The 72,089-nt window shown below is 38.8% G+C and overlaps 4 annotated features.

Moving 5' to 3' along the window:
* Positions 5,569 to 6,768: an enhancer, noted in NCBI's record as "CDK7 strongly-dependent group 2 enhancer chr18:75496199-75497398 (GRCh37/hg19 assembly coordinates)". NCBI's record gives its function as "activates an origin of replication core promoter dependent on BRD2, BRD4, P300/CBP, MED14 and CDK7 cofactors, with strong dependence on CDK7, by STARR-seq in HCT116 cells {active_cell/tissue: HCT116}" and the evidence as "EXISTENCE:reporter gene assay evidence [ECO:0000049][PMID:35650434]".
* Positions 5,569 to 7,877: a biological region, named in NCBI's record as "VISTA enhancer hs1020".
* Positions 5,708 to 7,877: an enhancer, noted in NCBI's record as "VISTA enhancer hs1020". NCBI's record gives its function as "enhancer in: neural tube[4/9] | hindbrain (rhombencephalon)[8/9]" and the evidence as "EXISTENCE:transgenic organism evidence [ECO:0001131][PMID:17130149]".
* Positions 44,539 to 45,738: an enhancer, noted in NCBI's record as "BRD4-independent group 4 enhancer chr18:75535169-75536368 (GRCh37/hg19 assembly coordinates)". NCBI's record gives its function as "activates an origin of replication core promoter dependent on BRD2, P300/CBP, MED14 and CDK7 cofactors, and independent of BRD4, by STARR-seq in HCT116 cells {active_cell/tissue: HCT116}" and the evidence as "EXISTENCE:reporter gene assay evidence [ECO:0000049][PMID:35650434]".

Genomic DNA, 72,089 nt, shown 5'->3' on the forward strand with positions numbered 1-72,089 from the left:
GGCTAAAATCAGAGAGTCAGCAGGGAATGCAGTGCTGGTAATCGCTAAGTCACCTTCAGAGCTAAGGGGCTGGACTTAGAAGGGCCCCTGCAATGTAGGCAGTACACTTCCCAGATGGAGTTGCAGGAAGGGGTGGGCACCCTGAACACAGGGGCAGCTGTGACTGTGAGGTGGGCAAGAGTGTCAGTGCACAGTTGCCTGCTGGCTTCACTTCCCTCAATTACATAAAAGACAGACTGATTTTAAAAATGAGTGATGGGGCCAGGCGCGGTGGCTCACGTCTGTAATCCCAGCACTTTGGGAGGCTGAGGTGGGCGGATCACGAGGTCAGGAGTTTGAGACCAGCCTGACCAACATGGTGAAACAGTGTCTCTACTAAAAATACAAAAATTAGCCGGGCATGGTGGGGCATGCCTATAATCCCAACTACTCAGGAGGCTGAGGCAGGAGAATTGTGTAAATCTGGGAGGCAGAGGTTGCAGTGAGCCAAGATTACGCCACTGCACTCCAGCCTGGGCAACACAGAGCTAGACTCCTTCTCAAGAAAAAAAAAAAAAAAGAGTGATGGGCTCCTGTGCAGGGCTGATGGAGGATCTTGGGACTTTGGGACTTTGGATTTAGCTTGAGAGTGATGGGTGAGCTAACCAAGCAAAGACATGGAAAGAATTAAGGATGGAATGGAGAGCTCACTGGCATGGGTGAGTTCATTCACAGTGGACTTTGTCCAGGGCGGAGACTTTACGTGGTTCAGGGCATTCTCCAGTACCATTTGTCACCAGAGCAGATTGCGGTGGTGGGAGGAAACTCATGCTCCAGGAAGATGCCCCACCACCTGTGTTGTGCTGCCATGCTGCACCTTGGAATATGTTGCCTTCCATGGAAAAGGAGACTTTGCAGATGTAATTAAGGTTACTTATCAGTTGACCTTAAAATAAGGTTTATCCTTGGTTATTTGGGTGGGCCCAATGTAACCACACACACCCTCAAAAAGGTGGACAGAAAACAAAGAGATGCAGCAGAAGAAGTCAGATTTGAGGCGTGCAGTGCATGTGACACTGGCTGAAAGGTGAAAAGCACCTGGCCATGAGCCAGGGAATGAAGGTGGGATCTGGAAGCTCAAGAGGAACCAAGCTGACCACAGTCCCACAACTGCATGGAAGCAAATTCCATGAATTTGGAATAAACAAGTCCAATGAGTTTGGAATAAACCCAGCAGTGGATTCTCCACCAAACTCCAGATTAGAGTTCAGGCCAGCCAACACTTCCACTTTAACTTTGAAACCCTGAGGAAAGAATCCAGCCACTCCATGCAGGACCTCTGACCTTCTGAACTCTGACCCACAGCACTGCAAGGTAAGACATCTGTGTTGTGTTGAGTTGATAAATTTGCAGTGATTTTTTACAACAGAAACAGAGAATGAACACAATACCTTTTGTGAAGATGAGTGACTATTACATTAATCTAGTATTGGAGTTTCTCTATGTGGAGATGAGGAATTGATAGATGCAGGTGAGTTTGGGGTGCAGTTGAGTGTGATGAGGACAACCAACCTGTGGCCCAGGTTATGCAGGGAAAAGAGATATGATAGCCTGGGGAGAACAAGAGCTAGAGATCTCAGTGAGCTGAAGACATGCTCCAGTGAGCTCGAGAGCATATTTCTAAACACCTCCTTTCAGTAGCCCATTTCCCTAAAGCCAATTCCTATTTTAAAATAGTCCTTGACTCTTAAGGTTCACCAAATCATGTTTGTATTCCTGATTTAGACACTCACACTTCCTCCATATTTGCTTTCAGACCAGCAGTGTGCTTGCTGCTCTCCATGCTCACCTCCAGCCCGGCTGGTTGTGTAGGTAGAATGCCTGCCTCTAATTCTTCACTCCTCCATAAGAGCGTTATGAGTCTACATGATGGTGTGGGTATCACAGACACAGAATGGATTTTATGCTTGGTCGTGTGATTTGATTTGTTTATTGCGATATTAGGAGATACGGTGCAAGCAGAAGCTTAAAATGTGTTTCCATGGTGGGGCTTGAGTTCTAGAAATTCTGCCTTTGCCATGAACAGAAAATACTTGGGTAGCCATTGACCCCCCAACCACTGGCCCCAGGATGGGACTTGTGAAGCCCGACCACCCCACTGAACCATCTGATGCGTGAGTGTAAAATAAATGCATGCTACCAAAATTTGTTTGTTTTGAAGCAGAAGCTGTCTAATAGTGAGAATATCTTATTGCCCTCTTTCCTTTTTACTTTAGCTCATGATGTCCCCTCTTTCTCTCATACAGAAGATATTTTCTTTATTCCTCTTTGGCTCGAAAAATCTTACCCATTCTTCATGTTACAGATCACCTCTTTATCACTGTCCTGAAAGCCATTTTAGCACTAAAATCCAAAGAAAATGCCTTTGACTGCATATTTTGTTTCTCCCATAAAATTTATGCTTATGCGTTATCTTGTTTGGCCATTAGACTGATTCTATGGGATAAGCAGGATAGATAACATTAGATGCACTTGGTAAATTACGTGAAAATTGGTGCTCAGAGAAGTTTAGTGACTAAATCTTACTGTAACAAGCAGTAAAGGACATGGATAGAGTCTGAATCCAGAACTCAGATTCCAAGTTCTGAGTACTCACAACACACTATGGACTGTCTCCAGGCGAATCACAAACTCCTACAAGGCACAGTCTAAATACATTTATGTCTCATAATATTCAGCATAGGGCTTTGCACAGAGCAGATGTTCATTAGGTGCTCATTTGCTGAAATAACATGAATGAACATTAACTCAACTCAGCAGCATGTTTTCACCATCCCTGCTGAATGTGGGCTCCTCCATTCATGCTCCTGCCAGCTGAACCTCTGCTTTCTTCCTCTGGACAGAGCGTGCCCAACTTTCCCTGAAGAAGAGTTGCTCTGGATTTCCATGAAATGGTATTATTACCCACAATGCAAGAGGTTGAAGGGTAGGTGGGTTTTGTCTACCTGCTTTTCATATTATAATAACTACTTAGATTAACCGTAACTAGTCACCGTTATGTGTTGTCATTAATTTCCCATCTGAATTTTCCGTACCCAGTGAGAGCTGAATAGATATTACCTGTTGGCTGACAGATGGACCAGCTGACTGATTATATATCTGTGAAACCTGAATTTGGGGAGCTACAGAGACATTTTTCCTGTGATATTTGGGCTATGATAGAAAAATAACTGATAAACACCACTGTTAGCACTGAATGGTGTCTGTACTCATTGATATTTTACCTATTTGTGTCATTAAAATGATGTATTTGTCCTTGGTTGCTTTTGTTTCCAGCTTTATTGAGATGTAGTTAATATACTGTAACTCTCACCCTTTTGAAGTGTGCTGTTTAGTGGTTTTTAGTATGTTCACACCTATAGTAATTTGCAACTATTGCTGCTGACTTCAGAATGTATCACCACATCTTAAGGATATGACATTAGTCATTTCTTTCTTTCTTTTTTTCTTTTCTTTTCTTTTCTTTCTTTCTTTTTTTTTTTTTTTTTTTTTTGAGATGGAGTTTCATTCTTGTTGCCTAGGCTGGAGTGCAATGTCATGATCTTGGCTCACTGCAACCTCCGCTTCCCGGGTTCAAGCGATTCTCCTGTGTCAACCTCCCGAGTAGCTGGGATTACAGGTGCCTACCACCATGCCTAGCTAATTGTTTGTATTTTTTTGTAGTAGAGATGGGGTTTCATCATGTTGGCGAGGCTGGTCTTGAACTCCTGACATCGGGTAATCTGCCAGCCTCGGCCTCCCAAAGTGGGATTACGGGCGTGAGGCACCACACCTGGCCGACGTTAGCCATTTTTTTAGCCATCACTCTCTGTCTCCTCCTCCCCATTGCCCTTTGTCATCGCTCATCTACTTTTTTCTTGTTATGGCTTCTGTGTTCTGGACATTTCATGTAAATGGAATCATACAACATGTGGCTTTTGAGTCTACTTTCTTTCACTCCAAATTTTCAAGGATCATCCATATTGCAGCACACATCAGTCATTCATCCCCTTTCACCGTGGATGGGATTACACAGTGTGATACGCCAGCCTGTGTTTACATCCGTCAGGTCATGGATACTTGGATGGTTTGCATTTTGGACTGTTGTCAGTAATGCTGTTGTAAACCTTCATGCACAAGCTTTTGTGTGGACGTGTGCTTTCATTTCTCTCAGGTGCATGCCTAGAAGTAGAATTGCTGGGGACATGGGAACACAGTGTTTCATATTTAGAGAGATGCCAAACCGTTTTCAAAGTAGCTGCACCATTTTACATTTCCACCAGCAATGCATGAAAAGTTCTAAGTTACTTTTTTCTTTTGTTTCATTGACTTCTTTTGACAATCAAATGTTCTGTGCGTTGAATATTCAACTAATTTAGCAGTCGCTTGTCTAAAATAATGCTGGTGAAAATAGACCATGTAATTCTTCAAGATCCCATTTGAACCCCATGGTGATGGTTAGATTTACACACGTAGGACTACAGGATGCATGGATGGCAAACAGCAAGAGAACCTTTAAAATCCAGCACCTGCCTACTATTTGAGGTTCTGCACATAATGTTCTTGAGCTTCTGAAATATTTAATACTGTAGGTGGGTCATGGGAGTCTGATTACAGGAAACAGCTTTCCATTTATTTAGTGGTCACTGTTCCTGAAAAAAAAAAATCCCAAGAAAGGCCATCAAAGTCCATTTCATGGGTCTTTTGAGGTTCCAGATATTACATTTAAAACTTGACTAAATGGTCCTTTTGAATTACACTTCCCTGAGAATGCACAGGAGGTGACACTTTTTCAGGTACGACATCTACCACTATTCTTATATCACTGACTAAAAAATAAGAAGAGCTGGTAGCCATAACTACCGGGCACAAAAAGGGTAAAACATCGTTAGGGTCCCTTGGTAGATTCTTTGTTGGCAAATATTCTAGTAAATATGAGAGTTGTAAGACCCTCTACTGTATTTTGTATGTAAATTATATTTTTAGCTAATAACTTCTGTATAATCCTAAGAGTCAGAGTTTCACTTTCAACAGAAGTGGATACGTTTCACATTACAGGAGAAATTTCATAGCAGCGTCAAATTCATATTAGTTCAGTAAGAAGAAATTTGGCCATGGACAGTAAAAAGAAGAAAGAAAATATGTGTACAAAAAGCACATTTTAATGCTGAAAACTCAAGAAGGAGTCATGAATCAGACATCCAAACATTCTTCAGGTGAGTCTACAGGCCTTACCCTCCACCTGGTTCAATTCCTGAAATCTAAGCCAGCGAGAATCTAAATGGCTGACCATCCAGCGCAATTTCCCTTGCAAAAATTCTGAAAGACACAATAACACTGTTGAAGTACATTGAGATCCATCAGGGTCACAGTTTTCAGTGAATAACAGGAAATGTTAGAATTGCTATGCTTGTAACTATTACTAATGCTATTCCCACCTTCCAGTTTGTCTTTCCTATGAAATGTCTTGCCTTTTCCCCACTACCTTTCTGCCTCTTCTATTCATCTTTCTGTGAAGGACTTCCTGTGATACGATTTAACTGAACAGAGATTTTGATAAACGTCATGGAACTCCTTCCTTAACGTGGAATTTATGTAAAAAGGGTCTTCCTGAAATGGCTGACCCAATCTCCTACTTAATAGAATGCATCTTCTTTTTTTCTTCTTTATTTTTGGCAGGCACACGGAATGCAAAAGAAACGAGTTTTGCTGTATTTTCGTGTCGCATGAAGCATTCATTTCTATTCCTTACAGCTAGCAGCATTTTCTGTTCAATTAAAGGGAGAACAGCAGCTCACAAAGAAGGCAGCACTTCCTTCCAGAACTTGGAGAAGGAGCTTACAAATTGCTCCATCAAGGCCCGCAGCAGCCTTGACAGGTTCTTCTTTACTCAGAGTGGGGAGGAAGGTAAGGTTTGATATAATACTCTCTTTAAAATCCTGAGTGAATAAAGTAGTCTTGAGAGAAAGTTTCCAGATATAGATTACCTATAAAAAGAATAAAAGGGATGAGCATTGAAGATTTTTCGTCGCCGTAAACAAATAATTTGTGATCGCTGTACACTCAAACCACAAACAGAACCAAGAATTAGAAGTACCCCTAGCTGACCAGCATGTGCGTATATCATCGGTCTGGTGTAATGAAGATTGCCTGATAAAGATCGCAATATGACAGTTTTCCTTTTGCCTTGGCTGCTGAACAGCCAGAAACGGTTTTCTGCGGCCGGCCAGCTATTGATCCAGCTCTCTCTTGTCAGTGATGCAGTTAATGGGAATTCCACAGGCAAATAAAAGCTACATTTTGTCTTCATTTTCATCTGAAATATGAGCTGGTCCTTTGTACTCTAGACAGTCATTTATTACTCATTTTCCTTTATTGATGTTTATGAGCTGAGGCATAAAATGATTCTCAAATGTAGTTTAATTGAGGCATCGGTTGACACTGTAACCATGATTACCGATGCGCCATCAGCAGCGTGGAGCCCATGAATCAAGGTTTGCTTTTCATTGGTCTTGGAGGCAGCACGCGGGAGAGAGTATCCTTAGAAAGCAACTGGGCTGGAGCTAAAGAAATATGTCGATTTATCTTCATAGGTAGCGAGAGGGAAAGGAGTCTCCCCAGTCCTCATCCGGCAGCCACATAGAGGCCAAGTGTTCCCGGGCACCTGGCATCCAACGGCTCGCTTTCCTAGGATGGGAACGTTCTTCTGAAACAGAATCCTATTATTGGTTTTTAAAATATTTTCAGCCTAATGATTAACCTTAAAAATCACACGAGAAAGTGCTGCCAGACACAGCCAATACACAGCAAGATGGGGAGGCCCAGTCCTTCAATTCATTCGTAAAATGGTGAGAACAATCAATGCGGGGAGAAGTATTTTTTATATGCAGTTATTAACTCATAAGCTACAGTATATCTCATCTCATTTCGACAACAGCTGAGGTCTCCATCTCCCCCTGGAGACCCCTGCAGGTCCCATTATGAGAATCATAAATAATATGTGCTAATGAGATATGAATTGATTATGTTGGAAAAGCTGACATTTTCATCCATCATTCTAAATGATGTTTAACAATGGATTACCAGCCAGTAATTCCTCTGATATGAGATTAAATAAAATAGCCGGCTGTTTCAGCAGGCTAGCTCAAGGAGATGGCAATAAATCTGCTCAATTACTGTATTACCAATCCGTTTTTCACTGCTAAGGATATTATTATTTCATTTAGACTTGTTCATGCATCATAGATTATTTTATTTCAGGCAGTCAATGGGAGAAACCGCAGCGTTTTATTCACTGAGCCACGGAGCAGTGGCTTTGCCCGAGTACAGTAAATGTCTCTCCGTGGGCCCCAAACGCCCCGAGGAGAGGCCACCCAGCTGCCCCTGGGCTGAATGGGCAACGTGCAAGACACATTTTAGAAAGAAGCATTTTGCTTTTAACCTAATTTTCTTTACTTATCTGAAAAGTCTCAACCGAAGGATACTGCCTAAGAAACTGATCGATTGAAACAAGATTATTAGATCCTCTAAGATGATTTGGTCTTCATCTCAATCCTGTAGTAGATTGAGAATTAGATCACAGGGACTATCCTTTGGCCTGGAAAATTAGATTAGCAGCCACTGCAATACAAAGGGTGGCCTTTCTCCCCTGTGCCCAACAAACAAACAACACATACACTCTATTGATGAGAAAAGTGGATTGGCAGGAAGCATTTCCCTGGCCCTCCCAGCATCATTCACCATTTCTGACAACCCTAATGAAGTTTTGTGACTGCATTCAGTGATTGTCTATAAGAGTAAAATAAAAGAGGGATGAATTATCCTAAAACTAAGAGTTCATCAATTCATTCCATCATTCATGTAATCCCCCATTTATCAGTTGACTAAGGAAGACAAGGTCTGCACCTGCCGAGGGCCAGCCCTGCTTTATGCTGTGGGAGATGAGAGACCCACACCTGCCAAAGGCTCCGCCAACACTTCACCTGGGCAACTTCAGGTCCTTGCTACCTGCCCTGGCCCCAAGGCCTCACCTGTGCCGGCCTGAGAGGTGGAGCAGCCTCTGACCCCTTCCCATGCACACAGACAGCAGGATCAGCCTCTTACCTCCTGCTGTGGGGGTTCACAGTGACACAGGCATGACATGACACCTGAGACTCCAATGCACACACAGCCAGAAGTGTGAGAGAGTCAATGGTACAGGCAAAAGACCTTTGATGGGAGCTGGTGGTTAAATTCCTTTCTCTTCTTACTGCAGACAGACTGCCCTGAGGAGGCACTTTCATCAGCCTCACCAGGACCAGGTCCAGCGAGACTGAACACTCAGTAACCAGACCCAGCAGAGGCCAGCATGGGGGATGCACACCCATATTGAGTTCCTCCTCCCTTGCCTCACAACTCTTTCTTCTCACTCATGTGTCCCAGGATTGCACCCCTGAAACAAGAAGTAGCTCCGGAGGTTTTGGTCTGCCTCTGGTTTCTGCAAATCGCAGGCTAAAGCGATGTGTGAGCCTGGCCAGCAGACCTCCGAGGTGGGTTGTGGAGCTGGGCAATTCCATGGAGCCCCTGTTGCAGGCGGTGATGCCCTCTCTGAGGATGTGGCAGGACCATTTCTAAGTCAGCATAAAGTACAAGCAGGACACAAGGTGTCTGGATATGTGGTAGCAGGTGGTTCTTGCACGGGCTGAGTCACTGACAGCTGCAGGATAAGATTGAGGAATGAATTGACTGGTAATACGTTTGAATGTCTTGGCAGGTGGAAATGTTAGGCTCAGAGTAGTCCATTCCCACTCAGACATTCTGAGCAAGCAAGAGATATTGAAGGAGAATGGCAGCTCCGGCAAGGGCAGAGGACGATTCTGAACACGGGGGCCAGGACCTTCCCGCAGGCACAGCAAAGGGACTGCAGAGGGAGGGAGCGTGCAGCCTTTTTAGCTCCCTACTCAAAGGACAACCCTGGGTTCTTGACACCTGAGATGCGGCAGGTGAAGAATCTCCAATGCACAAATTCTTCTAAAGCTCTTGAGTTAGAAGAAAAAAGCTCCCCTAAGATCCTGGCAACTTGTTTTGTTCCAGTAAGTGCATCAGTGACTGGCAGGATTCTGTCTCGATTTTGTGTAGAAGAGCAATGTTACACTGTATATAAAATACTAAAAATGGGAAATGTTTACTGGCATCTCTGATCAATTAGTTGTTGCTCAAAATATTTACACTATATATTTTAATTTTCGTTTTACCTATGAGGAAAATGAGGATCAGAAAAAAAATCCGGCTGCAAACTATTAAATTAACACATAGCAGAGCTGAAATTTACACCGCTTTTATTTTCTTCTTCCCTTTGTAAATTATTTAATATTATTTCAAGAAATGGAATTACACTTTCTACTTCCCAGTACAGTCTTACTCAGTTGTTTTTATGTAAGGACTACTAAAAAACAAAATATTTCACAAGTAGTTGTATTTATGTCTACTGGTTGAAAAAACGTGAAAATTATGAAGAACTACAGCAAAACTTAATATTTTTACAAATATATATATTATTAATCACAAAATTTTCACTATGTATGTGATATATCATAATAAATATGTATGGAAAGTGTATATTTAGGTAGAAACAAACACATTCTCACTTAGATTTATAAACCTGCTTGCAAAATTCTTTATTGCCAACAGGTTTTCAACAACCAATTTGGAACATTAGTTCTACCAAGGTATCCCTGTTGTACTTTTTGCCTCTGATACCCTGTAATGCTCCCAGGAATGAAGGTGCTCCCAGTGGGCAGGAGGGGAGAGGTCTTGGAGGGGTGTTCACTCCCTGGGCTATGGCAGGCATTGCACACAGACATTAGTGTATATATGGATAGTGGGGCTTTGATGGCATGGAAGTCTGTGTTGATTTATTAGTGGCCTCAAATCTTTATTCCTCTCTTTATTTACACCTTATGTGATATGATTTTGTGTTTTATTTCATGAAAAAGTCCAAGTCTACTTCCACTCTGTGAAATCTGGGCTGGCCTTGAAGGTTATTTGGCTAAATCTAGAAACACATGAGAATACATGGTATCAAATCTTCAGATACTGTCTTGGTGAATTTTGTGTCAACTTGGCTAGATCCTAGTGCTCCACCTTTGTTCAAACACCTTTCTAGATGTTGCTGTTAAGGTATTTGTTAGATGTGATTAACATTTAAAATCAGTGGACTTCGAGTAAAATGGATCATGCTCCATAATGTGGGTGGGCCTCGTTCAGTCAGTTGAAGGCATTAAGAAAGAATCCGACCTGCCCGGAGAGGAGGGAATTCCGCTTCCCACAGCCTTTGGACTCAAGCCTGCAGCATCAAACCTTTCCAGAATGTCCAACCTGCCAGTCTGCCTTGTAAATTTCCTACTTGCCAACCCTATGATCATGTGAGCCAGTTGCTTAAAAGTCTCTCTCTCACATCCCACTGGGCCCATTTTTATAAACAACTCTAGCTCCTACAGAACAAAATAACAAGATACAAAATGCAATTCATGCGAAAATAATATTATCTGTGTGTCTGTGCTTCAGGGTCTGTCTGTAAACCTGGAAAGCTGTTGGGATCCCCTTGCTCAGGCTTCAGGGGGTCCTGGGGGTCTCTGCCTTGCCCTCCTTGTGCCTCTGCTCTCACCTGAGCATGACTGGCCTGGCCTGCTGGAGGGTAGGTGGCCCAGCCACCCTATCACCCACACACAGTCAGCTCACCTGTGAGTGTGTGATATGGATGAGAACCCAGCGGCACCCAGGGGAATACTCAGCCAAGTGCAGCCCCCACCAACCCAGTCCACAGCAGAAAATGAGTTCAGTGGGGTCCCATCCTCGTGGAGCTACATTTACATGGAAAACGTCAGTCAGTTGACAACATAATTTCTTTTTTTTTTAACTAAGGTTTTTATTTAATGCAAGATATATAGTGAAGTGATCTTCTTTATATATATGTATATGTATATATATATATATATACATATACATATATATATAATTATACTTTAAGTTCCAGGGTACATGTGCACAATGTGCAGGTTTGTTACATATGTATACATGTGCCATGTAAACCATCATTCTCAGCAAACTATCGCAAGGACAAAAAACCAAAAACCTCATGTTCTCACTCATAGGTGGGAATTAAACAATGAGAACACTTGGACACAGGAAGACAACATAATTTCTTTGTGATAGAAGCTTTGAAGGATACATCTGAGAAAGGGAGTGATTAAAATGGAACAGGGAAGGCCTCTCTAACAGGTGGTGCATTTGGGATAAAACAGATAAGAAAAAGACAACCCTTTGAGAGGAGGAACTGCTTCTAGTCATTAGAAAATATTCTTCGAAGGCCCCCCAGAGAGAGCTCGGTTTGCGCAGCTGTGGGAGCAGAAGGCTGCAGGCAGAGTTGCATCAACCACAAACCATGACTTTTTGCAAAGTCATGGAATTGGGATGCAACAAAAATTCTTACTATATGTGAAAAGAATATTATGTGCACAAATAAGTTTTGTGAATACTGGTTGAGACAATGCTAAATAGTTTTTGTTTTTTAACTGTAGGCTTTTCAGAGCCCAGTGAATACTATGAATGACCAAGGATTAAGGGGTCTTATGAGACCAGGGATCTACCTATTTTATAAATGAAACATGTTTCCTGGAGGTCCTAGAATTTGGAAAGTGATGAACTAGGGCTCTTTAAGTGTTTTTCTGCTTGAGCTGGAGTAGAAGAAGGAAGAAGCAAGTCTGAGTTTCGGGACAGGCAGATGTTGGGCAGAGAAAGACACACAAAGCTAGAGGAAAGTACCTGGCCTTTCCAGGTTGTTACGCGCTCTTCTTTGACTTGTGTATGTTAAGAGGACCATTGACAAACTTGACCAGGTGCAGAGGAAAGCCTGAGAGGTCATAGGCTTAAGGTTGATATGCTGTCAATGGGACCAATGTAGGTGCTCAGAGGGAGAAAGGTATCAGGAAATGGCACCAATATTTCAGATAAGTAGGACACAAAGGACCCTACTGAAAAACAAAAACATGTTACAGCTTCATACTGATCTTTGCAAATAGAAGGAAAAGAGATGTAAGTTTAAAAAAGTAATAATAAGATGAGGCTGAGCATGGTGGCTCACACCTGTAATCCCAGTACTTTGGGAGGCCGAGGCAGGTAGATCACCTGAGGTCAGGAGTTTGAGACCAGCCTGGCCAACATGGTGAAACCTCGTCTCTACTAAAAATACAAAAATTAGCTGGGTGTGGTGGCGGGCACCTGTAATCCCAGCTACTAGGGAGGCTGAGGAGGGAGAATCACTTGAACCCAGGAGGTGGAGGTTGTGGTGAGCAAAGATTGCGCCACTGCACTCCAGCCTGGGTGACAGAGTGAGACTCTATCTCAAAAAAAAAAAAAAAAAAAAAAAAAAAAAGAAATTTCCTTTGAGATGTCTGCATTCTGTATCTTCCTTATGTTGGAGAAGTTCTTTTCTTGTGCAAACTCAGACCTGACCAGCTGCAAGTTCCCTACCCACCCAGAGATGCGTTATGTGCTTCCTTTCATGGTCATCTTTGGAATTTTCTCATCTTACTATGCAGTGTAATTCACTCCTCTTGTGGCATAACAGAAATAAGCGATACATCCATTCAATGTCAAAATGTTCTCTTCAAATACTTATGATTCTCCCTGAATCCATCAAAGGGATTTAAATACTTTTGATCAAAAAGATTTGCATAATCTTCTAAAAGGAATATTATTATAATCAACCATGAGGGGGAGGACTTCATCCACATTCAATGGCCTCACTATCCTCTTTTTCCAAGGCACACTGTCAAACGTTAGAGTTCACCACAAGTAACCCTGTGACAAAACACAGAGGCATACCGCAGAGTGAGGGTGTCATACCGCAGGATGAGGGTGCCATTCTGCCTCCTTGTTCATTGAAACACAGCTAGAAGCTTTTTGTACCTGTGATTGTGGCTTCCCCCAAAACGATGTCATTTTGTTATCCTCTTCCATGTTGTAGACATTATCCAGCGGTGTCTCGCTCATCAATACCAGAATGTTGGGAGAACAAAGAAACACCTCCTCTCCGATAAATAAAGCTTCGGAGCAGGGAGCAAACTAATGTTGTTTGCCTCTATGCACCTCCCAACATGCAGCAAAAATATTTTGTATTATTGGTAAAAATATAAGAATTAATGAAAATGAGATGAATAATTTTTACCTAAATAATCCAAATGCAGTCACGTAATGTTGGTAGTTGTAAAGAAAAAAGAAAAAAGCCTGAAGGTTATCCCATAGCTGCCTTGAGATACAGGAAATTTCTTATTCTGTAAAGTTTGTATTATAGTGGGTTAAAAAGCAGGTAAACAGGGCACTCGATTTATTTATATTGGGCTTTAGGCTCAAATAAGCATTACTTACCTTCAGACAGTATGAAATTCTGCTGTGCATGGAATGGGATAAAATAGCTTTAATTTAAATTGAGTGTGTATGGAGCACCTTAAGTATCAACAATTTATGATATGTCATTATCATTATACACATTTTATTAAGATAAGCAGAAATGCCAATAAATATATCCTTTTACCCCCTGAAAAGTCAGCCTAAGAGACAAATTTACAAACAAAATGCATAGAAAGTTGCTTGTTCTAGGGGAAAGGGAAAGATCCTTTGTCCTACAGGAAAATCTTGCACTCAACGCCTAGGGCATTTCTTGAGGTCTGTACATAGAGACTGTCATAGTTTCTAACCTTTTGCTCATCAGGAAGAACTCTTCTCATCTTGGGACCTCTTCTCCCTTCTTGAGTCTAACTTAATAGTGCATAATTGAGACATGATTAATAATAGAACTATTCTAGATTGAAGACAGGCTGTTAGTTCTGGTAAGTGGATTCACTATGACAGTGAAGTAAAGAGAGGAAAGTTTTGTAGCTTTCGTTTAGTGAAATGAATACAGAAAGGAGATTTTACCAAACTTGGGTTTCTGAATCCAAAGCATCAAATGAGTTTCTGTAATTGTAGAGAGCTAAGTAGAAGTAGTAGTTAATAGAGTGGTTAGTCTCACAATGTTAATAAATGTGATTGTTATTTTGGTGGTAGTAAATACTTTGTGTTAACCATACACTAGGAGCCACTATCCTAATCAGCTACAAGGCAATCTAATATGCAGCAATGAACTCAATGATAGATTACATGAGTCAATGAAGAAAGAACCATAATTTTCATACAGCCTTTCTCAGAGATATCTGTGCTAAATAATCAACAAATCATCACTTATGGAAAAAATGGATTTTGGCTTTTTTTAAATTTTACTTTAAGTTCTGTATGGATACATGTGCAGAATATGCAGGTTTGTTACAAAGGTACACATGTGCCATGGTGGTTTGCTGCACCTATCAACCCATCACCTAGGTTTTAAACTCCACATGCATTAGGTATTTGTCCTGATGCTCTCCTTTCCCTTGCCCCCCAGCCTGAGACAGGCCCCAGTGTGTGATGTTCCCCTTCCTGTGTGCATTTGTTCTCATTGTTCAACTCCCACTTATGAGTGAGAACATGCGGCATTTGGTTTTCTGTTCCTGTGTTAGTTTGCTGAGAATGATGGTTTCCAGCTTTATCCATGTCCCTGCAAAGGACATGAACTCATCCTTTCTTACAGCTGCATAGTATTCCATGGTGTATATGTGCCCCTTATTTTTTATCCAGTTTATCATTGTTGGGCATTTGAGTTGGTTCCAAGTCTTTGCTATTGTAAATAGTGCTGCAATAAACATATATGTTCATGTGTTTTTATAGAATGATTTATAATCCTTTGGGTATATACCCAGTAATGGGACACATGTCTACAAATTATATCTGGGAAGGTCTGGACAAACACTAGCTCCATGCTCAAAGATTACCACACATACAAATATAAAAATGGACACCATAGACCCAAATACATCATTTTACATTGTCACAGCATTTGAGAGGTTTAATCTTTCAAACGATGGAATAATACAGTGATATTTATAATCAAATTAATGGATGATATTATTGAGTCCTTTTAATTTTGCACTATGAGGTAGTGATATGGTTTGGCTGTGTCCCCACCCAAATCTCATCTTGAATTGTAACTCCCACAATTCCCATGTGTTGCGGGAGGAACCCAGTGGGAGGTAATTGAATCATGGGGGCAGGCCTTTCCCATGCTGATCTCACAATAGTGAATAAGTCTCACAAGATCTGATAGTTTTAAAAATGGGAGTTTCCCTGCACAAGCTCTCCTCTCTTTGTCTGCTGTCATCCATGTAAAACGTGACTGGCTCCTCTTGCTTTTCACCACCATTGTGAGACCTCCCCAGCCACATGGAACTGTAAGTCCAAGAAAGCTCTTTCTTTTGTAAGTTGCCCAGTCTCAGGTATATCTTTATCAGCAGCGTGAAAATGGACTAATACAGGTATTTATTGCTATTACCCATATTTTGAAGATTAAAATTACCAAGACTAAGCAAACACTAGTCATTTTTCAAAGTCACACCTTTACTAGGTGTTGGAGATAAGGTCGAAACTCAGGTCTCTCTGATTCAAAAGTCTACTGCTGAACAACTGCTGACTGTAAATTGTTAGATCCAGGGAATCTCACTGTTTCCACTCAGTCTTATTCTCAGACTTTATCTTAATTCACCTCAAAATCAAATCGTTCAAATCAAAGCAAACCACAGAGGGTTCATTTTAAATCTTTTCAAATTGATTGTGGAAATCAATGCAGCCAAAGCGATTAAACACTTACTGTGTGCCAGGTACCCTGCTAGGTGCTGGAGGAAAAGAGATAAGAGGCAAAGTGCCTAGCTTGGAAAAAATCAGCATAGAGGAAGAGCCATACTTGTGAAGAAGAAACCATCTCACCTGAGCAGGGACAGTCCCAACATGTTTCCAAGGGAGAAGAAGGATGCCAGAGTGTTAGTCTCAGCCCAACCTGGTGCGGGTGGCGATGGCTTTTCTGCCTCACATCAGTGGGGGTCAGTAAGGCGCAGAGGGGAGAGAGTTGAGGAGGAATGCTACAGACAAAAGGGGAATTATTTGTAAAGGGAAATTGTAGTGTATCCCAGAAATATCAATGTTCACCTATAAAGGAAACATATGTACGTGCTGGGGTTAGCATCATTTCTTTGCACTGTTGAGGTGATCCTGGGAAGCAGGTAGATCATAAATATTAAATATCTTCTCTTGATCCCCTGGTCCATTTCAAGTTACTATTGTATTGGATATGAGGTTTAAATCAAAGTTCATGTTTTTGCCTACAGATATCCAGTTGCCCCAATACAACTTATTTAAAAGCTATTTTTCCTCCTTTGAATTGCTTTTTTATATTTGCCAAAAATCTGTTGGGCATATTTGCATGGGTCTATTTCTGGGTTCTCTATTCTGTTTCCTTGATCTGTATGTTCATCCTTTGGCCAGTCTTGATTAATGCAGCTAGATAGTACACCTTAGCTAGATAGTACACCTTACCATCAGAAGACTGACGCCTCTCACTTCATTCTGCCTTTGCAAAATGCTTTGGACTATTCTAGGGCCTTTTTCTTTCTATATAAATGTTTAAATAAACTTGCATATATCTAAAAGTTACATTGCTTGGATTTTAATAGGAGTTGCATTACACTTATAGATTAATTTGGGGAGAATTGACATCTCTACAATGTGGAAACTGCCAATCTAGGAACACAGTATTTCTTGCCATTTATTAAAGTCTTCTTTTATTAATTTTTTTATTAGCATTATTTTTGTAATTTTTAGGGCACAGATCCTGTCCATGGTTTTTATACTTAAGTACTTAATGTTCTTTGGAGTGCTTTTAAATAGAATCATACTTTCAATTTTGGTGTCCACATGTTTGTCATTAGTACATAGAAATGCAATCAGTACTTTTGTGTTGAACTTGTATCTTCTAACCGTACCCAACTCACTCTTAGTTCTAGGAGGTTGGTTGTAAATTTCTTGAAATTTTTGTACATAGACAACTATGTCTTATGCAAACTAAGTTGTATTTCTTTCTCTCCAATCTGTAGGCCATTTATTTATCTAGCCATATCATGCTGACTAAAGTTTCCAGTACTCTGTTGAGTAGCAGTGGTGAGAATTTATGTCATTGGCCTGTTCCTGATTTTAGAAGGAAAGCATTTGGTCTTCCACCTGTAAGTATGATGTTCGCTGTAGGTTTTCTGTAGATCTTCTCTATCAGGCTGCAGAAGTTCCCTTCTATTTCCAGTGTGCTGAATTTTGTTTTTAATCATGAATAAGTATTGAATTTTGTCAAATACTTTCTTTTTCTGTGTCATTTGATATAGCTATACTATTTTTTCTTCTTTAGGTTTCTGATAGATTATGTTGATTTTCAAGTCTTGAACTAGCCTTGAATGCTAGGAAGAGTCCCATTTTTATATGATGAATTATACCATACTTTGTGTACATGGCTGGATTTAATCTGCTAATATTTTATTGAGGAGTTTTGTGTCTAGGTTCATGAGACACACTTGTCTATGTTTTTGTTTTGCATTTCCTATCTATCTATCTATCATCTATCTATCTATCTATCTATCTATCTATCTATCTATCTATCTATCTATCATCTATCATCTATCTATATTTGGATATTAATTCACCTTTATATGTTTAGTAAAAATCTCTGGTGAAACCATATAGACATGAATACTTCTTTTCAGGAGGTCTTTAGTTACAAATCAATTTACTTCATGGTTACAGAACTATTTCTGTATTTGTTTCTCTTTGAGTGAGTTTTGATAGTTTCTGGTTTGTAAAGTATTGGTCATTTTCTCCTAAGTTTTTGAATTTTAGAGGATAAAGTTAATACAAATCACTTATCATTCTTTTAATGGCTACAAAATTGTGGTATTCTTTGTTCCATTCCTGATATTGGTAATTTGTGTCTTTTCTCTCTTTGTCAGTGTTGCCAGAGCTTAATTGATTGCATTGATTGTTTTCCCAAAGAAACCCTTTTTGTTTCAGTGATGTTCTCTGTTCAATTTCATTAATTTCTGCTCTTCATTAATACCTTCCTTCTCCATGTTTGGATTCATTTTGTTCTTCTTTTTGCAATTTTTTGAGAAGGAACTTAGATTGCTCATGTAAAAGCTTTTCCTTTTTCTAACGTCAGCATTTAGTACTATAGGTTCCTTTCTCAGCACTGTTACAGCTGCATTACATGCACTTGATACGTAGAGGTTTTGTTTTCATAACTCTGCAAAAATAGTTTGATGTATTTTTTAACTTCTTTGAGCTTCCCTCTTTGGCCCATGGATTATTTAGAAGTGTGTTGTTTAGTTTCTTTGCATTTGAAGATGTTTCTGTTGACTTTTAGTTATTCATCAGCAGTTTGCTTCCACAGTTGATAGAGGACTATTCTGGATGATTTCAATTCTTTAAATTCGTTAAGATTTGTTTTATGTTTGAGGATATGGTCTATCCTGGGAAATGTTCCATGGGTGGTTAAAAAATGTATATTCTCATTTTGTTGGTAGAATTTTCTGTAAATGTCAAATAGTTCCTTGTGATGGATGGCATTGTTTTTCCATATCTTGCTGATTTTGGTCAAGTACTATATTTCTATCAATTAATGAAAGTAGGATGTTGAGGCCGGGCGCGGTGGCTCACGCCTGTAATCCCAGCACTTTGGGAGGCCGAGGCGGGTGGATCACGAGGTCAGGAGATCGAGACCACGGTGAAACCCCGTCTCTACTAAAAATACAAAAAATTACCCGGGCGCGGTGGCGGGCGCCTGTAGTCCCAGCTACTCGGGAGGCTGAGGCAGGAGAATGGCGTGAACCCGGAAGGCGGAGCTTGCAGTGAGCGGAGATCGCGCCACAGCACTCCCGCCTGGGCGACAGAACGAGACTCCGTCTCAAAAAAAAAAAAAAAAAAAAAAAAAAGCAGGATGTTGAAGCTCCCAACTATAAAAGTGGATTTATTTCTCTTTCATTTCTATTTGTTGTTTTCTTCATGTATATGGAAGCTCTGTTTTTTGGTGCATACAAATTTAGGATTGCCATGTTCCTTTTATCACTATGTAACAGCTGCCTTTCTTTGATACTACTAATTTTCTTTGCTCTAATGTCTATTTTTATCGGATATTAATATAATCACACCTTTTAATTAAAGTTTTTTATGATGTGACTTTTTGCATTATTTTACATGTTTAAAGTGAGTTCCTATAGATAGCATATCATTGTTTCATGTTTTTTTTCTTCCCAACCAATCTGCCTTTTGAGGTGTATTTAGGTCATTTACACTTAAAGTAACTGTTGCAAAGTAACAAAGTAATTGTCAAGGCATCAATTTGCCATTTTAGTATTTGTTTTCTGTGGGTACTCTCAGTTTCCTGTTCCTCTGTTACTTTTTCTCTCTTTTATTTACTGTGGGATACATGAACATTTTCTTTAGAATTCTGTGTTTTTCTTTTCTTTTTTTTTTATTTTTTGAGAGGGAATCTTGCTCTGTCACCCAGGCTGGAGTGCAACCTCTGCCTCCTAGGTTCAACCTATTCTTCTGTGTCAGCCTCCTGAGTAGCTGGGATTACAGGCATGTGCCATCCTGCCCAGCTAATTTTTTTGTATTTTTACTAGAGACATGGTTTAACCATGTTGGCCAGGCTGGACTTGAACTCCTGACCTCAAGTGATCTGTCTGCCTCGGCCTCCCAAAGTGCTGGGATTACAGGCGTGCACCACCACACCTGACCTAGAATTCTGTTTTGATTCATTTATAATGTGCCTGACTATATTGCCATAAATAGTTTTATTTGTTGTTGCTCTAGATATTACAATATACACGTATCTTATCTCAGCCTATTAGTATCAATGTTTTACCTTTTCAACTGAAGTACTGAAACCTTACTTCTAATTCAATCCCTTACCTGCCTACTTTTTAAACTTAACTTTCTTAAAAGTTTCCTCTGTGCACAATGAGCACCATAGCTAATGGTGTTATATATTTGTGCTTCAACAGTGAAATATGATTAAGAAATTCATGAAGTGAAGCATTGTTTATTATGTTAACTCCCATTTTTCTACATTCTATTGTCCTTTTTATTCCTTTATGAAATTTATGGCCTTCGTCTGTTATTATTGACTTTCTATATATTTGTTTGCCTTTAGCTATTAAGTGTAAAGTTTTCTAGCGACAGGTTAGCTTAATTTGTCTTCAACTGGCAATATTTTACCTTTTCCTTCATTCCTGAAGGATAGTTTTATTAGCTATAAAATTCTGTTCTTGGCCGGGCACAGTGACTTATTCCTGAAATCTCAGCACTCTGGGGGCCCAAGGTGGGCAGATCACCTGAGACTGGGAGTTCAAGACCAGTCTGTCTAACATGGCGAAACCCCGTTTCTACTAAAAACACACACACACAAATCAGCTGGGCATGGTTGCATGCACCTGTAATCCCAGCTACTTGGGAGGCTGAGGCAGGAGAATCACTTGAACCTGGGAGGCGGAGGTTTCAGTGAGCCGAGATTGCTCCGTTGCACTCCAGCTTGGGAAACAAGAGTAAAACTTCATCTCAAAAAAAAAAATTATTTTCTTTCAGTACCTGTAAAATGTTGTGATGCTTCTGGCTTCCATGAGTTTCTGATGAGAAACTCATGTTTATTAAGATGGCCTTCCTTTACAAATAATGTCATTTCTCTATGGTTATTTTTTAAAGATTTTTTTTTTTTTTTAGATTTTTAGAACTTTAATTATGCATTTTGTTTGGGATTTCTTTGGATTCATACTGTTTGAAATTTGTTAAGTTTCTTGTATCTGTAGAGTTATGTTTTTTGTCAAATTGGAGAAGTTTTCAGCCATTACATATTATTATATAGAATTTACCAAAATTATATAATTATTTCTTCAAATACACCTGCAGTTTTCCAATTTCTTCTCTTCTGGAATTTTGATGATACAAGTACTAGACCCTCTGCTATTGTCCCAGAAGCCCTTGACACTCTGTTCTTTCTCTTTTTTCAGGTTAATTTTTCTCCATTGTGCAAACTCTCATAATCTGTCTTCATGTTCACTGATTTTATCCTTTGCCATATCCACTGTACTTTTTAGATAATCTAACGAATTTTTTATTTTGATTTTTATATTTTTCAGTTCTATAATTTCCATTCAGGTCTTTTTAAAAATGTACAAAATGGTATGTATTTGTAGAGATTTTCTATCATTTAATTTGTTTTGAGAAAATTTATTATAATATATTTTAAAATCCTTCTTACAACAATTCCTCAATATCAATTACAATATCTCAATGTTGGAGGAAGAGAGTCGGTTGATTTTCTTTTCTCATTCAGGTTATATTTTTTCTGTTTACTTGTAACAAGAGTGATTTTTCAAAATCCTTAATACTTTAGATACTATCTCAGGAAACCCTTGGTTCTATTTAAATCTTCTATTTTTGCATGTACCCTATTTATGTATAGGATATGGTCCTAGCTTACTTTTGTAACACATAATTTCAATGACAATTTAATTATATTTTGAGAGCCTTTTAAATGTGAATCACAGAAACTCCCTGTTCTGCCTTCCTCTGGTCTTAAGGTCTTCAGTTGGTCTATTTTCCCACCACCTTTTAGGGGCCTTTTGTGGTTTTCTATCAAGCTATTTATTCCAAGAGTATTTAGTCATATTTAGAGGGAGGTGCAGGGAAAAGTGAGTCTGTGCCGTCAAAACTTAGGCTTTCTACTTTTAAGTCTAGTATGCTTCTCCTTCCTCTTGGAGATATTTTTGTATCAGAGGTCAACCAGCATTTATTACCTTATGAATGGTCCTCAAGTTTAAGAAGAAAGACAATAAGTTCAAAATGCTTGTATTCTCCATTCCTCCACTGTAGAGTCAAAGGATGGTGAGCCTGAAGCAAGGACACAAGCTCAGGTCTGCCCTGAAATCCACATTCAAGGTGACTGGAAATAAGAAACTAAAACTCAACACATAACCCCAAAGGAGAGATATAAATGTTTGGGGGAGCCAAGTGTTCCACAGAAACCCATCGTGTTTCACTTTTACATAATCAATGCTATTCTCCTTGGTAGAAAGGTTTGTAATTTTACCACATCATGAGAGTTTAAATATCTGCTTTTTAGCATTCTAAAGGCAACAGATTAAATCTAAAGGCAACAGATTAATCATATGAGGTAATAAACTGAAACCACTATGAAATAGTCTCAGCTGGATGCTAAAAGTCAACATGTACAAGTAAATAAAACTATATCAGTGGCAGAATTCTTGGTTATTAAAATGCAGCCAATACTTGTGCCATGAGTCTAACTGGCAATGATGCCCATAAACAACATTTAGATGGCAAGATCATTGAACATTTATTAAAGTATTATGACTACCCCAACAACTACTGTTTCATGTTCATGAGAAAGTTTTTCACCGAAAATTAAGTTTAATCACACCAGTTTAACTTTACTTTGATTATCATACAGCTTACCCCAAGATCTGTGGACTTGTGAGCACTTGATTTATGGCGGATAAATCATGCCCACTGCCCCACGGTCAAAGCTTCTTCATTCTCTTTTCCCAAGGTCAAGTGACACACGACAAAAAGGGTTAAGGGTCCCTCTGATGGCCTTCTTGTCTGGAGGAATAGTCAGTTTTAGCCCGGAATCTATCAGAACTCATTCAAATACAGTGATTTTTTTTTTTTTAACAAAAGTAATTCCTGAGGTTATGAAGGAACACAGACATCTGGACCCCAGTCACCTCAGAGAGAGACAACAAGAGGAAAAAGAAAACTCAAGGTCACAAACCCTCAAGTGGCTTTGATTAGAAGTTAAGATGGACTTCAAAAATACTGGTTGTTCATGCTTAAGAATATGGAAAACTTCATGAATATTACATGCTGTTAATTAAAAGTATAAACAAGACTAGGTGACTTATACTAGATCTGCATATAAATGAATAAATTTAATTTTAATATTATAATACTACCGTAAGACGTATTACATATTCACATGGCTCATGATTTCCTGTGCTATTCCAGGTATATGAATATTCAGCTAGAAGACAACAAGAAAAAAAATAAACTTAAATTACATGTAAATAAAAATACAGAGCAGAAATTAAGTGATAAACATGTGGATCAAAGTTCCTCTAAGAATTATTTCTTCCAAGTATTTTTTGAACTGAAGAGGAGCACTACTTAATTTTTATTGAAATTGTATACATTTATTGCATACAGCATGAGGTTTTGATATACACAGACACAGTGAACAAATTACTGCAGTCAAGCTAATTGACATATCCATTTCTTCTCATATCACTTCATAGTTTCCACTCTTTTTTATTCTGAGAACACTTAAGATCTATTCTTTTAGCAGATTTCAAGTACATAATATGTGTGGGCCATCTAATATTTGTGAAAATTTCTATATTCTCAAATTTGTCAAACCAATATTCACCTTTTATCTTAAAATCTGAAGATAATTTTTTACACCCAATTTAAGCTGGCTTTAAAATTGTGTAAATAATGTCCTTTTTCATTTAATGAACATCAATGTTCCAGATTTTATACTTTTTATTTTGAAGCTGTAGCTTTGGGATAACCAAGGTTTTTAAAAACTTGAACTTCACACAGTGCAATGTTCCTTCTTCAAAACTCTGAAGAGTAGCACATCTAAAAAACAGAAAAAAATCTCAAAAGTTTCCTTGCACTTGGTAAGTCAGTATTCATCCAGTGACCCTAGATAATTGAAGAGGTGCTGCCACTGAATTGCTCAGGCACTCCAGCCTAATTGGGACTCTGTTTATGTTCTCTGTCTATTAATTAATGTGAGTGAAATTAGACAAGTGAAGTGTACCAGCTGTAAGATTATGCAAGAAAACTACTCCTAGACCAGAAGCAATGAAGAGAACACACAGGTTTGGACAATTTAGTCTATCATACATGGGTTCTGAATCTTCCCAGTGTATTGAAATGGAGCTTCAACTGGTAAATACTGGGATATACCCGATGTAAATTTGTCCCAGTGTAACAATGAATATAAAGCTTGCCAAAATTCTTATTTGAAAAATATACAAAAAATACAGGAAATCAGAAACACAGTTAAATCAAATATTCATAAATGTCCAAATACCAGAACTGGACTAAATGTGTTTGCAGAAGCAATGACAGAAAGTTAGTTCTGTCTGACAAAGTTTCCACGGCCTCCTTATGGAATATCTGCAGGATGTAAGAGAATAAACCTGGAGCCAAGACAATGCTGATGGAAAAGGGTTTCTTATTTTATGTAGCTTTTTCTTTAAAAAATTTTATATTACACATACACAGATTTAAAAAGTAAATAAAACTGAACAATTTCTAATGAGAAACAAGTTACCTAAACTGGTGGCCACACCCTACCTTGAATCCAGCTTTCAAAGCCAGTTCCTCTTAGTTCTTTTGATTGTCAGCTCCACTGCTCAAAACTTTATGAATGTACAACTATTTCTCAACTTCTCGCTAGATGTTATGTTTTATTTAGATGTTACGTTTTGACTTGAGGGATTAAGAATACAGCTGATTCAGCAACTCATCACTCCTTCCACGTTCCTCATCTTTCCCCTGACAGTACATGTTAAATTATTTTCAATGATTACTTTAATTTTGTAAAAGTTTTGAAATGATTATAGATTCACAGCAAGTTGCAAAGATAATACAGAGAGGTCCCATATAGCCTTCCCCCATCTTCCCCATTGGTTACCTTAAGTAACTGTAGTAAAATATTAACATCAAGAAATTAACTTTGGTACCTTGTACAGTTCTATATTATTCATCATGTGAGTAGAATGGAATAACTGCAATCAAGATACAAAAACATTCCAAGTTCAAAGATTTCTCTCTGCTGCATTTTCATAGTCAAAAATCACCCAGCACCTCGCTATCCCCTATAACCACTAATCTGTCTTCCAACTCTGCAATTTGATTGTTTCAGGAATGGTCATAGATAAGTCACACATTATGTAACCTTTCAAAATTGGCTCCTTTCCCTCAACATAATGCCTGTGAGATTCGTCCACGCTGTTGGAATTGTCAATGATGTGTTCCTTTCCACTGCTGAGTCTCTTTTCACAGTGTGGATGCACCACAGATTCTCTAACCATTCACTTATTATAGGCTACTTCGGCTGTTTTGAATCTTTAGCTGTTACTAGAAAAGCTGCTATAAACATTTGTGCCTAAGATTTTGTATGAATATAGATCTGTAATTCTCTGGGATATGTGCTCAGGAATATAATTGTTGGATCAGTTGATAGTTGCATGTTTAGTTTTCTTCTTTTAATTCCCATTTTTTTCTCCCTAATATCTGTACCATTTCATATTCTCACCTGTGATGTCTGAGTGATCCAGTTACTCCACATGCTCACCAGCATTTGGTGTTGTCTACGTATTTCAGCCATTCTGAAAAAACATTCAGTGGTACACCATGGCTTTAACTTGCATTCCCCTATTAACTAAAGATATTGAATGCCTTTTCATGAACTTGTTTGCCATCTGTGTATTTTCCTTGATGAAATGTCTCTCCTGATTTTTGCCCAGGTTGTAATTGGATTGTTTGCTTTCCAATCTGTAAGCAGAATATGTCTCTAAATTATGTATCTTCTTTGATTTCTTTCTGAATGTTTTTGCAGTTTTCAGCATACAAATATTGTATATGTTTTGTTAGATTTATATCCAAGCATTTTTTGAGTGATTGTACATGGTATTTTATTTTAAATTTTGGTATCCATATATTCGTAGATACTATACAGAAAATGTATTTTGCATGTTCATCTTGCATCCTGTGAACTCACTCAACCCATGTATTAGTTCTGAAAACTTTTATCTGTCCTTCTTAATAGCTTGAGGTACATAACCATGTGATCTGCAAATCGGAACAGTTTTCTTCCTTTCTGATAAGGATGAATGTTATTTCCTTTTATTGACTTATTGTACTGGATAGAACTTCCAGCATCATGTTGAACAAAAGTGATAAAAGTAAACATCCTTGCTTTGTTCCCTGTTTTAGAGGGAAGGCATTAGATGTTTTGTCATTAAGTATAATGTTAGGTGTAAGTTTTTTGGAAATACTCTTTATCAAGTCCATCTTTTTTCTGAGAGTTATATCATGAATAGATGTTCAATTTTGTTACATGCTTTTTGTTCACTGATTGATATGATCGTGTAGTTTTTTTTAGCCTATTAATAAGTTGGATTATACTGATTGATTTTCCAAGACTGAACTTGCCTTGCACCCCTTGAATAAACCTCATGTAATCATGGTATATGATTTTTTATATATTGCTGAATTCTGATTGGTAATCTTTTGTTAAGGATTTCTGCGTCTATATTCACAAGCATTATTGATTATTAATCTCTAGTTTTATTTTCCTTTTCTGTATTGTCTATTTTGGTATCAAGATAATACTAGCTTCATAAAATGAAATAAGAGTGCTCCCATCTCCTCTATTTCTTGGATGAAATTATGTAGAATTGAAATTAAGTTCTCCTGTGAAACCATATTAGTCTGGGGATTTCTCTTCTGAGAGTTTTAAAATTTATTTTTCCTAATAATTATAGGACTATTCAAATAATTTCATATTGGGTGAGTTGAGGTAGTTGGGTTTTTTTAAGGAACTTATCCATGTCACCTAAGTGGGTGAATGTGTGTGTGTAGAGTTGCTCTTTAGAGTCAGCTATTATGTTTTTGATGTCTGCATGATCTCTAGTGATGTCTCTTATTTCCTCCTTGATGTTCATAATTTGTGTCTTCTTTCTTTGTTTCTTTGTCAATATTGTCAAGAAGAGTGCCAATTCTTTGATTTTTTTCAAATAACCAGTGATTTTCTCTTATTGTTTTTGTGTCTTTGGTTTCACTGTTTTCTGCTCTTGTCTTTATTACTCCTTTTCTTCTAATTTGCACTTGTTTTACTCTTCATTTTCTAGGCTCTTGAAGTGGAAACTTAGGCTATTTGATTTTTTCCCTCTGTCTTTAATGTAAGCATTCAGTTCTATAAATTTCTCTCTCAGCCATGTTTTAGCTTTGTCCCACAAATTTTGACATTTTTTCACTTTCATTAAGTTCAATATATTTTTTATTTTCCTTGAAACTCAGTTTTTGACCCTTGGGTTATTTAGAAATATGCTGTTTAGTTTCCAAATGTTTGAAGATTTTACTATTATCTATTACCAGTTTGACTTTATTGTGGCCATGAACCTACGTTCTGTGCTCATACTCTGTATGATTTCAATTTTATAATTTGTTGACTTTAGTTTTCTGTCTACTCGTTTTTATGTTTCATCTGTATAAGTAAATTGGAGAAATCTTCATCCCTGTGTCCCTTTCTTTTCCTCCTTTGTAATATGTTTTTCTTGAATATTTCCTTGATGTAATGTAAGAACCATTTGATATGGTATTAAAGTTTTTGCCTCAAATGCCAAACATAATTTAAAAATCTCAAGAGGAAAATGAATATTTATCATTTATCCATATTTTTACTCTTCTTTGTTCTTTATTTCTGGTGTTCCAAAATTCCTTCTTTTATCCTCTTTGTTTTTGTTTAGAGAACTACATTTAGCTATTTTTTGTAGGGTAGGGATACTAACCATCCATCTCTCAGTTTTCCTTCAGCTGAGAATTTCTTGATTCCCCTCAGTACTGGAACATACTTTCACTGGATATAGAATTCTATGTTGATAATTCTTTTCTTCCAGAATTTGAAAATGATGCCTTGCTGGTTTCTTATGAGAAATCCACTATCACATGAATGTTTTCCCTCTGGGTGAGGTGTTAGTGCGCTTTCTTCCTGCTCCTTTTTTTTCTTTGTGTTTAATTTTCAGATGGTTTACTAAGACGCGTCTTGGTGTAGATTTGTTTCTTTGTTTGGTTGGTTATGCTGCTTGGATTTTGCCCAGTTTCTTCAATCTCTTGTTGTTCAATGCCTTTTACCAAATTTGTTAAATTTTCAGATACTTTTACTTCAAGTGTTGTTCAATCCTACCTTCTTTTTTTTTCTCTTTCTGGGGTTCGGATGGCATGAATTTTAGATTTTTTTGTGTGTGATAACACCATATGTCTTCAGATCCTTTTTTTGTTTGTTTTCAATCTACTGTTCTCTCTATTGTTCTGTTTGAATACTTTTTATTGTTTTCTCTTCAGTTCACTGTTTGTTTGCTTTATTTCCTCTGCTCTGCTGTTTAGAAAATCCATTGACTTTCATTTCTTTAATTAGACTTTTATAGTTTTTAGTTTTAAAATTTCTATTTGGTTCTTTTTTATATCATTCACTTCTGGGCTGAGGCGTTCCTTTTTTTTTCATTTGTTTCAAGTATGTGCATAGTTGCTCATTGCAGCATTTTTATGATGACTGCTTTAAAATCTTTGTCAGATAATTCTAACATCTTGGTATTCTTCGTATTGGCATCTACTGATGGCATTCTTCATTTGGTTTGAAGTCTTCCTGCCTCTTGGCATGACAAATGGGTTTTGATTAAATCCTGGACCCCTGCGTATTGTTATGAGACTCTGGATCTTCTTCCAGGTGGGAGTGGAAGCACAGTTTCCCTCTCAGCCTCCTTGACACCTGGAGGGAGCAGGAATGCCTTGCTGCTCTTTTCCGCACAGTTGCCACTGGCACCTGCTCGGTGGGGATCTTCGTTGCCACTGGGTGATTGTAAAATTTCTGATTCTCCACTAGGCTTCTTCTGACAGGACCCCTGGCTTGTCACCGCCAGCTAAGAGTGAAGGTTCTGGGCTCCCCTCGTCTGTCTGATCTGCCCCCCTTCACCCGGCAGGGATGTGAGACACTACTCTGCTTTCGGCTTTCTCCAACACTGCCAGGCAAAGGAATTGAGTTCCCTTTTTATGGCCTGGTGAAGGTGGAAATCTGGGCTTTCCCTGGTCCGTTGCTGGCAGAAGTAGAAGTCAGAATTGAGTATTTCCATGGTGTTTGGCTGGAATGGGACTGTTATTTTCTAAACGTTTCCTCTCTTGCTAGGCTGGCTTTTCCCTGGTCCTTTGTCTAGATAGAACACACTTTTGTTGTGTTTGTTTATGCATGCCCAAGCATATGTGCATGTGTGTTTATGTGTGTATGCATGTGTGTATGTGCATGCATGTTTTTATGCATGAGTGTGCATGTTCATGTGTTTGTGTGTGCATGCATGTGTGTGTGCATGTGTGTATGTGTGCATGTGTATGTGTTTGTATGTGTGTTGTGTGCATGTGCGTGTTCATGTGTGCATATGTGTGTATGTGTGTGCATGTGTGTGTATGTGTGTATATGCATGTGTGTTTGTGTATCTGCACTTTTTTAGTGCATCCAGGTGATTACTTCTCTAGAAACTCATCTGGTAAACATGTGGCAAAAAAGAGGCCCAGCCAACTCACTGCTGTGTTGCTCCTGCCCAAGGTTCTGTGGTCCTGTGATGTGGTTTGGTTGTGTCCCCACCTAAAATTATATTGTAGCTCCCATAATTCCTGTGTGTTATGGGAGGTACCTGGTGGGAGATAATTCAGTCATGGGGGCGGGTCTTTCCCATGCTGTTCTTGTGATAGTGAGTAAGTCTCAATAGATTTAATGGCTTTAAAAACAGGCATTTCCCTGCACAAGTTCTCTCTTTGCCTGCCGCCATACACATAAGATGTGACTTTGCTCCTCCTTGCCTTCTGCCATGATTGTAAGGCCTTCCCAGCCATGTGGAACTGTAAGTTCATTAAACCTTTTTCTTTTGTAAGTTGGCCAATTTCAGGTATGTCTTTATCAGAAGTGTGAAAATGGATTAATACACCCTGCCCATCTACCTTCCTCCCTCCACCCTTGGAATCCTGTGTTTGGTTTGCATACCATGTTCATGGTGATTAGTTGTCAGGGGAAAAAGAAAATATGCCTCTTTTCTAGCTTTCATGAAGTGGAAGTCTTGATTGGTTACCTTTCAGTTTTAACTATTTCCTGATTCCTTTACCTATGATGATATTGATTGATGGCAAACAACCTGGTGGCATGAAAAACACTAGGTACAAAGTCAAAAAACAAATGTGGGTGTTTGCTTTTCAACTTGCAAAGAAAACACTGAAGACATAATAATGAATATGCAATAGAATGTAAGCATAAGTAGGCATCTGACAGACTGGTGGTGTCACAGAAAGAGTGAGGTAGAAGAAGGGAACTAATGGTAGTTAACGGTCTTTGGCCTCACCAGGTTCCTAGAAGGCTGTGTGGTGAGCAGTTAAAAATATATACAGTTGAATCACATTTTGTCTGTTATACCCGTCAATTCCTACCTATCTTTCCTCTGTCCAGCTTTTCAGGGTGAACTTCTCGTTAATAGCAGATGTAGTCTCATTACACTCAGAATCAAAAATATCCAACAAGGTATCATGAAAATCACTCCAGCCTAAAGAACCTTGAGGATTTGGAAACAATCCTGACTGCTTCTCTAAAACTTTGGCAGTGTCAGAAACGTGCTGTACTTTATCTTGGTGCAACCCTCCCCTCCTCCCCAGCTAATATTTTGCTCCTTGAGAAACCAGGCTGTTTATTTTGTTCTTTCCCGTGTAGGGTTTTGGTATATGCTAGACATTCTCTCTGCTGTTTATTTCAGGGAACTGGAAAGTTGGCTCACAGTTGGACTGGATCTGTCTTGCCCTGATTAGGTGACACTCAGCCCACATCCCCTCCATGTGTCTGCCTTGGTTCCTTTGGTTTTCACTCCACTTCCCTGGCTTTGAGCCACCTCCCCTCCCAGCATGCCCATGTTCTCACCTCTGCTAAGACCAGGTGCTAATTACCCAGATGCCTATCATTAAAGAAACTGTGGTGGAAATATCTTTTTACTGTATCAAACAAAGTAAATCATTTTACAACTTTGCAAATCATTCCCTATTAAATTAATGTTTTAACTGTGCATACCATAGTGGGACTTCATAAAGTGTGTGCCCATGATTATTTTGGTTAAAAGTCAAAGACGTGAATCAGGGAAGCTAAGAGAAGAGCCGCTGTCATGCTCCTGCGTCTCAGGGAGTCTTCCTACTTAGTGACTCCCAGGACAGGCTGTGAGTTAGAGTTCCCTGGTAGGTCGTTTGAGAACTGCTAATCTCCACTCCCTCCCAAAATGATCCAGTCATAATCTCTTAGAGGTGGTGTCCGGGCAAAGGATGGGGCTGTCTCCATCAACTTAGAGCCTGAAATTCAGACATATTTCTGCACTCTGTAACACATCAGAGTGATTTGACATACAACTTAGCTTTTGATAGGATCTGATTTGACATTGCAAAATAACTGAAATAGAAAAATATCTTGAATATATGTGTCCATAATAAGACAATTATTAAGAAATTATGTGGTTTCATAATTTAAACCCATTAACAAAATAATGCAATAGCAATGGTCTTATCCTTCCTCATGGAAACTTCCATGAGGCCCCTGTTTTATTGAGTCCTGCGTTTCTTTCCACTTGGGGACGCTTTGCTGCAATGTGGGGGTCCAGTTAGGTAGGGACGACCTATCCTAATGTCCTCCTTGCCCTTCACATTTTGGTTCAAAAAAGTAGGCTGTCAGGGGAATTGTTGTAGAGCTGGGTCTTCCACACCCTAAGAACAGGCAGGTAGCTATTTCCTCCTGTGTGAGCCTGCAGTCTTACCACGTTGGTACTCTGAGAGAAGATGCTTGGGCTGAATTTTGCAAAGAGAAAGTTGGCACCATTATCAGAGATTTCTATCTCTAATATCACAGAGGACAGAAATGAGCACCAGTGGCTCCATCCTACATAAACTATGGCCCCTTTGCAGTTCCCTGAAATACATGAGCCCCCTGAGGTTGGACCCACAGTCAGTGGCTGGGCTACTCCTTGGTCTTGCTGAGTAGTGGCTCAGAGTCAAATTTGCTTTGATTTATACAAATTAAGTAATTATTCTCATATGTTTACACTGCCCATGCCTTATCTCCACTTTGTCTAGGACCTGCCTAACCAAGGAAGCTTTTGGGGTGAAATGTGAGGTCATGAGATGCTGACATCCCCACACCCAGTCCTGCAGCCGCCTTGTCTCCCTCGTCTGTGTGTCGTTGACCAAGACAGTGGTTCCATAGTCACTGCCAAGAACACTGACCCAAGATTCCTGCCTCATTGAAAGGAATAGTGTCCCCTGATGAAGCTCCCCGATAGCTCAAGGTCAGCTAAAGGATGGAGCTGCTCCTGGTGTGTCTCTGTGGCCTCAGTTCCTGTGCACTGAGATGCAGTTTAGTGAGCTCACTTCAGTCCCCCCGTGATAGTTAGAAGAAAATATCAACATTGAAGGTTAAAAACACCAACCACTAGAGATGGTACTGAACTTCTACTAATGGTGATTGATGTATTTCTTTCTTACACATAAACTGTAAAATCTCTATCTTCAGATTAATACATACAGACTAACAATGTCAGGTTTGCTATTTACATTTAAATTAAAATATTTAAGATTTGAAAGTGTTATATTGATTCTAAATGTTTAAAGCTGTTGGAGGGCCTCGCCCTTTGTGTCTTTCCACTGGCATTGGTGTGTGACCAACAATGGAGCCCAGAAGGCCCCTGGGGATGATACAGACCACCGAGGGGCCCATTTGCTCACATTTGCAACTGGGTGGGAGGGAGGAGAAAGGAGGCTCTCAAATGTCATCCAGAAAGGACCTTATTCCTTTGCTACCACTTCCTGTGCTTTTCATTAAAACCCAAAGCCTTTTGTTCATCTATTTAAACAAAAAAGTAAAAAGAAAAATCTGGGCTCTGATTATAGCCTGGCTCCACCTTCTTCCAGCCTGCGCATCACTCATTCTCACTTTGGGGTAGATTGGCGAAGTAAATTAAAGTGTACACACTCACGCACACAGAGAAAGGAGGGGGGAATACAACTAAGCACACATGACCCAGCCTTTTTTTCTGAGCTCCCGTTTCTGTCAGTGACAACACAGTAGCAGCCAGGGTTGACAGCCACGTGTGTGCTTGACACCTGCTGTAAACTCTTATCTTCCTTTACTGCTGTTTTTGTAAACACGTATGAATCATAGTTCTCTTGTGCCTTAAGCTGAGCAAGAGTTGCTTTTCTTGGAGCCTGGCCAGCTGCTGATGGAAATCCACTTCCTGTGCAGAGATGTGCTGTTCCTGCCCTCAGCATGGCCTGTGGTTCCATCCAAGGCACTTCTCCCTTGGGCATCCATGAGGGTTCATTTTTCCTCATGAGGGATTGGGAGACTGTCATTAGAAAAGTGGGAAAAATAGCAAATATTGCAATAATCCAGGCTTCCTTATTCATTCAGTAATAATTGAGCACCTGCCATGTGCAATACGATTCCGGAGTCTGGGAACACCTTACAGGGTAAGTCACACAAAGACTTCCACCTGCCGGAGCTCACATTTCAGGAATAGAAGGGCAGCTACAATTAATAAACATGATAAGTAAGGTGTATATTATGTCAGAAAGTGAAAAGTAGCATGCAGAGAAGTTCATGTAGAGAAAGATAAGAGAGATCAGGAGTTGATCAGGAAGCGGGAGCGGGTGTTTTAATAGTTGTGTTGAGTATGTAGACCTGATTCTCTCCATCATTCCAGACCCAGAAAGAGCCTCATTTTGTCTAATTCTTCCCAAGTTGTTGATGAGTGTAGTGGGGTGAGGCAAGTTCTCTTGTTCCATCTTGTTCACACTATCATTGGATTTCTCTTTTCTCCATTACTTCAACTTTATAGAATTAAATGCTACTCCCAAAAGGCTAATTGAAAGAGCAAATCTGCCCCAAAACTTAAAAAGGAATTCTCCTTTTCACACAGATAATCCAGGGAATGGACACAAATGAATCTTGGACATTTCTCTACTAGTATTTGAAATGTGTCCTAATGGAAAAGACCAAGTGTTTTCTCTTGAGAATGAATAAATGTCAGGTCCAAGGAGCTGGAAGTTTATGGGGCTGTTTATCACGTGGACAGTGCAGAAGTGGTCCAGGAAGTGTCTCTCCAGACAGGCACCATGCAGCCCAATGAGCCATGCTGTGCCTTTGTGGACCTTCTTCCTAGGAAGCATGGTGACTGGGACGACCAGCCAACAATGACACCTGCTGATGAACAAAGGCTGATTCAAACAATTGGCCGTAAACATTCGAATAAGTTCTATAGATTTAACTCACTCCTGAAAATTTCCACAAGCAGAATTCGGAATGTTTATAGCTTTTTTATTCTATCTTGTTCATTTTGCCATTATATTTTCCTTAAAGTTGATTATTTATTTATGGGAAACTCCAAAGTGCAAATTACTTTTTATCAAACTTTATATGCTTTTTCCTCTCAGTTCTGGTCCTAACCCAGAACTTCATCCCTCACCTCTTGAATTTTGGAAAAGCCTTCTTGAGGAACTATTTAAATTTACCTTCTAGATTCATTTTGCATATTGTTGCAAGACAGTTCATGGGCTTTAAAAAGTATACTTTTCCTCCTTAAATGAGGATCTCTGTCTGCTTTCCTGCTAGTTTTTGTGAAAGACATGTGAAGCCTTTCATACTTGTTCTATTAATTAGTTGTTATTCTATTATTAGTTGCTATACATGTTCTGTTATATTTACTGATCCATCTTAAATATGCCGTAATCATTTTCACTCAATATTTTTTACTACTTCCCTCTTTACTAGAATATGACTCTTGATCCCCTGAATGTATTTTAATTCTACTCATCATTACAAACCAAATTAATTCTAACATATTCCATAAAGCTTTCTTCGACAATTGCAAAACCCATTGACTCATTTATGAAACCAATACTCACTGAATGTCTACTAAATGCCAGATACTATTGAGGTACTTGATTTAGGGAATCCAGTAAGCCAAATAGAAACACTTGCCCTTGTGGATAATTTTTAACTTAGAAGAATGTACCATTGTTCACAAATAAAACCATATTTTATATTTTATAAATATTAAACAATTTTTAATAAATATAGGTATGTATTTACAGTTTTGCCTCCATAGCATACAAGTTCTTCAAGTGCAATCATGCTTCCGTTTGAAATAAATCATATGTGTAGCCTACATATTTTCCAAAACAAAAGTTACTAAGTTAATTACTTATTAATTCTAAGATTTTTGTATGCTCAAGTTTAAAATTGGCTATAGTAGAACTTTCAAGCTCTTAGAAATGTAGAAGAGGAATTTACAATTCTTTTGGTTTACAGATAAGGAAAATAAAATCTTTCAACTTACTTACAATGTCAGCCAGTTTATGGTGTCTACAATGCTAAATGTAAAGTTATGCCATTGAATCATTTTTCTCTGAAATTTAAAGGTAATACCCTTTAAAAATAAAACAACAAAATGTGTATAGAAGTCATGTGTAGAAACTGTCGACCCTAACCAGTAAGTTACAAATGAGGAGCAGGAAATTCTATAATATACAAGTTTCAATAAAGGTGATGATGTCTATTCTTGGGAGATTATTACTACATTGAGAGTGTGTGTGTGCATGCATTTGTGTATGTGGAGTCTGAAAAAGTCTGAAAATTTTATTATACTCACTGTACCCACTCTGAAATGAAAATGTGTTGGTTGATAAAAAATGCTCTGAAAAAAATTACTTCTGGAAAAGAGATTATCAAGAAATTATTTCCCAATGTGTTTCCCACACTATTCAGATAAGAAGGGACCCTGGCCTGGGGACTTTGGAATTTGGTCTCTGACAAGTGCATTCTCAAAGTATAACTGGATACATGGCATCTCTTCTCTCTTTTTTCATTGATCTCTAACTGTATTAGTTATTAGTATAGATATCAAAAACAATGAGATAAAATTACACCATACAGTTTTTAGTGTTTATTTTTTAGTTGTGAGTTTCAGGTAATTCAAATGTTAACTTTTAACTAACTCCATTGTCTATTATGAATATTTATTCCTTTTATAATTATTCAAATATGTTAGTTTAAAAAATATTTATGTAACAAATTTCCTCTTAAAATTTGTTTCAAGCACTGAATTAGTTACTAAGTATACAAAGATTAACATAACAAAATCTCTGTTCCACTGACTTCATTATCTAGTAGGGAAAATACAAAAACAGATGTAAACAAAGAGATGTATGGGATTACATAATTCTCTACGTAGACACGCAAAGATGGTATTGTAAACTATTGTATTTCAGTGACCAAAAAGCATGAAATAATGTGATATTCTATGCAATAAAATAGTGCACTGAGTGGTCCAACAGTTACTTGTTAAATAAAGCTTTGCAATTATGCCAATGCATACCATAAGTCTGAAAAATATGGATTTTTAAATAAAAAATCCCACTCATAGAAATTTATCTTAGAGACATAATCAGTGATCTTTAAAAATATATACATATGTATAGAAGCACAGCAATATTGAGAAAAATATAAAAACTACGAATCATCTAAGTTATCTAATTAAGTGGGATTGGTTTACTACATTAATTATAAACTGTTATGCAGTCATTAAAAATCATTTTATAGAAATATGTTGACTGATCTGTGAAAATGTCCCTGATATAATGTATGATTTTAAAAGTTTATAAAGTAATATTTACCAATATTTTTAAAGAAAAAAATAGGTTATTCTTGCACTTTTCTCTTTCTAAGCATGTGTTATTCTTGAGTTTCAAAGTAAAATCACATGATCATATCAATTGATGCACAGAAAGCATTTGAAAAATATCAACATCCATTTGTAATAAAAACTCTCAGAAGGAAGGAATAGAAGGAGAAGTGATAGACAATGTTTACAAAAAGCCTATAGCTAACACTCTACTTAATCAGAAGATTCAATGCTGTCCCTTACAATTGGGTAAAGGACAAGAATGTCCACTGTAACCACTGCTATTCAACACAGTGCCAGCAGTTCTATCCATTGCAATAGGACAACAAAAATAAACGTTTTTGCAGTTGTCATGATTGCAACTGCAACTTAAAATTTTTTAAGTTGTCTACTTAAAAAATTCCAAAGCTCTATATTAAAAAAAAATCCTCTTAGAACCAATAAAGGAGTTTTGTAAGGTTGCAAGATACAAGATAAATATACAAAATTTATTTGCATTTCTATATTTAGCAGTGAGCATGAGGACATAAAGTTAAAAATAAAATAACATTTACAATCAGTCAAAAAAAGAGAACTATGTGGCAATGAGGTTTTTCACTTGCAAAAAAAACCACAAAATGTTTGGGTTTTCTTTCCTCACTCCACTGCCTGCCCCATCAACCAATTCTCTAATGCTAGCCAGATTTGTCTTAGTCAGTTAAGGTTGCTATAAAAAAGTATAGATGAGTGGCTTATAGACAACAGAGACTTATTTCTCACAGTTCTGGAATCTGGAATTCTGAAATCAGGGTGCCAATATAGTTGGTTTCTGTTGAGGGCCCTCTTCAAGGTTGCAAACTGCTGACCTCTTTTTGTATCCTCACATGGCTGAAAGAGAAAGAGCTAGCTCTGGTCCTCTTCCTGTAAGGACACTAATACCATCACGAGGGTGCTGCCCTCATGACCTAATCACTTCCCAAAGGCCGTATCTACTAAGCCTCCTTGTTGGGGGTCAGGACTTGAACATATGGATTTTGGGGAGACACAGGCATGCATTCCATGACAGTGGTTTACAATTCAGTTCGGTTCTAACTGCCTCCCTGTAGTTTGCATCAGGTGCCATGATTAAAGGTTCAGCCCTACAAGACTTACTCCACTGTAAGTCCCAAGCCTCCCATACTTCTGACGAAACATCTATGAATGAAACATTCCCACAACCTTTCCCCTGGGTTTTATAATTTGCTGGAATGGCCCACAGGCCTCAAGGAAACAGTGTATTTGTGATTACAGATTTATTATAAAGTATAAACTCACAGTCAAATGGAAGAGATGCACAGAGCAAGATGTGGGGAGGGCTGAGAAGCTTCCATACCCTCTCTCCGGGCACCTTGATTTGGTCACCACCCTGGAAGCTCTTTGAACCCCCCTGTTGTTCAGTTTTTTAATAGAGGTTCTATTACCTAGGCATGATTAATTAAATCACTGGTTACTGGCAATTAACTCAATCTCCTTTCCCCAGAGGTTCAATGTTGGAGCTAAAGTCCCAACCCTGTAATCACAGCTTGGTCTTTTTGGTGACAAGCCCCCATCTTGAAGCTCTCCAGGGGCTCCCAGGCACCAGTAATCTAATTAGCATCCAAAGAAAACCTCTCTTTTATCACTCTAGAGATTCCAAAATTTTAAGAGCTGTATATAGAGAACTGAGTATAAAGAACAAATACTTTAACAAAAGAGGCTTTTATCACTGAGGAAATTATAAGAGTTTTAAGAGCTGTGTACCAGGTACCAGGGAAATAACTAAATATATATTTTTTATTATACCACAATATCACAAGTATAAGTCCAATAAAATGTATGTATAATTTGTATGCTGAAAACTAAAGAAAATAAATAAATGGAAGAATATTCTGTGTTCATGGATTAGAAAATTCAAAATAGCAAATGTCAATTCTTTCCAAATTGATACACAAATTCAACAAAATTCCTATCAAAATTTTAAAAATGTTTGTAGATGTAAATAATTTTTTGAAGAAAATTTGTATGGAAAGACAGAGAAACTAGAGTAGCTAAAGCAATTTTGAAAAGTTCAGTAAGACCAGATAGATTTAAAAATTGCCATGCAAATAAATAACTGCCATGAAGACAAAGTGTTGGTCAAAGAAGCTCTCTGGAGCAAATCCATCAGCAGAGGTCTTGGAAAGGGAGTGGTGGTCCCTTAGGGACCACCATCCTAATTGCTACTTTCCATTTCTCTTCCTTTTTAAAAGCTTTTTTCCACTTCTAGTTTTGTTTTATTTGAACTAGCTGTGTGTGGTTTTCGTTTAATTTTCTTTCTCTTGTACTAATTTGGACATTGTGGAATGTATAGTCTATTTTCATTTAGTTATAATCCTAGCTCCAAGCCAAAAATCATCATTTTGTTTGAATTGTTATAGTGGTCTCCTGAGTAGATTCTCAGCTTCCCCCTCCTCCCTAGCAGTGTTCTCTGGGGAGTGGTTGAAGTCACCCCTGAAAGGCAGGCTTTCTGGTTATTCCGCTCTAGTTTAATGGCCATTTTTCTCTGCTTTATTTCACTGTCTTCCAATTCCAATGCTGCTAACAAGAAGTCGGATTCCAGTGGCATTCTCTCCTTTTCATATCTTTCCTTTACCTTTTGCACTTGTAGCTTTACTAAGGTTTATCTCATCATGAGTTGTTATTCATTTTTTCTGTTTGAGATCTGTTGGGTTTTGAGGCTTGGTGTCTTTAATTCTAGAAATGTCTAATTACCTCTTTACCTATTCAATTTTTACCAGTCTGCCTTGGTTATTTTGATGGTCTTCAAAAATCATACTTTCTATGTACTCTCTCTCTTTCAGAGATGTTTTTAAAAACAAATAAACATATGTTATGGTTGGTACCTCATTAATTGAGGATCTGGTTTTGCTATTTTTCTGCTTGTCTTAACACTCTGAGGCATAATTAGTTTTTGGTTGTGTGTGTGTGTGTTATTATGAGCTTTTAATCACTGTGACGTTACCTGTGGGATCTGTTTAATGTGTGTTCCTCCAGAAGATTTAGGAGAGTTCTAAACTATCATGGGATATGGCTTGCAGGTAGACATGGCCTTCTCCTTTCGTTCTTTCCATTCTTCCTTCCTCCTTCCTTCCCTTTTTCTTTTTCTTCTTTCTTTCCTTTATTTTTTCCTTTTCTTCTTTTCTTTCCCTCCTTCCATCTTTCCTTCTTTCTCTCAATCTTTCTTTCTTTTCTTCCTTCTTTCTTTCCTTCATTCCTTTTCTTTTTCTCTTCCTTCCATTTTTCTTTCCTTTCTTCCCTCCATCTTCCCTTTCTTCCTTCTTTTTCTTTTTCTTCCATCTTTTCTTTCTTCCTTCCCTTTCTTTTTCCTTCCTTCCCTTCCATTTTCCTTCCTTCCCTTCCTTTTTCCTTCCTTCCCTTCCTTCTTCTTTCCTTCTTTTTTCCTTCCCTCCTTCCTCTTTTTCCTCTTTACTTTTTTTTCATTCTCTTCCCACACCTAGAGACAGGACTAAAACAGGAAAATATATTTCCCTCTTCTTCAGGGCAGTTTTCTTTTCTGCATTCACTGAGGGTTTTGGGTTTCAGGGGCCCTGGTTTTTTAGAAGAGTCTGCAATCTGACCTCTACCCCTGCTTGGGAAAGTAGCATTGGTCTTCATTCTTACAACTTACGAAGGCACAAAATTAATGCTGCCACCAGGCATGGTTAGAGGCCCCAGGGAGGGCCAGCTTCTGGGCTTTCTCCTTCTTTTTGCATTTCCATTGTTTCTCGCCTTTAAGGATTTCACATTCTAGCCATTGGCATACTCTTTTTAATTTCGCATATAATTTTTAGGCGTTTCTAGATATATAACTTGCTATAGTGCTGGCAAGGTGAGAGTCTCTCTACAGTCAACCGTATTGCTGGCAAAAAAAAGTCATATATTTTAACTTCTAAAAATCCAATGAGAAATATAAATAGAGATGCTAGGTAGATAGTTAAGTACACAAGTCCAGAGCTCATCAGAGAGACCTGGGTGGTGATATAAATTTAATGGCCTAGGCCTGAAAGTACTAGGCTGGACTCTGATGGACCAGGTGGTGAATGTCATGTGGACATTAAGGGGAACATAAGGGGACCCATATCCTGTGCCTGGGGAAGGCTGGGCTCTGGCAGGGCAGGCGGTGAATGTCATGGAAGTGAATGTAGATGATGAGGATTAAGCCACTTTTGAGTTTATTGTGGATTGAAGTGAGAAATTGAATGTGTTCTAGAAAGAAATATGCTTTTTGGGGAGGTTCCTTTTATAATATAAGAGTTTTTTAAAGCACTGATGAGAATTTATGGTTCACAGGTTCAAAGACAGAGAATGTAGTGAACACCACAAGGTTCCTGAGTCTTTGGGGATGGATTTGACAGCAGAGGTGGGGGCACTGATATTTTATTTATTTATTTATTTATTTATTTATTTATTTATTTATTTATTTATTTATTTATTTAGAGGGAGTCTCACTTTGTTGCCCAGGCTGGAGCACAGTGGCACAATCTGTTCACTGCAAGCTCCACCTCCCAGGTTCAAGTGATTCTACTGTCTCAGGCTCCCAAGTAATAAGGATTACAGGTGCCTGCCACCACGCCTGGCTAATTTTTGTATTTTTAGTAGAGATGGAGTTTCACCATGTTGGCCAGGCTGGTCTCCAACTCCTAACCTCAAGTGATTTGCCCACCTTGGCCTCCCAAAGTGCTGGGATTACAGGCGTGAGCCACTGCACCTGGCCAACTGATCTTGGATTAAGTGGAGTCACCCTCTTCTTATGTAGAGAGGAGAGAAAGGGAACATTCAGATGGCAGGTGGAGTGTGCAATAGTTCATATATCGCGGCTGCATCTCTCTGTAAATTACAACTCAAGTCATTTTCTGAAGTTGAAGAAGTAGAGACAATAGTGTTCGCTGAAAATTGAGAGGTTTTTAAGTCCTGCAGAGGGCAAGTTACATAAGTCAGCTGATCATAAGAGCACAAACTTATAGCAGTATCAGTGAATTGCTGGCATCTTGGAGCAACCCAGATGCAGGCGTGGAGAAGTACACTGTTCTGTTCATCTAGGGTTCAGCATTTTCCACAACAAAATGTACCTCAAAGACAAATAGGCAAAGGAGTTTAGGGTACTGTCATGTGAGTCATCAGAATGACAAGCAGGAACGTGAGCTGCGTGGAGCTGCTGGACAGGGAGACTGGAAAGGCTTATATGGTCAGAGACAGGAGGTGGGGACGCAGCCTCAGGAACGGTGTTGTTCTCATTCTTGTAACAGCCTTTTCAGACAGCCTTTCCTTTCCCAACAGACGGTCGTGTTTTCTGTGCACAGCACAACCACACAGAGGCTGAGTCCTTCAGGCTCCCGTCAAGGCCCCACTGAGAGGGCAGCCCCGGGAGCTAGCCGGAGTCACTGCACCTGGCCTCCCAGGTTGGTCATCACAGGCTTCCGAGCAGGCACGGCGGGAAGGTAGGCGACAGGCGGCCCAGGAGGCAGGTCTGGGCCAGACAGGGCCAGACAGGGCCACTGGGACTGCAAACCACACTGTCATTTTCTGTAAGGTCTGAATAGGAGATGCAGAAAAAAAGAAAGATATCAGACGTGGAACTGAAAGGCCACGAGGCTGAGGGTGCATAAGAACGCAAACACGCAGGAAACACAGTGGGCTGTGCAGGGAGAACCAGAGTGGGCATAGGGAGGCAGTGGGGGAAACACAACAGGCTGTGCAGGGAGAGCCGGGCGGGGGTGTTTGGGGGGAGTGGGGGAAACACGGCGGGCTGTGCAGAGTGTGGGGGGCGCAGACAGGCGGGAGTGGGGGAAGCTCGGCCGCAGCAGAGGCGGCCTGGTGGGGCATCGCACACCTGGCCACAGAGTCCTCCCAGTGCCACATGCTGGGGTCCACACACTGGGAGGGTCCTGTTGCTGAGCTCCAGGAACCTCAGAGCTCCTTGCTGAGATTCCCACTTTTCTTGGTTCCATGAGAATTCTATAAATAAAACTATTGTTTTCTTTGAGGTTACCTAAATGGTAATTCTTTTTAAATTCTCTTTAAAAAGAATACAGCTAGATGGTGTTTCTACGTGCTCCCTGGCACACAGCATGCCCTGTGTGCATGTACCCTGCTATGATTTGGAGGTGTCCTTCAAATCTCATGTTGAAACATGATCCACAGTTTTGGAGGTGGGGCCAGGTGGGAGGTATTGGGTCATGGGGTTGCTGGAGGATCCCCCATGAAAGGCGTAACACCTTCCCCTTGGTGATGAATGAGCTCTTGCTCAGTTAGTTCACACAGAACCTTGCTGTTTAAAAATCCGGGCGCGGTGTGGGGGCTCACAGCTGTAACCCTAACACCTTGGGGGACTGAGGCGGGCAGATCACCTGAGCTCAGGAGTTCGAGAACAGCCTGGGCAACATAGCGAGACCCTGACTCTACCCAAAAATACCAGGCGTGGTGACGTGCGACTGTGATCCTAGCTACTTGGGATTCTGAGGCAGGAGGATTGCCTGAGCCTGGGAGGTGGAGGTTGCAAAGAAAAAAGAAACTTGACCCCCCAACTTCCCCTCTTAGTCGGCTCTCACCATGTGACTCGCTGGCTCTCTGTCACCTTCCACCATGACTGGAAGCTTCCTGAGGCCTCCCCAGAAGCCAAGCAGATGCCAGCACCATGCTTCCTGCACAGCCTGCAGAACCCTGAGCCAATGACACCTCTTTTCTCTATAAATTATCCAGACTCAGGCACTTCTTTATAGCAATGCGGTAGACTGATGCACTCCCTCTCTGCAGCTGGGCCCCCAGACCAGGCCAGGGAGGGCTGTGCTGGTGCTTCCTGTTGCACCCAAGTCCCTGTTGGTGTGAGATTTCGTGCTCCAGGAAGATGTAGAGAAATAGACACCCTGTGTCCACACAGGCTTTCAGCAAACTCTGGCGCTGTGGCGTGGGAGAAATCTTTGTAGGAAAGGTCCCGTCTGTGGCAGCTTCAGTGACTCCCGCCACCACCACAGCCCCACATTTTCCCGGATCTCTTCTCAAAAGACAGCACCTTCAGAAAATGACTTATGTTCAGAGATTAACTCATGAACTGTCCAGATGCCACACATGGATATTTGATATTTTAGCATGAGATCAAGGCTGTTTAATAACGGGTTATTGCCTTGGAGTGACCTAAGTACATGTGGATGATGGGCATGAAAGTGCCAAATACAGTGTCTGATGTTTACATATATGTGAGTCTGAATTCTGGCTAGGAAAAACTAATACATCTCCTGTACTCTAACAGGGAAGCCTCATTGGTGCCATGCTAAATTTTGGTCCTATGGCACCTGAAAATGTGTGCCTGGGCATCCGTTACTCTTTCATTAATTGAAGCCAAGAAACGCCACTGTCAGGGCTGTGCCACAGCAGCAGAGACCACAGCAAACACCCCAACGTGGGGCCCACAGAGCTATCAGCTTTTCACTTTTGTGGTTTTACTAGGTAGAAACAGTGTAGGCTGCTTGACCTTTTATTTTATTCTGAGGCAAGACTTTCTAGGTCCCTAGAGAGAGGAGCATTATCTACGCAAAAAGTCAAACAGAATTCAAGCAGGCGGGCAAGACCGGTCCTTCGAAATGCTGATTCATCCACAGGCAGCACCACCTTCCTGTTTAGAAGGGTGGAGGGTGATGGCCAAGGCCGGCCAGATCAGGCCACTGCATTGTGGGCTTTCTCTCACTCGCTGGGAGGCCGGGGGCTCAAGGTCAAGGTCAAGGCAGAGGTCAGGGAGCGGCCGTGCCCGTTCCATCGCACTGCCTTTCAATCTCCCTGGTCGGTGGATAGAGATCTTCAGCTCTGAGCCCCACCGGTCTCTTCACTGCACAATCAACTGACAAGCACAAGTAATTTCCTGCTGTGATCCCTTCAGCGATATCCTGAAAAGAGAAGAAAATAAAAAGGGGGGAAAACTGCAGCAAACCAAAATATCCCTTAAGTGCACTGCCTAGAAAGAGGGAAGAGATTTTAGTTAACACATGTTAAATGCTTGCAGCTACCATTCCTTTCAAATTGGAAATTATTTATTTATTCTTTCTAATTCTCTAAAGCATTTGCTCCCCCAAATTGCACACGTGTGACCTATTACCTCTTTTCTGCTTTACTTTTATTGCTCAGAGCAGAAAAATGAATGCATGTTTTCCCTTTTTATTCAACTCAGAAATCTCTAGCCATTTAATATTGACTGACAAATTAATGAATGAAACTGGATAAATGAGTAACAGGCCGTTCTCTGTAATGGAGCTTTGAGCTTAGACTATGTGTTGAGCCACCCATTTTTTTTTCCCATTAAGTTGTACTTTCAGCTGGGATTTTGAGAGTGTGACATCAGAAGAAACAGTAGCTTATTTCTGTTTTTTCACCTTCCCCTTGTTACCATGGGCATTTGGTAGCAGGGAATGAGGTGGCCTCCATATTTAAATTGTGGGTTTATCTAGAAAGCATGAACAACACCAGAGACTATTTTTTTTATGTTGCCTCTGATTTTCCCTAACCTTATTGTGTAAGGTGCCACCTTCAAGAAAATTTCAACCCCGGTGGTAGCACGAGTTTTTCTGAGTGTGTTGTAGAAAGCGTGCAGTGCAGCTCTGCGTGTTCTTCGGTGACACAATGAAGTAGGTACCTTATCCTTATTTAGTGACAATTAAACTGAGGCTTAGAGAGTTTAGGAGAAGTGCTCAACAGCACACTAATTTTGATTCTAGTCCTCTACAGATATTTAGTTCGTGTCTGATTTCATCACGTTCTAACTTCGCATGGTGAGTGTCCTTGCAGTCAGCCCTCACCCTGAAGTATGGGGTCCTGTAAGGCCAGTTTAACAAGAGACACTGCGGCACCTTACCCCCAACTACAGCCACCGAAAACCTAAGACAACGAGAACATGAAATAAATACATCATCATGGGGGATTTTCATGCCATGGGCATGGAAAATGAGGGTGATTCCTATAACCTGCGGCTTTTCGGTAATTTACAAAACCACCACCACCACCACCACTCTCTGCAGACTGTGTTTATTTGCTGTTTTCTCTTGTTTGCTGTAGGATATCTATGTGTTTGAAGCCTCTGAAATCAATTTTTGCATACAGAAGAAAACAAAAACAGCCACCCTGTACTGCACAACTAGTTGGGACATCCTAGGTATGAATAATAACAACGGCAAAGCCCACTGAAACCACAGGGAATGAGAGGAGAAGTGAGAGGCCAGGACTCATGTGCTGGACAAAACCAAGGGTTACACAAGATGAGGGAATCCACTGAGTCAAGTCTACACTACCCAATCCCCTAAAATGCTTTCAGAAATTAGGGCAATTCAGAGAGACAATAAAGACTTTGTGAAAAAAATATCTGTGGCCTAAGTTTGGTAACTCCCAGGAAACTCCCAGGAAACTCCCAGGAAACTCTAGAAGGAAAAAAAATATGTAGAACATAAAAAATGTCCAGGCTGAGGTGCTTGAAGGATTAGAGACATTTCATCAATTAACACAATAATGAATTTTTATTTTTATGGACCATAAGATCTCATTTTTTTAACCATAATTTAAAAAACTACCATAAAAATGATAATACCATTTAAGAATATATACATATCTCAGAAAATCAAGCCATTATTGTCTGTGGGTTTTAGAAAAAAATACAATTGGTCTTATTTTTTATCTGATAATCACCTCTTTCCACAAGGCATGACTCAATGCAATATCCACGATACAGCGCAGATCTTATGGCCACTTGCTTGAAAGAAAACTAGAATATAATTATAAAAAAGCTAGAGTTGATGTCAAAATTCTATTTTAGTTTGCAGAAAATTTAGAATTTTAAGCCTCTTTCTACATAGAATATATTGAGTGGTTCTTTGAATTAGAATACTCAATTCAGTTAATCAGTTTGCAGAAATTAAGGGGTGAGCGTGTGTGCCCCAGAGGACCACTCACCCGCAACAGGCAAGGAAGCTAATGCCTGAATTATTTGTAAGTCCTTGAGGCCAAACAGCCTACAGGTGGAATTTGAACCAGAGTTCCTGGCTCCCAGTTCAGAGAAATGTTGCCCACCCACCTGCCATTGGTTTAAAAGTGATTTGATGTGCTGGTTGTCTGCACTGGATCATTTTCTCGTTTACATGGAGATGGAGGCAGATATTGGTCAGATATTTTTGGGGTGGAGAAGGACACTTTGATTGCTAATTAGAGAATCGGATTCTACTGCACAAATTAGCAACAAAGAAGGAAAAGTGGCCTAAGAATTCAGCTCTGAAAACAGAATTGAAATGTGGTCAAACAGCAGAGGGTTTTTTTTGTTTTGTTTTGGTTGTTTGTTTTTAATGAGTCCACTCTGATCTCCCGAATCTAACTGTGTACCTTCTATTTTTGCCTTCATAAACGAGTCAACAATCTTCCCTTGTTTCTGACTAAACCAGATCCTTGACTGACAGTTTCTAAAGAACTTGAAAAGTTCCTTTGTTGAAACCATGTTGGGGGGTTGTGAATATGAATAAAGAAATTGCACAGAAGTAAAAATAGGGTCATTGATATTTCTCAGGAGGGCAGGGTGGTATTTCTGCCAATGGTCCCTGATTAGCGGGCTTCATTGTTACGCGTTTATTAACTCAGATGAAATCAATATATTCACCAAGACCCCAGGGTTTTCTTGGACATTGTTCCTCGAAGCACTATTGTGTTTATATCAGGACAAAGTGGGGCATCTTCTAATGTAACATTCAGCCATGATGGATCAAATTACCTTTTATTTAAGAAAAATCAAAATTCCCCTTTTGGACATTTAGTGAATGACAGGCTTGACCTTTCCCGGTTTGTTTTCGAGTTCATTGTACTCAGGACCCTGCTGGCAATGGAAAATATATTTCCTTTTTCCTCTCACAACCTAATCTGACCTCCCTAGGATGAAATTGAGACAATACAAGTTCAGAAGGCTTCTGTTGTGCAATCCAGAATTCAGAATCTGTCCTGAACCATACTCATGGGTATGATATCTCATGGAAATTTGTCTTATTATTTGCACCTGAACTTTATCATTCGCATTAAAATTATCATCATGCAAAATTTTCATCATCAAATCATTAAAAACATCAAATGTGTTACAATTGTAATTTTTAGAGTGAGATGAAATGCCTGCTACTTTCATTTTGTTTCTGTTGGCTTTTTACCTTAAAAGACTTACTTTTATAGCGCTTTGACTGGCTTGTCATAGTATTACACAGAAGTATGGAAACTCTTTGATACGTACTTCGCCTCTTGGTTTTAACATGCATTTGTTTTTACTGAGACTCTAATTTTACACAAGCTTTACTGTGCTCTTCCTCCTCACTCACACACAATTATTTTTCCCACTAAACTTCCAGCAGGTGTCATTGAGACACAAATTTGTTGGAGCTGTTTCCCCACAGAATACCTTTTTGGGGCTTGATTATAGAGAGACTCTTACAAAAAGATTTTGATGGAAAAAAATACTGAGGACATTATCATTTTGCATATGAATTGGGGATAGTATGCAATAATATATATTTTCAATCTTGGAATGAGCTGTAATCAACACAGTATGTACTTCCTTTCAGCTAGGCAATGTGTGACAGTTTCTTATGTAAATTTGTTGACACTATAAATGGTAAATGTCAACAAATTCCAAATAAAGTCAGCTGAGTAAGCTAGTGTAAGCAATGCAGCGCACACAAATCAAAAGGTTGTTATTGCAAGGTTGTGGATATTGACTCACAAACATGCACCTGCTCTTGATATGCCAATGGTAGGCAGCAGGGTGGGGCATGTCATCTCCCCAGTTTATCCTAATACTCAAGCCTGGAGAAGCTATTTGAGGTCACATAAGTCAACTTCTAATTTTACAGATGAAGACAAAGATTCTGAATGGGATTGTGACTTAGCTCAGGCTTGACTCATTAGAAATGGGTCTGGAGCCAGAAACAGCTCTAATGATTCCGAATTCCATGTTTGTTCCAAAGCTCCAACATACTCTTGGTGTGAAAATATAAAAATTAACAATGTAAGAAAGCAAAGTATAAAAACATCATGTGTAATACTAAAAATTGCTTTAACATATGGCAAATTTGTTCATTTTTAGACGACATTTGCGTTAACGTGGATGAGATTTATTTTGTGCAGTTTCCAAGTTGCAATTTTTATTTGAACCAAAATAAAAAACTATCAGAAGAGATTTGCCAGCCCCTTTGGGGAAGGCTGAGGTGAACAGAGCACACAGGCATGTGGAAACAGCATTCCAAAGGCCTTACAAATGGTAACAGGAATGAATAAAATCTAGAGATATTGATAGAACTCAGTGTTTTAAAAAATTATACCTGAAGTAACATTTCCTTACAAAGCTCTAACTTGGTAAAATAAGGTGTTCAATGTCCATACACATGGATAGAATCATGCTTTGTAGGCATAGCAAATCAAATTTTCAAATATCATTTTTCTCAGAGTCCCAAGAGACGATGCAGCTTCAGCCTGATTCTCTTGGGACACTTGGCTATGGACACCTAACCACCATGCTGGAAGGAAGCTCAAGCTTCCCTGAGCAGAAGTTCATGTGGGAAGGAACTGACAGGCAGCACCACCGTGTATCTTAGGGATGGATCTTCCAGCTCCAGTTGAGTAACCACAGGAAGCAGAGATGAACCCTTCCTACAGAGCTCTGTCCACTCTGATTTTAGAGTCATTGGTGAATATACTTTATGTTCCTAAGCCCTGTTTCCATGGTTGGAATACCAAGTATTAGGAATATAAATAATTTAATAATTTAAATAATTTTCATATTAAAATTTTTTATAAAATGATAGAAAATATATATATTCTTTTTAAACATAAAATTTACTTCAGAAACAACTGGAAAAAAAGAGGAAAAAATTCATACATTTGCAAATTTTGTATTTTTTCCCACCTGTCAATAGCACTAATCATTACTTGTTTTTAACAGTCAGTATACCTATATAGATCCATTTGTAGAGAGAAAAAATGTATATTATGATCCCAAAATTTTGCATGATGAATAACTGAATTCTAATTAAGAGTTAAAGTATAATTACAATTTGAACCAATCAATAATTTAGGGTTATTTAATGTTACTAGTTAGTTTGTGCAATCTAATCAACTTCCATATTTTTATGGACTTACTCCTGAAACCATTTCTGTGATTTACGAATTCTAGAGAGAAAGTTTCCATCTCATAAGACTGTTTCAGCCCATCATGACTGTATTCATAATTCCATGTGGTCTCTCTGTCTGGACTCTTCTTAGGGTTATGATCCCAGTAGTTTGCTACTTGTTGCAAATGTAAATATTTTATGTCCTTTACTTTTAGAAACAACAAAGAGTTCTTCAAATGCAACAGTCTGGCCCGTCCTAAAGACACAGGAGAATGTGAGGAAACCACAGTTATTGCGCAGTCCTGCTCCTGTGCTCAGTGGATTGGGAAAAAGAAGAAGAAGAGTAAAGTCTGTGTTGACTTGTTTCTGGTCATTTTTATTTACCACCCAATTCCTACGTGAATTGGGTTATGCCATTTGTAATGCAAATCAAATATTACGTTCGTTCATGATTTATATGATACTAAATAAAATGAAAATTAGGCATGTAGCATTCCCAAATTCACCCATTCAATAAATATTTATTAAGCACTACTTTTATCAGGCATGTCTCTGATCATCAAGGGTGTCATCCTGTTTTGTGTGTTTGTTTTTTCAGAAACTGGGTCTTGCTCTGTTGCTCAGGCCGGTCTCAAACTCCTGGGCTCAAGTGATCCTCCTGTTTCTGCCTCCTGAGTAGTTGGGACTACAGGTGCACATCATCATGCCCAGCTCATAAGGATACCATCTTGAAGAAGGCTGTGAGGTTCCTGCTTTCATGGAACTTACACTGTAGTGATTTTGTTGGGATGAGTTTTAGCCTTTAGAATTCATGCACAGCAAAGGGATGTTATCCTTGAAGAAGAGTTCTAGAATTCGCTCCATTGCCAATTTTCTTCTAATTAATACAAATCTCTCATGAACCGAATTTATCATTTCTTCAATTCCCTCATGTACCAGGGTGGTAGGTTTAATAAAAATAATTACTGTTAATATAGTTTAAGGTTTTCAGATAAGGTCTTCAGATAAGGCTTTCAGGTTTTTCTATCTGACTTTGAGATTCCCTATCTGCTAATTTGCATGAGAGTTTTAAAATAATAAACTCTGAAAATTCATCTTGCAAATAGGAACTATGGGTAATAGGTTTATGAATACAACAACAAATATTTTTAATTGAAGTATTAATTAAAAAGGGCACAACAATGGCAAATATTAGAAATACATGTAGTTTTCCATTTAACTTAGACTCTACGTACTTGCCTTCAATGGTGGTTTATAACTTTCCTTATTGCCTATGAATTAAATGATTTAAACATGGTATCCTTCTTTTCTTTCAAGTTTATGCACTTAGTTAAGCAAGTACCTATGAATATTATAATTCTATTGTCCTGACTTTTTCCATGGTTTTGCACTAGCATGAAGTGTCTCATTTGTACCTAGGAAACATTTGGGAAATATTTCATTCTCTATCAGGACCCCATGGGGTTTTTAGATTCAAGTTCTCTTGGACGCTTACTCAATTAGCTTGGCAGGTAACATCTCCGATTTCAGGGTTAGAGAAAGGTGAGCACTGGGACGCTTTTAGCATGGGATGGAGCAGGAGGGGACATTCCATATCCTCTATACCTGCCCGACTTGGACTGAAATACATAATAATGAGGACTATATCGTACTCATTAATCCACCTTTCCTCCCCATCTCTTGACATTATTTAACAGCATTTAAAATGATCCAAGCTATTAATATGTTATCCAGGGCTATTTCGAAGATTATGTGCAGAGGGATAGTTCAACAACTCATTGAAAAAGATATATTGTAATTTCCCTACCCACACCTCACTCAAAATGGCTCATGCCCTCACCCCCTTAAAAACTGGGGGGACGGAAAGATTCAGATTCACTGGTAGGATACCAAGTGAAAGCCAGAGAAAGAAAGATGGTTTCCTTAATCATCTCTGACTTTAAAAAGAAATAAATGTTAGTGGTTAAATTTTTTTTTAATTAAATTATATATCTGAGCCAGAAGGAGTTGTGATTATTTTTAAGTAATCATTAACAACTGGTAGGGATCAATAGGTTTAGATGACTATAAGCCTTGGTCCATAAATTAGATACATGCTCCTCTACAGTAAGCTTCAATTAGAAATATAACCTTCCCAGAGAAGAAGGTAGGGAGATCAAGAAAGCCAAATGGATTTCAATTTCTAGACTGGCTGAATTTCACTCTCTTTTCTCAACAGTCACACACATGTAAGCAGAATGCTTTAGGACAGCATGCTTCTCTTAGGGAAGAGAAAAGCTCATTTTCTCCACTCTAGGGGAAGCAACATTTTAAAAAATGTTTAAAAAAGGTACAATATGCAACATCTCACCAGGGAATAAGATGAATCTCACTAGGGCAGGCCCAGGCGCCACCTGTGGCAGAGCTACTCAAAGCCTAGACACCCCTAATTCCTACATGTAGTGCCCTTTGACAGTGCTGAATGTTTTCAGGTCTACACACCCCTAATTCTATGTGCAGTGCACACTGACCGTGCTGAATGTTTTCAGGTGTAGACACCCCTAATTCCTACGTGCAGTGCACTTTGATGGTGCTGAATGTCTTCAGGTCTAGACACCCCTAATTCTATGTGCAGTGCACGTTGACCGTGCTGAATGTCAGGTCTAGACACCCCTAATTCTAGGTGCAGTGCACGTTGACCATGCTGAATGTCAGGTCTAGACACCACTAATTCTATGTGCAGTGCACGTTGACCGTGCTGAATGTCTTCAGGTCTAGACACCCCTAATTCTATGTGCAGTGCACGTTGACCATGCTGAATGTCTTCAGGCCTAGACACCCCTAATTCTATGTGCAGTGCACGTTGACCGTGCTGAATGTCTTCAGGCCTAGACACCCCTAATTCTATGTGCAGTGCACGTTGACCGTGCTGAATGTCTTCAGGCCTAGACACCCCTAATTCTATGTGCAGTGTACGTTGACGGTGCTGAATGTCTTCAGGCCTAGACACCCCTAATCCTATGTGCAGTGCATGTTGACGGTGCTGAATGTCTTCAGGTGCGTGTCAGTTTGACTGAAATTTGGATTCAATAATTACTAGAATACACAATTATGAAAAGAAAATATATGTATTTAAATATATACCTTAATGTTTACATAATACTTAATATACCCTCTATCCATATACTGGGAATGATTGTTTAAAATGTTATATCTGATTTAGTTGGAAATCTAACACTTAGACAAAATTTGCAATGGATATTTTTCTTGTAACTCTTGCCAAGGGTGATATTGCATTAGCAAATTAACGGTTATATAAAAGATATGTATAATTATTACTATTTCTCTTAGTGAGTAAAGAGAAAATAATATTATTTATATCTAAGCATATATATGAAAAAGCAACTAATTTATTACATTAAGATAATTAATGTAGATAGAATACATTAGTGATCTTCATGTAAAACTAAGTAAATATTTTAATTTATAATTCAAATGTTTATGCATTTGTCATATTATATACCTACTATGTGCTTACTGTTTCCTGCCTCGAGTCTAGGTTTAAATAAATCACCCTGGTTCTTCTGAATTCCCCAGTAAAAACGTACAGATTTTATAAAGAACTGTGGACTTATGGCTTTAACACTTAGACTCACTCTCCCAAACTCTTTAGGAAGTATAAATCAGTCTAAACCTAATACAGGTGCTTTTCTGCTACTGTCTAAAGCTACAGTATTTACCACTTACCAAATTTAAAGAAAACTCATTCTCTCCCCCTTGAAATTGCTCTAGTCATTATTGTCTTATTCCTCATTCCCTGGCTGAACTGGATCTCATAAATTAGTGTGAGTGTGTTACCTTTCTTTGTGTTTGCTCTTCCATCTTGTCTAAGAGAACTGGTTCAACAGAACCTGAATTCATTAGTTTATCCATTTTATGGCCATTTAGGTAGAACAATGACATTATTCCTTGCAGCAGCAACATAATATTTCAGTTTCTTGTGACTACACCCCTACTTATTTTCAGTCATTGTGGCAGCTATTTTTAACAAACCAAAATAGCACACATGGATGAACATTTATGGACAGAATGGTTGCATTTGCATCATTGCATTCTGGTTTTCATTAAATCACATGTGACACAGCTATGTTAACCAGCCTTAAACACAGACGCACAAGGTGCCTGGGCAGTTGCTTTGAGATTTACATTAGAAAATGGCTACTGTATCTAAGTAAAATCTCAGAGTGTGCCAATACACCTTGTGTTATTTTTCAGATTGTAACTTACAAATGCACATGTATGAACCTATATTTGAACACTGGAGCTCCTTATGCGCTCAGGTGCGGTGCCGCCAGCCTGCCTCGGGCCGGCAGCCTGCTGTCGGTAGGTGGCTGTCACCGGGTCTGATTAATGACCCCACTGAAACATGTCCAGCCACATTAGAGCTCCATGTATCTACCACAGTCCACATGGACCAAGCTTTGTTCTGAGAGGAAATGGTGTCAGCCGCCACTGGCGTTTACCCATAAAAAGATAAAGATTTACTGTCATCATAGGCGAGATTAAAGTGCACAATGCTGACATTGATTTTTACCAAAAATTCACATTTTGGGAAAACTCATTCCAGGGACGACTGAGATATGATCAGCTTATTTGGAGAGGGATAATATGGAATCTTCTCTCGAATGAACTTTGAAAGAAGTAAATTGTAAATATTGATTTCTGAAATGAACTGTCAATCTCAGTTGGTAAGATTATTCCTATCATCTTGTTGCGACGATGAATTCAAAACTGCTGACAAAGTGGAGTGTATAGGATTTCTGTTAAGAGCAGTCAAGGGGCTTTACTCAGCAGAGCCTAGTAACAGTTGTTCAATTTTATCAGATAACAGCTGAGATCTCATCAGGAGTGAAAAATGAAATGAACTGTGACTCTGAATCAGGATCTCGACTCTTATCCCAGACAAAAATCATCAAACAGCAGCCAAGGGTTTTATATTATTTCGGGCCACTTCATTACTGGCTAGCACAGGAGTTGAATTGCTGTGAGCAGGGCTGCCTTTCCCGTCTCACCCCAGGGTCAAGTCTGAGGGGCGGCTTGATAGGCTCCCAACATGTTAAGGGGTTATCCTATTACCACTTAAGAGGTATATTGAAAGATAGCAAATCTCGACCACTTGCTATCCTGCTCGGATTTTTTTTTTATTGTACATGGGTTATCCATTATTACTTGTTGTAGAATAAATATAATTCATCTTTTCCAGTAAATGTTAGAATTGGACGTATCTAATTCATCCGTTCCTCCTATCAAAAAAGGACAATGAAGGTTTATTGAAGGGAGCCCATAGTTACACGCGAATGGTTTCTTTTTATGGCTCATAGGAAAAATAAATGGCAATAAAAGTTTCTTTGAGACTGAATCACAAATATGACACTGATGAATTAGATCAGGCCTCTCTGAGAGCATTGCACCTTGGGTTTTGAAAGGATTCTTATATCCTAAATCTATTTGAAAATGCATTGTGCAGTTTGACCAGGAACCACCTTCAGTATTATCAGGCTGATATCTAGAGTTATTCCTTCCAGAGCCACTACCTTAAGGAACAGTAGCTTCTGGGTCCCTTACCCCCGTAAATCAGCAAGTGACAGCTTATGCCACCTCACTGCAGACCAGTGAGTAACACAGCCCTCGGCCGCTCTCTTCCTATAGCTTGTTTCTGTCTTCATAAGAAATGTGGGAACGATTTAAGAGGAGGTGAAAAAATTAAAAGGACTGCATTTTGTAATCAGTATTTACTAAGAAACAGTGTCATCATGAGCACGCAAAACTAAATAACATAGTTTAAAAATGCATGCATTAGCTATAAAACTGCTTTAAAAAGGAAAAAGGTAAATGCAAGGGAATGAAAGTTGCTAGCATCAGGGTAGAAACTGCCTTGAGGTGGGCTAGGGTGAAGGGATGGGATGAGGAAAGTGCATGCAAACATGGAAGTTATGGCTATCACTTGGTTCTTGAATTGACATTAGACTTGTAATTCTTCCTTACATTAATATGCACTATAGTCGCATTGTTTCACATGCTAATTTTCATGTAACGAATATGTATAAAGCAATAGAAATAACAATGAAGATTCTGCAGTTGTTTTAATGTTCTTTAGTGTTTTAATACTACGCTTCAACTCTAAACTTAATCTGGCTAATAAAAATAGCATCTATGGCATACCAACAAATGATAATTTTACCTGAGTAGGCTTTTTTGGATTTAGTTTTTGGATTATTTTTCTTCATCAGAGAATATATACAGTGAAAATTTGATATTGGGTCAAACTTTAAATGAAACTTGCATTTCTTAAATTTTAATTTAATCATAGTGAGCTGTTTTCCAATGGTCTCCAAACGATTCAGATAGAACTCACTCATCAAGTGAGGGGATCCTGAAGCCCAGTGAGATTGTGCAAGAAAAACACTAGGTTGTGGAGGCCACCATGACGCAAAAAATGAAGTAGAAACAAGAAACAGAGACAAAAAAACAAGAAACAAGAAAAACCAGAGTCATCATGCAATGAGCTAAGCCAAGGTCCAAACAGAGGTTACACAGAGCTGGAGAGACAACACTTGATTTCCCCAAATCACTGTACAGTAAATGCAAAGAGAGAGTCAACCTTTCCAGAATGGTATAGTGCATGTCTGGCCTATGTAGTAGAAAATTCAGATGGCAAATACTTTCTAGGATTCTTCCCTTCTGAAAATAGGCCAAGTGTTGGCACGGAAGCTGAAGGGAATTCTGGCAGAGGTAAAGGGGAACCTGTGAGGTTCAGAATTAGGGCTCCACCACCATCCTAAGAGCCTGTGCTCTCTCAGCATATGGAAATCTTCATGTAACCACAACAGCATAGGGACTAGAGATCTAGCCAGGTGACACTCAAAATGCGAACTCAGGAGTAAACATATAATGAAGCAACTATGTGTCACACACACAAGATTTTCTGATTTGTCTTTAATAATGCCTCATTATTTTTCAATATAAGATTGATTTTTAGGAAATAGAGACCCAGATACTTTTGGTGAACTTATGCAAGCTATCTGGCAGAATCAGATTTTATAGAAAATGAAATATACTAAAGGTGCAGAGATTTGGCAGTGCTCAGACTAGACAGGTTTTCACTAGATGTGTTACCCAGGACTCAAGTACAATTAGAGATGATTCCATATTTTTTGTTCACCATTTCCCAATCACAACAGATATTGTGGCTTTGCTTGATATGTTGGATAGATACAGATACAGAAATAGAGATATAGAAAGATGTAGATACAGGTAAGGATAGATAAATAGATGATAAGTAGATAGATAGATATGGTTCAGGTATAAAACTAGAGACAGAGAGGTAGATAAGGATACATAGAGATAGGGATGTGTATGGAGAGATACAAATAGGTATAGATAGAGTATAGATAGAGATAGAGAGGTATAGATATATGTATCCCTGCAGATTCCCCATCAGGAATTTGAGAATTATTTCAATTCTAAGCTTATGTGAATCTCCCCTACAGACTGTATATGATAAACTGTGTCTCCTACATAAAGGAAAAGAGATTGGCGAATCAACCAACTTCTTGCCCAATAAAGCTAATTCTAAGAAATTAACAGCAAGTGTATGGTGTGTTTGTATTCATAGAAAGATATGAGATGGGGGAGGAGAGAATGAGAGAGAGAGCTAGAGAGAAAACAGCTAGAATATATGGGTAGATGGATGTATTGACATTAGATAGATGAATAGATGGATGAATTGGGGATAGTTTTATTTCAGACAAACTAAAGTACTAATGATTTCATGAACAGACCACACTCTTCCATTCATCCATTCCTTTTTATGTCAGAAATATTCTGTCTGCTTTAAGTTCTGCTTAGTTCATCCAGGAACTCAGCTTTCAAGATTTTGTCTAACTGCCACTTGCTCTCAGAAGACCTTGTCCCTGCGTGCTCCTTGGCCACATCGAATGCCCTCTGTTCTGTGATCTCTTTTATAACATGTGTCCACAACACTGCAACTGTCAGTCATATCTGTCTTTCACTAATCTGGAAGCAACCCAGGAGAACAGGCTCTTTCTTATTCATCCACCCGGTATTTGAAGGCAGAAGGGGAACAAAAATATTTATGAAAAGAAGTGGTGGAAAAGGGAAGGAAGTAAAATCCATCTAGAACTTGATAGCACATAAAAACAAACATTTTACTTTTGTCATCTTTCTTTTTAGTTTTGCCTATATAGATTTATCAAATATTCACCAAAGTAGCACAATTAAATGCTGTTGTTTATATATTTATCAATCTATGTCATTTTAATGTCTGTCTGTAGTCTACATGGTATTTGATTGAATCTTATTTCCCAACCTTTGAATACATAGAATATTTCAAAAAATCAAGGAAATTATTTATTACCTAGAACTTTTCATTGTATTGAACAATTTCTTTAGGAAAAAGGCTCTAGAATTCTAGGAGTTAGAGTGTTGCAATAAAGACTACTTGCTGCAGAGTGATTAAGAACATAGACTTTAGACGTACCTAGTGTCTCCATTTACTCATTGTGTGATACTGAATAAGATAGTTAACCAATTGAAACCTCAATCTCCTCACCCTTATAATCAGAAGACTATTAGTACTAACCTCATAAGCTCGTGAAAATTAAATGAGATGATGCATGCAGCTAATTTACACAGTCCCTATGCTTAGAAATTATACAGAAAATGTAGCTATTAATAAGAAAGTACTCGACAGTGGGACTCCACCAGCTGCACCACTGCCAGCCACGACCATGCAAAGCTGCCCATAATTTTGCCAGCATTATGGACTAGAAAGTGACTGCCTTGGAGTGACCTGCTCATGATGTGCCTCCCTGGTCATCGAGGATTGATGGCCCCCAATTTGGTTGACCAAAGAATTACACGACTTCATATAATGAATCAGAACCTCTCAGGGTGCTTCCAGGAATAGACATTTTTCAGCAAATACCTGATATTTCCGAAAATCAAATCAAATCTGGCCTCCTTGCTGCCTAAGCCAGGCACCTCCAATTTTTATTACTTTTTTATTATTTTTATACATTTGCTAAATTTTTATTACACTTTTCAAAACGGCATTTAAACACTGCTATTAACCACCGTAAGCAAATCTCGCCTGTGCTTGGCCTTCAATAATTCAGCAGGTGCTCTTCTGCTCCGTAGCCCCTGAACTCTCAGAGCTGTCCTGTGAGTTCCTCGCTGCCCTCATTTGGCTGGTGAGAACTGAAACCCAGCAGATAACATGACTTTGCCATCACTAAGGTAGAAAATGGCACATTCAAATCCCCTCGCGATGAGGCTTGAGAAGAAAATCGACAAGTGTACCAAAGTCCGTTGTATCGTGGAAATTTGACATTTAATTAACATTAAAAAATGATTTCACACGCATGGGGTCACTTAATATGCCTTTACAACTCACTTTGAAAGGACAATATGCTCATTACAATGAGGACAAAACTATTTGGAAAATAATTTTGTAAGATGGAGATGTTTCCACAACAATGAATGAAAATGTCTATAGCCAGTTGCGTCAGCAATGGGAAGAAGGTGAAGTCTACGGTGACTTCACAGCGTTCATTCTGCTTAAGTGAAATGTACTGTGCACCTGCTGTCCCTCACGTGATTGAAATAATAATTGTTGCCAGGTGTTTCTGACATCTCAGAAACAGTGAGATTGTGGCCATTCCAACCTTCCAACCACCAGCTCATGGGCACTTGGCTCACAGAGTCCTCCCCAGCCTCCCTGGGCTACCTCCTATCCTAAGTTAGGTGCCACTGACACCCTCGGTTTTTATTGCATAATTAGCTTTTTTTTTTTTTTTTTAAACCTTCTCCAAGGCTGGAGTGCATTGGTGCAATCATGGGTCACTGCAGCCTCAACCTCCTAGGCTCAAGGGATCCTCCTGCCTTGGCCTCCCAAGTAGCTAGGACACAGCTGCACCACCATCATGCCCAGCTCATTAAAAAAAAAAAATGTTTTGTAGGGATGGGGTCTCCCTGTGTTGCCCAGGCTGGACACAAACTTTCAATAGAAGCCATTTCTGACTCTATCTTGGGTTCATACAACTTGCCACCTTAGGACACATAAATATTACTTTAGCCTCATGATTACAGCAAACCCATGACTCCTGTTTTTGTCTCTGCGGCTAAATTGCCTTTGACTTTGAAAGGCTTCATGACAAATTTGCAAAACAAACTGGTTTTACCAGACAGGATTGGATGTTCCTCCTAATTCTGACTTTCTGTGAATCCTGAAGTCATTCCTAAACAGAATCTTCATTCTAATTTTATTTTTAAAAAGGTAGCAAGCAAATCCTAGCAGCAACACTAGAAATGTCTTTTGAAAACATCTTGTCTGTGGTATCTTTAGAGAGAATGTAGGCAGCCAAACTCCCTTCACAGTCAACACTGCGCTTCTGGGGGATGAGAAACGCTGTTCAGAATGAAGTCCCTGAAGCCCCACAACCTTCTCCGGCTCCACAACCCGACTGGATGTTTTTACTTGATTGTATTTACTAAAGCAGGCAAGTGAGGTACACAGTTTAGAACAATCTCCCACACTGAGGATTGAAACTTAAGAAGGCTTTCAGCCAACTCAATTGACTGGAAAAAAATCTATTGCCAAATACACCCAATATCTCCAGCATTTTGGTTTAGCGATGCTTTATTGTGTTTGCTCATTCATTTATTTATTTATGAATTCATTTTTATTATCGAATTTTATGGTCTCAATTTCTCTGCTCTCGTTTATTAATCCCTCCATTCTTTTTTGTAAATCACGGTGCTTACGTGCTGACAAAGCACTTGCTTTCTTGCCTAATTTTATAAACTGTTCAGCCGTGCCCTTATCCACTGTTTTCTTTTAATTATGTATTCTTGTTAACCTCCATACGCATTCAAAGTTACAGATTGCCGTTGACACAGTATTAATTAAAGCATATAATTTATGACATTGGAGCATGAAATTAATAAGTGACAATACAATTACATGGTTTGCCTAATTGTCCTTCAGTAATATAAAGATTGACATTTGAAGCAGCATTAGAAGCTGAAAGCACTCATGAACTCACAATAGCTTTGAAAGTAATCACAAGAGAATCTAAAGAAATCATCCCCATTTCCAGGGACAGAATACTGGGCAGTTAAGTGGAGGGCAATTATCTTTTCTCTTTTTATTAACAGTTTGAATCTATGGGGGAAAGTTCGCTTTATTAATTGAAAAGTAGCTTGTATTGTGTTTAATTTGTGTTGCACAAAACTTTGAATAAATTGTGAACAAAGCCCCTCGTCCTTTGGTTGTCTTTAAGTTCATCTTTGTCACTTCTGTGTTACTTGTAATTTCCTTTTCCATGTCATTTTTTGTGTCTTCAGATGGAAGAAATGCTAAATATGTTTTGTTTTGTTTTTTTCTGACTGATCATTTCCAAATCTGGTGATTTGACATAGTGTCAGCATCCATTCAAAGTGCAGTCTTACTTTCTAGACTGCATCCCATGCTATCAAAATAAGTCACGACTTGTATATTCATTCCCTGGTTCAAGGACTGTCTCCATCAAAGACAGCTTTCTCCTAAGTTCTGATGGTCTTCTGAAGGACAACAGCCCCGTCTAAACATCGCATCAACCCAAATGGGTCAGAAAGTGGACTGTTCAGAAAAGCTGATGAATGCAGAGCCCCATGTTACAGCTGGGCCCATTGGAAAGGGCTCCTCACCGCTGAGCTCATAGCGTAAAATACACAATTATTCCTCCAAGTCTGAATCTGGAAATTGAGTAAGAGAGATATAGGTTTCCTAACATTTTGAAAAGTATAACGTATGATAAGAAAAAAAATATTTACGGGTCAACAAATGATGAGCAAATACTTTGCGTTAATATTTATTGTACACAAAGTAAAATATATTCACAAAATACATCAAAACACATGCATATGTAGTGTGTATGTATGTGTCTGTGTCTGTGTGTGCGTCTGCACGTGTGTGTATGTGTGTATGTGTTTCTGTGTGTTTATGCGCTTATGTGTATGTCTGTACTCGTGTGTGTGTGTTTGTGTTTGTACTTGTGTATGAGTCTGTATATATGTGTGTCTATGTGTATCTGTACTTGTACATGTGTCTGTGTAGATGTGTGTGTCTGTGTGTGTTTGTACTTTTGTGTGTATATGTGTGCGTGTTTGTGTGTGTCTGTACTTGTGGATGTCTGTGTGTTTGTGTTTGTACTTGTGTGTGAGTCTGTATATATGCGTGTCTGTGTGTATTTGTACTTGTACACGTGTCTGTGTCTATGTGTGTGTCTGTGTGTTTGTGTGTGTAAATGTGTCTGTGTGCGTTTGTACCTGCATGTGTGTCTCTGTGCCTGCATTTGTCTGTGTGTGCATCTGTGTGTTTGTGTGTATGGAATGTGTGTGCACGCCCTGCGATCTTGAAAAGGTGTGCTGTTTTTGTGTGTGTCTGTGTGTTCCTGTGTGTGTTTGTTTGTATGCAATGTGTGTGCATGCCCTACAATCTTGGAAAGCTGTTCTGTATTTATGTGTGTGCTTGTGTGTGCCTCTGTGTGCTTGAGTGTGTATGATGGGTGTTCACACCCTGTAATCTTGGAAAGGTGTGCTATATTGGCTCTGGGACTCAGAGGTGCGGCACTAATTATAGCAAATATTTTCTTGAACTTTTTAGATTTCCCTAAATACATTCAAGTAAACAATAATAAAGAAGCAGATAATCCTGGCCTGAATTCCGGAACCAGATGGCCCAGGTTCAAATTCTGGTTCCACTGCTTCGGTGTGATCTTAGATAAAACCAAGTGTTAAATGTCCACCAAATAATTACCTAGGGGAAGGCTGGGTTCCACTTGAACTTACAAAGCTTTATCTTCTTTTGCTATCCAAGTTGATTTATGTACATTTACTTTTATTAAATTGGTAATTAAGTCATTAACTACCTTTCTGCAAATATTCAAATAATACATAAGAATGAACAAAAATGAAAATGAAAGTGGCAATTCCACCTCTGAGTATTGAGCCAAGGGAAATGAAAACAAATGTTTAAAAAAAGAATACTATTTGGAAACTAAAAAAAAAAATAAGCCACTGATAACATCCAACAAAATGGATGAATCACAGAAATGTTAGTGTAAGTGAAAGTCCTCATGTAGAAGAAAAATACATACTGTTAGATTCCCTTCACATGAAATTCAATGCAGGCAAAGCTAATCTTTGATGAAAGAAATCCACACAGCATTTGCCTCTGTGAGAAGCAGGTGTCAACTGGGAGAGGCCCAGAGAGAAGTGGGGGCGTCGGTGTGTTCTGGGCCTTGACACCATTCGAGTTCCACAGGTGTCTGAGTTTGCCAAACTCAGCAAAGATGCGCTTCACATTTGTGAATTTGTTGTCTATAAATATTCCCTCCAAAGAAATAGAAAGCCATGAGCATACGATGAATTCTAGTTAATGAGATACTTGCTAGAATGTTTACGAAGAAGCGTAACAATACCTTCAAATGACTTTAAATGCTTCAAAAGTGAGATGGATTGTTGGGTAGATAGGTGTTAAAGCAAACACAGTCAAACGTTAATGTACAATGTAGGTGGTGTGTGTATGGGAGATGACTATGTCTTTTTCAGCTTATTTTGCATTTTTCAAAAAGTAGTACAGAGAGGTATTTGAATAAAAATAGTGAATCTATGAAAATTACCTTTCACCTTTTGACTAGTTTATGGATCTTTTTGATTCCCTATTACACTAAAAAGGAAGGAGTCACATCTTTTTGCAGATGCTTGAGAAGAAAACAAATTATTCAGCTTTTTCAAATTTATTTTTTCTTGTTTAATACACTAATACTATTCATAGATAAAGGACTTTAAAAATAGTTACAAATTTACATTTGATATAATCCCAAGGTTTTCTTTCTCTGCCCAATGTGTATTAAACTGTACAAAGTTTTAGCTATCTTAAACCTCAACCAAAAGCAAAGGTCTCCTGGAAAAGTCTGAAAGTCTCACCTGTATAATGGAAAGTTATTCCATCTTTTCTGTTCTGTTCTATCAGATACCAAAACAATTTTATTGTGTAAGTCAAAATTAGATTTTCCTTTGTTAAACTACACCCCCAATTTTCCAAATTAGTCTGGGTTTCCACAGCTCATCTGGATGAAGGGGGCATCTGATAAGGGGAGAATGGGGGGAAAGACACGAGCAGGTGTTTTCTCCACCTCCTGTGGCAAGGGTCGGGACAGCAGCGTTGCTCAGAGCAGGGCAGTGCCACAGATACTGAGGTTAAATGAAATCAGGTAGTTTAATGAGTACTTGCTTCCTACGATTTCAAACAAAGAAAAGGACAAGCATCAAATAAACAAGATGTGCATGCCTTTTCTTCAAAATCCTTCAAAACACTCTCAGCTTTGCTCCTTTGCCCACAGTAATCATGGAGACTGCACTGTGCTGGGTGAGGCCCAGGGTGGGCTGAAGCTGTGGGGACTGGTGTGCCTTTCAGCTGCTGACGAAGTACAAAGGGTGTGCATGTGTGTGTGTGTGTGTGTGTGTGTACATGTGTGTACCTGTGTGTATGGAAATGCATGGACATGTTTGCACTAGAATAAAAGGAATCCCTACCCTTCTCCTTTATTTTTTCTAACTCATTAAGAAGTTGACACTTCCTAGAGTCTGCAGTACTGTCATGTACCTTTGCAGTAAATTCAATAATATGTCCTCCCTCTCTCCCACATCCTTCAAATCCAAATGAATTGTATTCAACTAATTGAATCCAAAGTAGTTAAAATGAAAACAAACCATACACAAACTTGGCTTTGCATTGTTTGTCTTTTTTGAGTGTTTGATATTGAAATCGGAGTTTAAGGCTGAATCATAATAAAGATGTTTAGATGTTTCTCTTCTTTTTTGGGTTAGTGAAGTGGGTGTTATTATTTTATTAATTGTGTGTTTATTATTTAAGGAATATAGTAAGTGCCTTATTTTGTGTCTGGCTTGTTTTGCTAAACTTGATGTTTGTGAAATTTATTCTTGTCCATGGACCAGTAGTTTCTTCCACTTCATCGGGGTTTATTCTTCTACTTATAAATATATCCAAAGGGAAATTACTATGAAATGCCTATGTGTGGTTTATTCTGTTTGACATTCATAGAACTGTTCGAATGTAGTTTAGTATTCTTTGTCACACTGGTAAAATTATCAGCCACTCTCTCTTCAAACATTGCTTCTATCTCACTCTTCTCATCTTTTTGAGACTCCAATGGCATATTTATTAAATCTTTATACATTGAGTTAAATGATTCTTATGTTTTCTTCCTTGTTTTCTGTATTTTTTATTTCTATGCCTTAATTTTTTATTGTAATATTTGATGTGTAAGGAGATATAAACCCAAACAGAAAAAACACTGTTCCATATAAACTCATTTAAGTTTTCAAAATGTATTTCATCACTTCCAAATTATCCAGAGGTGTCATATCAACTCCTGCATTTCACACATACCCTAGCATATTCATGGAGGCTTATTTTTCTTCTTCTCTTCCTCCATATCCTCCTCCTCCATCTTTTTCTATTTTTATAAAATTAAAATTGACATATAAGTCACATAAAATGCATCCTTGTAAAGTGTATCATTCTGTGGTTTAGCATAGCCACGAGGTTGTAAAACCACCTACTGTCAAATCACAAAGCATTTTCATCATCCTAAAAGGAAATTCCACAATCAGCAATAATACCCAATCCCACCTTCCACCAGCCCCTGGCAACTGCTAATCCACTTTCTGTTTTTATTAATTCACCTTTTCTAGGCATTTCATATGAATGGAATCATGCCATATGTGGCCCCTCATGTCTGTCTGCTTTCACTGAGAATGATATTTCCTGGGTTCATCCGTGTTGCAGCAGGTATCATAAATCATTCTTTTTATGGCTCCATAATATTCCATTGCATGAATGCCAGGTATTGTTTATCCATGCATCCAATAGATTGACATTTGGCTTATTTTTACGAATTGTCTATAAGGTATAAAGTTTGAGTACAAGCTTTTGTACAAAGAGGTTTTTGATTCTTTTGGGTACATATGTAGGAGTGGATTGTGGCATCATATGGAAATTCTACATTAACTTTTTGAGAAACTGCCATGTTGTTTTCCACATTGGCTGAAGCGTTTTATATTCCCGCCAGCTGTACACATGAGGAGCCCAGTTCTTCTGCATTCCCACAAACACTTTAATTTATTTTTGTTTTTATTACAGTTATCATTGTGGATGTGATGTGGTATCTAATCTGTGTTTTAATTTGTATTTCCCTGATGATTAACGTTGTTTAGCATCTTTTTGTGTGTTTATATATTTCCCTTAGAGAAATATCTAAGTTCTTTATTCACATTTTAATTGGGTTATTTGCTTTTTAATTGTTGAGTTGTAAGTGTTCTTTATATATTCCGGATATTAGGCCCTTATCAAATAAATTATTTGCTAGTATTTTTCTCATTCCATATATTGTCTTTCCATGTCCTGGAATGACGGGTCTTTTGATGCACAAGAGGTTTTCAATTCAATGAAGTCTAATTTAGTTATTTTTCCTTTGGTTTCTTGTGCTTGTGGAATCATATATAAGAAACTGTTCCCAAATCCAAGGTCATGTATATTTACACTTGTATTTCCTTCCAAGAGTTTTAAAGTTCTAGCTCTCATGCTTGGGTGTTTGATCCCTTGTAGTGATTTTTTGTATAGGGTGTGAGGTAGGGGGTCCAAGCTCATTCCTTTGCATGTGGATATCTAGTTGTCCCAGTACAATTTGCTGAAATGACAGTCTTTTCTTCATTAAATGGTCTTGGTGCTTTTGTCAAAATTCATATGTTCATAGATGTGAGAATTTATTTCTGTATTCTCCTTTCTATCCCATTAGTCCATGTGTCTGTCTTTATACCAGTACAAAACTGTCTTCATTAATCTAACTTTGTAGTAAGTTTTAAAATCAGGAAGTTGGAGATATCCAAATTTCTTTCTCATTTTCAAGATTGTTTTGGTTATTTGGGGTCCCTTGCATTTCCATATGAATTAGAAAAAAAGCTTAACCATAACTAAAAATATCACAATTTAAATTTTGATAGGAATTGCACTGAATCTATGTATCTGTTTGGAGGATGCTGCCTTCTAATTTATGATACAGGATGTCTTTCTATTTATTTAGATATTCTTTAATTTCTTTCAACAATGTTTTGTAGTTTTCCTTTTTTTATTACACAGGTTTTGTAATTCTTTGGTTAAATTTTCTCTTAAAAATCTTATTTTATGCTATTGTAAATAACTTTTTTTAATTTTCATTTTCAAGTTGTTCATTTCTAGTATATAGAAACACAACTGATGTTTGTACATTGACTTTGCATCCTGCAAATTTGCTGAACCGCTTTATTCACTCTGTTTTTGTAGATTCTTTAGAATTTTCTGTATATAAGATCATGTAATCTGTACATAAAGTTAGCTTTACTTGGCCAGGCATGGTAGTGCACACCTGTAATCTCAGCATTTTGTGAGTCTGATGCAGGTGAATTGCTTGAGCCTAGGAGTTTGTGACCAGCCTGAGCTACATGGCGAAACCCTGTCTCTATAAAAAATAAGAAAATTAGCTGGGCATGGTGGTGCATGCCTGTAGTTCCAGCTACTCCAAAGGCTGAGGTAGGAGGAACACTGCAGTGAGCTGTGATTGCACCACTTCACTCCAGCCTGGCTGACAGAGCAAGACTCTGTCTCTCTCTCTCTCTCTATATATATATATATATGACAAGTTTTACTTAATTCTTTCCAATCTGGATAACTTTTATTTTATTTTCTGTGTAATTTTCCTAGCTAGAACCTCTAGTACAGCGTTAACTGGGGGAGCAACAACAGACATCCTTGTCTTATTCCCCATTTGGGGAAAATGTTTTCTGTCTTTAATCATTAAATAGGATGTTAACTGGGTTTTTCATAGATGTCCTCTATCATTTTGAGGAAGTTATCTTCTAGTTGGTTGATAATTATTTCTAGTTTGTTTTTATCATGAAAGAATGTTGAATGTTATCAAATGCTTTCTCTGTATCTATTGAGATAATTATATATTTTTCCCATTATTCTAGTACTATGCTATGTTACATACCATAACCTATATGAAATACATTGATTGATTTTCCTATGTTAAACTAATCTTGCATTTCTGCTACTATTTTGCTGAGAATTTTTGCATCTATGTTCATAGCAATATTGTTCTGTTTTCTTTTGAAATATTTGTCTGGTTTTGGTTTCAAGATAATAACTGGCCTCATAGAATGACTTAAAAACAGTTCCTTCCACTTCTCATTTTTGGAAAAGCTTGAGAAGGATGGTGTTAATTTTTATTTAAAGATTTGATAAAATTTACCAGTGAAGCTACCTAGTCTTGACTTTCTTCATTTGAAGTTTTTTGATTATTAATCAATACTTTTACTTGTTATAGGTGTCTTCAGATTTCTATTTTGAGTTAGTCTTGAGATTTTATGTGTTTATAGGAGCCTGGTATATCATCTAGGTAATCTAATTTGTTGTTGCAAAATGGATCATTGTATTCCTTTGTAATAATTTTTACTTCTGTAAAAGTCAGTAGTCATATTCCTTTTCCTTTCATTCTTGATTTTAGTAATTTGAGTCTTTGCTGTTTTTTACATCATCTGTTTAGCTAAATGTTCATCAAGTTTATCTTTTCAAAGAAGCAACTTTGGTTTCATTGATCTTTGTCTATTGTTTTTCTATTCTCCATTTGATTTTCTATGTTCTAATCTTTACTCTTCTTGTCTTTCTGCTTCCATTACATTTAGTTTGCTGTTATTTTCTCACTTACCAAAGTTAAAGACTACTGATTTGAAATTATTCCTTTTCCATGTGGGCATTCACAGTTACGAATTTCCTTCTGAGCACTGCTTTTACTGCATCCCATAAGTTTTAGTATGTTGTGTTTTTGTTTTCATTTATTTCAAAATATTTTCTAATTTTTTTGTGATTTCTTCTGTGACCTATTAGTTATTGAGGGCTATATTTTTAAATGTCCACATGTTTGTGAATTTTCTTGTTATTGATTTCCAATTTTATTCCATTGTGATTGGAGAGCATACTTTGTAAGACGCTAATATTTTAAAAATTCCTTGAGCCTTGTTTTCTGGATGAACATGTGGTCTATCTGGCAGAAAGTTCTGTGTGCACTTGAGAAGCCTGTGGGTCTTGCTCTTGCTGGGTGGATTGTTCTCTAGATTTCTTTCTCCAACTAAAGTGAGATTTCTTGCTCTTGGAACAAAAGGCAGAAGAAAGGTTTAAAGTGTTTTCTCAAGGTCAGTTTGGTGAATAAGATGGAAGGAGGGAGCCCCATCTGCTGAACTTGTGGGTGTGGCCATGTGCTCCTTCAGTCCAAGGATCAAGCTTTGCTCTGAGATAATTTTGAATTCTAGTCTCCGTGCCTTCCCTGTTGGGTACTAATGAGCCCCATCAACTCAACTCTTTGCAACTTCCTCACAGCCCCTTAGTGTCTACCTTCTTGTGCTTCCCTGATTTCCTCTTGTTGGTGACCATCATAAGGGCACTCTGGCAACACCGAAGACCCTGGCTGCTACAATGACATCAGTGAGGCCAGTTGTCAAGAGTTTGATTCATGGGATAAGGAAGGGTGCATTTCATCCACTTAGAAAGAAGCATCTTATAAAGAACTCAAACAAATTTACAAGAAAAAAACAACCCCATCAAAAAGTGGGCGAAGGATATGAACAGACACTTCTCAAAAGAAGACATTTATGCAGCCAAAAGACACATGAAAAAATGCTCATCATCACTGGCCATCAGAGAAATGCAAATCAAAACCACAGTGAGATACCATCGCACACCAGTTAGAATGGCGATCACTAAAAAGTCAGGAAACAACAGGTGCTGGAGAGGATATGGAGAAATAAGAACATTTTTACACCATTGGTGGGACTGTAAACTAGTTCAACCATTGTGGAAGTCAGTGTGGCAATTCCTCAGGGATCTAGAACTAGAAATACCATTTGACCCAGCCATCCCATTACTGGGTATATACCCAAAGGATTATAAAACATGCTGCTATAAAGACACATGCACACGTACATTTATTGCGGCACTATTCACAATAGCAAAGACTTGGAACCAACCCAAATGTCCAACAATGATAGACTGGATTAAGAAAATGTGACACATATATACCATGGAATACTATGCAGCCATAAAAAATGATGAGTTCATGTCCTTTGTAGGGACATGGATGAAGCTGGAAACCATCATTCTCAGCAAACTATCGCAAGGACAAAAAAACAAACACTGCATGTTCTCACTCATGGGTGGGAATTGAACCATGAGAACACATGGACACAGGAAGGAGAACATCACACACGGGGGCATGTTGTGGGGTCGGGGGAGGGGGGAGGAATAGCATTAGGAGATATACCTAATGTTAAATGACGAGTTAATGGGTGCGGCACACCAACATGGCACATGTATACATACGTAACAAACCTGCACGTTGTGCACATGTACCCTAAAACTTAAAGTATAATTAAAAAAAAAAAAGAAAGAAGCATCTTAGTGACCGTCAGGGGCTCTCACCTCATGTGCACCTAGAGGCTGCTGAAGCTCTGGAACAGTGATTCCTCCTCAACCCCCCTCTGACATAGTAGCTGGTGCTGCCATGTCTGCCTCTAGGAAGGGTCTTCTATGACGTGCTTTGTCATTGCTCGCTCTGGAGAGAAGCTGTCCTGCAGCTGAGTGGCCACACACTTGGACATGTAGCTAGGAGAAGCTGCAAAAGTGCTGCTGCATCTCAGCAATTGAGCGATAAGTGCAAGGCAAGGACCCTCGTGTAGACACAATGCTGAGTGTGGAATGGCCCAGGCCTCCCTTGTCCAGGTGGCACATGCCTATCCCATCTAACCCTCAGTATCCTGACTTCTGGTTGCATGCTAGGCATTCTCGTCCCCCACCCCCCACCACCCCCGCCGATCATAGCAGACCTGCACAGGCTGCCCCTGTCCAAGAAAGAGGCTCCCTAGACTCTGCATCCCCTGGCCACTCTTGGGCCCTCTCTGGTAAGCTTTTACCAGGTCCTGATAGCCCTGCCCGTGCTGCCTTCTCCTCAGCAACGTCAGCTTGTTTGTAGGACCCACGCAGCTCTGAGTGGCATAGGTGAGTGAAAGGGACAGAAACTGCATAGGCTGGAGAAAAATCCAGAGGGCCCTGTGTGGAACTCAGTGCCTGGCTTCCAGGGTGAGCATTTCCAAACATACGTTGTCACTAAGGCCTTTTCTTTTCTATTTTTTTCTTCTTTATTTGTACAAATAATATTTGGAAGACATCCAAAAAGTACAGCAGCTAAAGTTTATGAATATATGTATACTTGCATGATTATAATAGTAACCATTTTAAATAGTAATAATTATTCAATAACCCATTTGCCTCCTTTCTAAATACCGCCTGCCTTTGGACTTTCATGGAGGAGAGACAAACTTCTACCTTGTGTAAGGGACAGTGTTGGTTTCCTCCTCACCACGCTCAGCCCGCTGTGCTAAGTACATGTTTTATGTGAATTAAGCCCTTGCTTTAGTACCTTGCACCTCTGCGTCATGGCTGCAAACATGCAGGTCTTATAGAATGTTTATGTATAGATTATTTGTGCAGATTCCTTTCATTTCATTAGAACTTCAGGTTTTCTCTCTTTTTGTTATTTCCATTTAGTCTTCTCTTTCTACCCTCTTCTTTGTCATTCATTTCCAATAAAACTTTTTACAAAAACAAGCCTGAAAGCCATAGCTGGCAAATTCAATTTTTAAAAATGTTGATTAAACTATTACTTATGTTAATTACTGAAGGTCTTTGGCCATCCCTTAAATGCTGTACTCCCATCCCCTGCAGCCCAGCCTGGTGTTGGGATGAATCGTCAGGGGCCATCCCTAGATGCTGATGTTTTGATAGTGAGTGTCAGGGATGGCCCTGACCACACCCTCATCCCTTCTTCTCATTCCTGCCCTTCACAGTCTCCCCACCCTAGCTCCCTTTCTCTTGGTTCAAGAAAGATATTGGACATCACTGTGCTAGAACAGTTCACCTAGATGGGTTTCTAAGTCAGGAATTATTTCAAACCAAATCTTTGATTTCCAAGGTCATAAAGCAGTGTTAAAGCAATTCTGTGCTTTCTGCTATTAGTGAAATGGCTTAATTTACTGATTCCAGGTCTTTATTAAAACCCATTGTAGTGAACATGATGGACAAGTGTCCTCTCATGGAATTCCCAAAAACATGTTGATGCTTTTCAAAGCAAGTGGAATGTTAACTTAATACATGAAACGTCCTGGG

This window comes from Homo sapiens, chromosome 18, assembly GCF_000001405.40.
Source record: "Homo sapiens chromosome 18, GRCh38.p14 Primary Assembly".
Taxonomy (NCBI): domain Eukaryota; kingdom Metazoa; phylum Chordata; class Mammalia; order Primates; family Hominidae; genus Homo; species Homo sapiens.